The sequence below is a fragment of the Coregonus lavaretus genome, assembly GCF_964263955.1.
Source record: "Coregonus lavaretus genome assembly, chromosome: 8".
Taxonomy (NCBI): Eukaryota; Metazoa; Chordata; class Actinopteri; order Salmoniformes; family Salmonidae; genus Coregonus; species Coregonus lavaretus.
Genome location: NC_139995.1, coordinates 8,420,094 through 8,492,182, shown reverse-complemented (window position 1 = coordinate 8,492,182; position 72,089 = coordinate 8,420,094). Strand labels below are relative to the sequence as shown.

The 72,089-nt window shown below is 44.0% G+C and overlaps 2 protein-coding genes across 4 annotated transcripts; one reads left to right on the top strand and one right to left on the bottom strand.

Moving 5' to 3' along the window:
- The first annotated feature begins 23,577 nt into the window (after positions 1–23,577).
- Positions 23,578–55,303, top strand: LOC311133593 (diphosphoinositol polyphosphate phosphohydrolase 1). 3 transcript variants are annotated; one of them, XM_084167111.1, is made up of 6 exons: positions 23,578–23,879; positions 31,529–31,639; positions 49,092–49,136; positions 49,249–49,333; positions 49,455–49,592; positions 54,844–55,303. In XM_084167111.1, exons 1-6 carry the CDS (start codon positions 23,781–23,783, stop codon positions 54,846–54,848), a joined length of 483 nt encoding a protein of 160 aa, XP_084023237.1. In that variant the 5' UTR covers positions 23,578–23,780; the 3' UTR covers positions 54,849–55,303. The 3 variants fall into 3 exon arrangements, with proteins under 3 accessions (XP_084023237.1, XP_084023236.1, XP_084023235.1); XM_084167110.1 differs by having other exon boundaries at positions 23,598–23,879; positions 49,455–49,640; XM_084167109.1 differs by lacking the exon at positions 54,844–55,303 and having other exon boundaries at positions 23,598–23,879; positions 49,455–50,770.
- Positions 55,304–55,731: 428 nt separating this feature from the next.
- Positions 55,732–59,758, bottom strand: LOC311133594 (small ribosomal subunit protein eS10-like). The gene is made up of 6 exons (XM_084167112.1): positions 59,719–59,758; positions 59,026–59,175; positions 57,135–57,309; positions 56,559–56,645; positions 56,240–56,295; positions 55,732–55,821 (listed from the first exon to the last, which is right to left on the bottom strand). The coding sequence occupies exons 2-6, from the start codon at positions 59,173–59,175 to the stop codon at positions 55,774–55,776; spliced, it is 516 nt and encodes a 171-aa protein (XP_084023238.1). The 5' UTR covers positions 59,719–59,758; the 3' UTR covers positions 55,732–55,773.
- Positions 59,759–72,089: the final 12,331 nt, after the last annotated feature.

The following is a 72,089-nucleotide window of genomic DNA, read 5'->3' as shown; positions in this document are numbered from 1 at the left end:
TATGTTTCCATCAAATCGACTTGTTGCGGATAAAAGACTGTGTGTGGTGACGTAGTCCACAACATTTGCGGTTAAATTCCCATGTACCGAATAAAAAATACAAGTTAAATGGGTTTCCATGGGTTAAATGGGTTTCCACTCTACTGATCGTTTTGTCACACAATACAGTGAGGGAAAAAAGTATTTGATCCCCTGCTGATTTTGTACGTTTGCCCACTGACAAATACATGATCAGTCTATAATTTTAATGGTAGGTTTATTTGAACAGTGAGAGACAGAATAACAACAAAAAAATCCAGAAAAACGCATTTCAAAAATGTTATAAATTGATTTGCATTTTAATGAGGCAAATAAGTATTTGACCCCTCTGCAAAACATGACTTAGTACTTGGTGGCAAAACCCTTGTTGACAATCACAGAGGTCAGATGTTTCTTGTAGTTGGCCACCAGGTTTGCACACATCTCAGGAGGGATTTTGTCCTACTCTGTCACGCCCTGACGTATGGAACTCTTGTTTGTGGAGTCCGACCCGTCTCTCAACGTTCGTGACAGAAGATCCCACCAACAATGGACCAAGCAGCGTGCCCAGGAGCAGACATCCTGGACATGGGAGGAGATCCTGGACGGTAAGGGATCTTGGACATGGGAGGAGATCCAGGCTGGGATGGATCGCCGTCCCTGGGATAAGACAGAGGAGGCCCGGGATAGAGAGGAGCAACGGCAACACAGAAGGTGTCGACCGAGGAGGAAGCCAGAGAGACAGCCCCAATAAAAAAAATTGGGGGGGCTAAAAGGGTGATCGGGGATCGATAGAGAAGAGCCCCGACCACTGCACTCTTGGGGGCTCAAGGAGCAGTCCTCACTGGAGGAGGATTGGGCGCAGAGAGTAAAGGACTGGTACAGTCGTAGACCTCCAGCGCCGGTTCCCAGTCCGGTACGCCTCGTGCCTGCTACTCGCACCAAGCCAGTGGTGCGTGTCTCCAGTCCGGTACGGCCCGTACCTGCTCCTCGCACCAAACCAGTGGTGCGTGTCGCCAGCCCGGTACGCTCCGTACCTGCTCCCCGCACCAAGCCAGTGGTACGTGTTCCCAGTCCAGTACGGCCCGTCCCTGCTCCGCGCACCAAACTAGTGGTGCGTGTCGCCAGCCCGGTATGCCCCGTACCTGCTCCCCGCACCAAGCCAGTGGTGCGTGTTCCCAGTCCAGTACAGCCCGTCCCTGCTCCACGCACCAAAACAGTGGTGCGTGTCGCCAGCCCGGTATGCCCCGTACCTGCTCCCTGCACCAGGCCAGTGGTGCGTGTCTCCAGTCCGGCCCGGCCCGTGCCTGCATCTCGCACCAAGCCAGTGGTGCGTGTTCCCAGTCTGGTACGGCCCGTGCCTGCTCCTCGCGCCAAGCTAGTGGTGCGTGTTCCCAGTCCGGCCCGGCCCGTTCCTGCTCCTCGCACCAGACCTGTGGTGCGTGTCTCCAGGCCGGCCCGGCCCGTTCCTGCTCCTCGCACCAGACCAGTGGTGCATGTTCCCAGTCCGGCCCGGCCCGTACCTGCTCCTCGCACCAAGCCAGTGGTGCGTGTTCCCAGTCCGGCACAGCCCGTGCCCGTTCCACCGGGGCATGGTCCAGCACCGGTCAGCTGCTCTACTCCGGAGCCAGAGCAGTCCGCTCCACCGGGGTCCAGTCCAGCTCCGAGCAGCGGCTCCACTCCGGAGCCAGAGCAGTCCACTCCACCGGTGCCCAATCCAGCCCCGGTCAGCGGATCCAGTCCGGAGTCAGAGCAGTCCGCTCCACCGGTTTCCAGTCCAGCTCCAGTCAGCGGCTCCACTCCGGAGCCAGAGCAGTCCGCTCCACCGGTGCCCAATCCAGCCCCGGTCAGCGGTTCCACTCCGGAGCCAGAGCAGTCCGCTCCACCGGGGTCCAGTTCAGCTCCGGTCAACGGCTCCAGTCCAGACCCAGACGTCAGCCCCTCTCCAGGTTCGGGGTCTCCCACACCAGGGTCCAGACAGGGCTTGGTGCATCGCGGGAGGAAGGAGAGGGCAAGCATTGCGCCGAGGTCCAGACCAGACCAGGGCTGAGAGGAAAAGGTTGTCACGCCCGGAGCCAGATCCGCCTCCGAGGCGGGAGGGGGGGGGGGTACTGTCACGCCCTGACATATGGAACTCTTGTTTGTGGAGTCAGGATGTGTGAATCTATGTTTTCTATGATTAGGATCTAGAGTTGTGTTTCTATGTTTGGCCGGTGTGATTCCCAATCAGAGACAGCTGTCGCTCGTTGTCTCTGATTGGGGATCATACTTAGGTAGCCCAGTTGCCTACTATGTTTGTGGGATCTTGTTCCGTGTAGGCTTGTATGTGTATAGCCGGAGGACGTCACGTTACGTTGTGTCTTGTTTTGTTTGTATGTTTATTTGGGTGAATAAACATGTACGCTTTTCACGCTGCACCTTGGTCCGACCCGTCTCTCAACGTTCGTGACACACTCCTCTTTGCAGATCTTCTCCAAGTCATTAAGGCTTCGAGGCTGACGTTTGGCAACTTGAAGCTTCAGCTCCCTCCACAGATTTTCTATGGTATTAAGGTCTGGAGACTGGCTAGGCCACTCCAGGACCTTAATGTGCTTCTTCTTGAGCCACTCCTTTGTTGCCTTGGCTGTGTGTTTTGGGTCATTTTCATGCTGGAATACCCATCCACGACCCATTTTCAATGCCCTGACTGAGGGAAGGAGGTTCTCACCTAGCCCCGTCCATCGTCCCTTTGATGCGGTGAAGTTGTCCTGTCCCCTAAGCAGAAAAACACCCCCAAAGCATAATGTTTCCACCTCCATGTTTGACGGTGGGGATGGTGTTCTTGGGGTCATAGGCAGCATTCCTCCTCCTCTAAACACGGCGAGTGGAGTTGATGCCAAAGAGCTTGATTTTGGTCTTATCTGACCACAACACTTTCACCCAGTTCTCCTCTGAATCATTCAGATGTTAATTGGCAAACTTCAGACGGCCCTGTATATGTGCTTTCTTGAGCAGGGGGACCTTGCGGGCGCTGCAGGATTTCAGTCCTTCACGGCGTAGTGTGTTACCAATTGTTTTCTTGGTGACTATGGTCCCAGCTGCATTGAGATCATTGACAAGATCCTCCTGTGTAGTCCTGGGCTGATTCCTCACCGTTCTCATGATCATTGCAACTCCACGAGGTGAGATCTTGCATGGAGCCCCAGGCCGAGGGAGATTGACAGTTCTTTTTTGTTTCTTCCATTTGCAAATAATCGCACCAACTGTTGTCACCTTCTCACCAAGCTGCTTGGCGATGGTCTTGTAGCCCATTCCAGCCTCGTGTAGGTCTACAATCTTGTCCCTGACATCCTTGGAGAGCTCTTTGGTCTTGGCCATGGTGGAGAGTTTGGAATCTGATTGATTGATTGCTTCTGTGGACAGGTGTCTTTTATACAGGTAACAAACTGAGATTAGGAGCACTCCCTTTAAGAGTGTGCTCCTAAACTCAGCTCGTTACCTGCATAAAAGACACGTGGGAGCCAGAAATCTTTCTGATTGAGAGGGGGTCAAATACTTGTTTCCCTCATTTAAAATGCAAATCAATTTATAACATTTTTGACATGCGTTTTTCTGGATTTTTTTGTTGTTATTCTGTCTCTCACTGTTCAAATAAACTACCATTACAATTATAGACTGATCATTTCTTTGTCAGTGGGCAAACGTACAAAATCAGCAGGGGATCAAATTATTTTTTCCCTCACTGTATGTTGCGTTGTGAATGTGCCCAGTCTGGTCTTGGCATGTGCACTCTAGCCAATAGCTCGCAGATACATGATGAGATTATTATGGACAAAAGAGCGAGATTAACGGCATCCAAGAATCGATCATCATGTCACCAGAATAAGACCCTCGATATTTATTGGAAAGGAGCATCAAGCTCGTCACCGTGCACGTTCACCACCTTGTGAACTTCATCATAACTTTTACATTTTAGTCATTTAGCAGACGCTCCTATCCAGAGCGACTAACAGGAGCAATTAGGGTTAAGTGCCTTGCTCAAGGGTACATAAACAGATTTCTCACCTAGTCGGCTCGGGGATTAGAACCAGCGACCTTTCGGTTCCTAGCACAACGCTCTTAACCACTAAGCTACCTGCCGCCCATTATTAAATCTGTAGCCTAATAAACTGCATAGAGTCGTAGTGGGAGGACCATACAACATGTCATCGTGTGACTCCAAGTATACTTCGATATGATGCTTATTATATCAATATTTGCCCATAAATGTGTTTCCACCGCCATTTCTCGCACAATTAATTTTATAGATACAAAAAGATCTCACCTTCTCTAACATATTTTGTTTTGTTGACATTTGGAAAGTTTACAGACATTATTTATTACACATGTACTTTACTGGCATAACAAGGACAATAAAGTTGTATTCTATTATAGTCTATATTTTGAATCTTAGTGAGTAACAAATGTGTGCAACAAAAGGAAAATCTCAATTGATGAGCTTCTCCTCCAATGGGTTTTGAGAAGGCGATAAGGAGAGAGGAGTGCTGGTGAACCTCTGTCCCAGTCTTCCAGAGATTTGAGACTGGGACGGAGGTTCACCTTCCAGCAGGACAATGACCCTAAGCATACTGCTAAAGCAACACTTGAGTGGTTTAAGGGGAAACATTTAAATGTCTTGGAATGGCCTAGTCAAAGCCCAGACCTCAATCCAATTGAGAATCTGTGGTATGACTTAAAGATTTCTGTACAGCAGCGGAACCCATCCAACTTGAAGGAGCTGGAGCAGTTTTGACTTGAAGAATGGGCATAAATCCCAGTGGCTAGATGTGCCAAGTTTATAGAGACACACCCCAAGAGACTTGCAGCTGTAATTGCTGCAAAAGGACTTTGGGGGGTTGAATCGTTATGCAAACTCAAGTTTTTTTGTTTTATTTCTTGTTTGTTTCACAACAAAACATATTTTGCCACTTCGAAGTGGTGGGCATGTTGTGTAAATCAAATGATACAAATCCCCCCAAAATCCATTTAAATTACAGGTTGTAATGCAACAAAATAGTAAAAATGCCAAGGGGGCTGAATACTTTTGCAAGGCACTGTACATTTCCTGGTTGAAAGCAAACCACAGTATTCAGAATTCATAGCAATTTCAGGACGTGGAGAATGGCCCCGTGGAGGTTTATCCAATTGATGTGAGAAATACAGTATCAAAATGTCTGTGTTCATAACCAGCACTTTCAGCCAGAGGATTTCGGAACGGAACTGAAGTCTCAACTGATGGGGTTGCCATGTCGCCGAAAGTTGAAAAGTGATGCTATTCCATAGATGTTCCCCTTCACTTCAAAGAGGAAGGCATCCGATCAGCCAACATCAGCGCAGCAGAAAAGAGGACAAGCTGAGGTAAGGTAGCTAACGTTACCTAGCTAGCAAACTATATTTGTTTATCTAAACCAAAATCTAGCTAGCTAGCTTTCATAATATGCTGTCTAGACATTCCAAAGCATATCAATGTAAATAGCCAGCTGCTATCTGGCGATGGGATTTGTAACTTTACAAGCGAACATTAGCTTCGTTAGGTTACATTAGCTAACCGTTAGCTAGCTAACTAACTATATAGAGTTCGATCCCATCTGCAGAGGCATCAACATCAAGCTCAGCACCAGGAACTAGCGTAAGTCACCTTCTAAAATCATACTAAAATCATACTAAAATCTACTAAATCTTTCCAAGACTTCATGATGAGCAAGTAAATATAGAACTAGGCATAAACATGGTGTCTTGTTGTCATAGTTGGTTTACAAGTAGAATACAACTTCTATTGTAGTTTTCTCTGTATTATGGAGGCTTAGTTAATTGTTCATGCAAGGCTTGAAGTCTAAATTGGAGAAAAGGAGGTATTAGTAAAGAGTGGATGATGTGGGTCACTGACTGGTGTCTGTTGGGGTATTGTGTGTGAAGGTTAGTATGCAAAAAATCACCAATACACTAACCTGTCTACAAGAGTGCTCCTCAAACTTTTCACACCATTGAAGTCAGTTCTTCGGCATGGGGGAGAGGGGCTGTTTGTATACTCTACAGCACAACTGTAGGTGTTCATACACAACAATAAACGACTAGACTGTCTACAAGTCAAGCCCCCCTTCTAACTTTTCACATCTTTGCTAACAGCCCATCTCAATGCCCCATCATTGACTCTGAGTGTAACAAAACACCTTTTTTTTTTTTTTTTTTTTTTTTTTTTTACAGATGAACATGGTTTATTGTATGGTTACACATCCTCATGATCAGTCTTCATTTCTTTCCAGGAGATTTGCAATACAAACAAATCTTCTGCAAGAGGTTGAAGCAGTGGGTGGTGAAGAAAGTGTACGAGAGACTTGCCCACCTGGCTGTGGAGTGCAGAAAGGACCAGATGGCTGTCTACAAGGAGCCAGAGTCACAACTCCCCAAATCCAACATCCATGCCAACATCGTCACAGTGCCAAAGCCTGATAAACCAGCTGGCATTGCCCAACACAAGAAGAGGTTCAGAAGCTGAAGAACATTCTGGAACCAACACAACATCCATATTCAGTTAGACTGATGTTGTAGTAAAATATAGAATGCCTAGTATGCTCAAAACTGCATTGTGGTATAGATATTGCTAGCTGTTGTACATATGTATATAATATAGTTCTATATTTTTTAAAATGACAAGTGTACTGACAAGTGACTAAATGATTCCAGCTGCATCAGAAAACAATAACATGTTGACTTCTTGGTCAATTCATTGAGATATTCATGAAATGTATTTGGATAAACTAGCTTCAGTCTTACTGCTAAAACAAATGATACTGGGAGTTGGTTTATCATTTAAACTTTAATTTGTTGGCAAGTAAACATGTATTAATAAAACAGTAGATTAGTCTGTCAATATAGCAAATAAGTAGACATGGCTTGCATTCAATACATATTTTATTTGCTCTGGAAACCGGGGTGAGTTTACACCGCAGTATCCAGGAACAGTTATGGCAATGTATGACATATACAGTAGAATAAAAATATACTACTAACGCCTATAATAAATGCTACAGTTCTACAAAGGGAATACTTGCATATGGTGTGTTTGGGTGGTGCAGTAAGGTGTTCGGAATCACTGATACAAGGGGAGATTGTTGTTATGAGACCTTTCACATCAACTTCTTTGTATCCAAGCAGTATTGTCTGTGAGAGAAAGACAAAAATGCTATTACACATTCATGGGCAATCGTTGTGTACTGTCTGCATTCCTACTGTAGCAGCATGGTGTAGAATGAGACTTCTCACAGACACACGTTAGCTAGCTAGCTAGCTACAACACACAGGTATAGTTACTCCAGGACTAATGAGTCATCAAGCCAAAGTCATTCCTTTACTCTCCGCCATCAACATCAAAACACTTATCCAGTTTTGTTCCTAATGAGAAGCACGCAAATGTTTTGAACAGACAGCAGGCTCAATGAACCAATGATGTCATTGGTTGAACTCTCCCGGCGCAAAAATGTAAAAATACAGCTATAGTGCATAATTATGTCTGAAACATCCTCTCATCACTCATAATTATGTAGGAGACTGGAAAAATACCCCAAAATAGTGTCTAGCAGTGAAGTTTCCCTTTAAGTATTAATGAAACACTTATTTTAATCATAGAACACATGACACGAGCACCCCTGTATAATGACCCATTTAGTGATTTTAAAATCCAGTATTTTTACATATCAGGCCTATCCAAGTTCAAGTTCTAACTTTATTTGTCCCACAAGGCAATTGGTTTTGCAGCAGAGGAGCACATGAGACATGAGAAACATAAAATCCACAAACACAATGATACTGATTAACAATGGGTTAGTACATCAGTCAAGGGCTGACAGCCATCAATGTAAATATGTACAATACTAATGATCAACATTAGCAGCAGCACAAACATATAGCGATAGTACAAAGTTTAAAAACAACAACATGTAAAGTGCACTCTGCACATCCTCGAATCATCACATCAATATCATCATAAAAAATATGCTAACCAAAATCATCATCAGCAATGTCATAATTTGACTGCTGAAGGTGACACGCATATGTGCCAGATCAGGAATCGGCCTACCTCTATGAAGGTAAATTAATGTCATAAGTGTACAAGCATGTAAAGTATGATTTGTACCTGTATAATCAATTTTGTAGTTGCAAAAAATATTTGCAAACATGTAACTTATTTTGAGAATAAATGCAGCAACACTAGCAAGCAGGTAATGTGATCTGTGAATACATACAACAACACTTGCAAACATGTAACTTGATATGTGAACAAATCCAATAAGATTTTGCGACCGGTGAATCTTCTTCTGTGAATCAAAACTACATTTGCCTGTGTCGAATCTGTTTTGGCACTAATTTAGCGACTGACCTGTGCCAAAAGTTTTGTAGTTGTAAAAATCTGTGCTTGTAAGAGCTGCTCTGCAAGCAACCAGTAGAGAAAAACACAAGAGCTCTGGTGGGTGGGATTTTTCTTCCGACCAGTCAGGTGAGGTGTTATCATTTTTTATTTAACTAGGCAAGTCAGTTAAGAACAAATTCTTATTTACAATGACGGCCTACAACGGCCAAGCTATGTAGCAACTTGTCATTTGGTCGAAACTAGCATTAGTTTAGAAAATTATTGTTTGCTCTGTGTATATTTGGTGTGTAGTTGGTTGGCTTTGCTTACACTAGCAAGCTTGAGCAGAGATCTCAGCTTGCTAACTAGCAAAGCCAACCAACTCCACAACAAATATACACAGAGCAAACAATTATTTTCTAATGTTAGTCTCAACCAAATGACAAGTACATAGCTAGACCTATTGCTCTGATACACAACGTAGGAACCACTAGATAGATACAGGCTAGCCAGAAGGCTCTAATGCTAGCTAGCTAGAAAACCAGCCATGTAATGCCAATAGAAAAGCGGTTATGCTATGTGGAAACAGTTGTTTAATTCTTCCCTTCATCTTCCTCACCAATGCCTTGTTGTAGCTTTCAAATTCTGTAAATATCATTTAGCTAGCTAGCTATTAATTTTAACGAATGTTATCCATATTTAGCACAGTAGAAAGCATGCTTGCAGACGTAAAAGCACATTCAAGAATGACAACATGTGAGAGAAAGATTAACATGTAACATGTTTACCTGCTTTGTTTAACAAATAGTAAGACATTTCTGTCCTACTAATGCTGTGTTTTTGTAAAGGGATGGTTTCTACAGCTCCCTGCAGCTAGTTTAGGCGTGTGGTCAAGGACATGGGTTTTTACTAGAGATATGGGTATCTGGAGCTGGCAATTGATTTAGGGATGGCTAGGTGATAAAACCAACAGCCACATTCCATTTCATTATTAATGGTGTGTGAAAGGGAGATGTCTCTGGTCTGACTGAGCCTGCATTTTCATAGACTGAATTGGTGTTTGTGTAGTGTAAGGTACCAGGGAGAGATGGCTCGGGTATGGATCATGTTGATAAGAACCTTGTCTTGGGGGCCAAACCCTGGTTTCCATTCAATGAGAACAGTCTTCATAGCAGATACTGTCTGCAGTGAATTATTCATTTCTTTCATACAAATCCTAACCTTTTGACTCATTCCACACATCTGCTGTTTGTCATGTAGACTGAGAGGGTGTATCTTTACTATAAAAGATATTTGGATTGTATGTATGTCAGAGCTCTCAACCCAATAGTCAAGAGTGTTGGGTTGACCAGCCTCGTAATTGCAGAGCACTCACATCATTCACTTGTGTGTGTGGTGTGACCTGCTTTCCTTATTAATACGTTTTGAATAAATCCTGATTGGTGATTGACCTTGTCTCTCCTCATTGATTAGAATTTCCACGACAAACACCTCACCCAATTGGTCAGAAGAAAAAGGCCTGTCCACCAGAGCTCGTGTTTTTCTGTGCTGCCTGCTTATAGACTTATAGACTTTTTTTTACAACTGCAAAACGTTCGGCACAGGTTAAAACTTTGAACTCACATATTCGACATCTGCAAGTGTAGTTTTGATTCACAGAAGAAGATTCACCAGTCGCAAGTTTAGTAAATGAGTTGCATTAATTCTCCAATCCTATTGAATTTATTCACATATCAACTTACCTGTTTGCAAGTGTTGTTGTATTTATTCTCAAAATAAAGAGTTGCAAATATTTTTTGCAACTACAAAAGTCAGTATACAGGTGCAACTCATATTTTACATTTGCAAATCATACTTGACATGCCTGTATAATTAAGTAATGATTATACATTCATATACAGTCCCAGTCAAAAGTTTGGAAACCTACTCATTCATGTTTTTTTCTTAAATTTTACTATTTTCTACACTGTAGAAAAAATAAAGAAAAACCCTGGAATTAGTTGGTGTGTCCAAACTTTTGACTGGTTGTCACGTTCGTTGAATGACGGGTCAGACCAAGGCGCAGCGTAATATGCGTACATGTTTATTTAAACTGTTAAACACACGACAAAACAACAAAGGAAATGAAACGTGAAGTCCAAGGTAGCACACACAACATACCTTAACCGGAACAAGATCCTACAACTAGACAGTGCCAATAGGCTGCCTAAGTATGGTCCCCAATCAGAGACAACGAGCGACAGCTGCCTCTGATTGGGAACCACACCGGCCAACATAGATCTATACATACTAGATAGAAAACATAGAACTACACAACATAGAACATACACACCCTGACTCAACAAATAAGCGTCCCCTGAGTCAGGGCGTGACAGTACCCCCCCCCCCCCCCCCCCTAAAGGTGCGGACTCCGACCGCACAACATAAACATAACAGGGTAGGGGCCGGGTGGGCATTCCGCCTCGGAGGCGGATCCGGCTCGGGGCGTGACGACCTCTCACTCTCCGCATCCATGTTGCGCCCCTGGTCTGGTCTAGACCTCGGCGCGTTGCTTCCCCTCTCCTTCCTCCCACGATACGCCAGGCCCTGTCTGGACCCTGGTGTGGGAGACCCCGAACCTGGAGAGGGGCTGACGTCATGGTCTGGACTGGAGCCACTGACCGGAGCTGGACTGGGCACCGGTGGAGCAGACTGCTCTGGCTCCGGAGTGGAGCCACTGACCGGAGCTGGATCAGGCACCGGTGGAGCGGACTGCTCTGGCTCCGGAGTGGAGCCGCTGACCGGAGCTGGATCAGGCACCGGTGGAGCAGACTGCTCTGGCTCCGGAGTGGAGCCGCTGACCGGAGCTGGATCAGGCACCGGTGGAGCGGACTGCTCTGGCTCCGGAGTGGAGCAGCTGACCGGAGCTGGATCAGGCACCGGTGGAGTGGACTGCTCTGGCTCCGGAGTGGAACAGCTGACCGGAACTGGATCAGGCACCGGTGGAGCGGACTGCTCTGGCTCCGGAGTGGAGCAGCTGACCGGTGCCGGACCAGGCACCGGTGGAACGGGCACAGGCCGTGCCGGACTGGACAAACGCACCACTGGTCTGGTGCTAGGAGCTGGCACGGGCCGGACCGGACTACGAACACGCACCACTGGCTTGGTGCGAGGGGCAGGAACGGGCCGGGCCGGGCTGGTGACGCGCATCACTGGCTTGGTGCGAGGAGCAGGAACAGGCCAGGCCGGGCCGGGCTGGCGACATGCACCACTGGCTTGGTGCGAGGAGCAGGAACAGGCCGGGCCGGGCTGGCGACGCGCACCACTGGCTTGGTGCGAGGAGCAGGAACGAGCCGGGCCGTACTGGGAACACGCACCACTAGCTTGGTGCAGGGAGCAGGAACAGGCCGGGCCGGGCTGGCGACGCGCACCACTGGCTTGGTGCGAGGAGCAGGAACAGGCCGGGCCGGGCAGGCGACGCGCACCACTGGCAAAACATTTATTGGGGTTGCCTCTCGGGTCTCCGTTGTCGGCACTGTTGCCGCCGTTTCTCCTCTCCTGCCTGGGCATCTACCTTAGCCCATGGTCCTTTCCCCGCAAATATCTCTTCCCATGACCACAATTTGCCCACCTGTGACATGGCCATCCGCTCCGCCTGGACACGCTGCTTGGTCCTCGTTTGGTGGGATCTTCTGTCACGTTCGTTGAATGACGGGTCATACCAAGGCGCAGCGTGATATGCGTACATGTTTATTTAAACTGTTAAACACACGACAAAACAACAAAGGAACCGAAACGTGAAGTCCAAGGTAGCACACACAACATACCTTAACCGGAACAAGATCCCACAACTAGACGGTCCCCAATCAGAGACAACGAGCGACAGCTGCCTCTGATTGGGAACCACACCGGCCAACATAGATCTATACATACTAGATAGAAAACATAGAACTACACAACATAGAATATACACACCCTGACTCAACAAATAAGCGTCCCCTGAGTCAGGGCGTGATACTGGTACTGTACCTCTCGTTGGTCAGGGCACAGGGCGCAGTTTGACTAGGCTACTGCATTGCCTGGGGTTGTTTGGCATGAAAAATTACTTGTAGATCAATGACTGTCAACATATTACATGCTTAGATAGACACTGAAGGAGAGGACGCAGTTGTCACAAGATGAGAGGTATTTTCGGAAGGTAGAAAGAAAGTAATTTGAGCAACAAAAGAAATGTGAACCGGCCATTCGTAACGTTTGAATTGATTTTCTGACGGTTTGGGGTCCTGACCGATGCACTAATACAGTATCTTGAGCACTTGAACCGGCCCGATTCCTATTGGTGAATTGTTACATCCCTATGTAATGATTCACACCGGAGGGGCACCGGAGGGGATGGCTGCCGTTTTACGGGCTCCTAACCAACTGTTCTATTTTGTTAGTTTTTTCGAATTGTTTGTAACTCATTTTGTACTTAATGTTGTTGCTACCCTCTCTTATGACCGAAAAGAGCTTCTGGACATCAGAACAGCGATTACTCACCTAGAACTGGACAAAGATTTTATCTTTAATGAGTCTGACGCGATGGATATACTGCTTTGTCAAGACAAGGCCCAAATCCCTGTCATCAGCATGAAGAAAAGACAGAGAAAAGGGGGGAACAGGGCGGGGTGCCTTGTAAGAATTACAACAACGAGTAGGTAAACCACCACTACCCTCAATATTTTTGGCCAGCGTGCAATCATTGGAAAACAAACTGGATGATCTACGATTAAGACTATCCTACCAACGGGACATTAAAAACTGTAATATCTTATGTTTCACCGAGACGTGGCTGAACTTCGACACGGATAAAATAGAGCTGGATAGTTTCTCGGTGCATCGGCAGGACAGAGCAACTATGTCTTGTAAGACGAGGGTCGGGAGTGTGTGTCTATTTGTCAATAACTGCTGGTACACAATATCTAATATTAAAGAAGTCTCGAGGTATTGCTCCCCTGAGGTAGAATACCTCATGATAAGCTGTAGACCACACTATCTACCAAGAGAGTTTTCATCTGTATTATTCGTAGCCGTCTATTTACCACCACAAACCAATGCTGGCACTAAGACCACACTCAACGAGATGTATGAGGCCATAAGCAAACAAGAAAATGCTCATCCAGAAGCGGCACTTTTAGTGGCCGGGGACTTTAATGCAGGCAAACTTAAATCCGTTTTACCTCATTTCTACCAGCATGTGCAACCTGAGGGAAAAAAACTCTAGACACCCTTTACTCCACACACAGAGACGCATACAAAGCTCTCCCTCGCCCTCCATTTGGCAAATCTGACCATAATTCTATCCTCCTGATTCCTAATTACAAGCAATAACTAAAGCAGGAAGTAGCAGTGACTCGCTCAATATGTAAATGGTCAGATGACGCGGATGCTACGCTACAGGACTGTTTTGCTAGCACAGACTGGAATATGTTCCTATTCATCCAATGTCATTGAAGAGTATACCACCTCAGTCACCGGCTTCATCAATAAGTGCATCGACGACGTCATCCCCACAGTGACCGTACGTACATTTCCCAACCGGAAGCCATGGATTACAGGCAACATCCGAACAGAGCTAAAGGCTAGAGCTGCCGCTTTCAAGGAGCGGGACACTAATCCAGTCGCTTATAAAAAATCCCGCTATGCCCTCAGATGAACCATCAAACAGGTAAAGCGTCAATACAGGACTAAGATTGAATCCTACTACACCGGCTCTGACTCTCATCAGATGTGGTAGGGCTTGAAAACTATTACGGACTACAAAGGGAAACCCAGCTGCGAGCTGCCCAGTGACACGAGCCTACCAGATGAGCTAAATGCCTTTTACGCTCTCTTCGAGGCAAGCAACACTGAAGCATGCATGAAAGCACCAGCTGTTCCGGACGACTGTGTGATCACGCTGTCCGTAGCCGATGCAAACCTTTAAACAGGTCAACATTCACAAAGCCGCTGGGCCAGACGGATTACAAGGACGTGTACTCAAAGCATGCACGGACCAACTGGCAAGTGTCTTCACTAGCATTTGTAATCTCATCCTGACCAAGTCTGTAATACCTACATGTTTCAAACAGACCACCATAGTCCCTGTGCCAAGAAAGCGAAGGTAACCTGCCTAAATGATTACTGCCCAGTAGCACTCACGTCGGTAGCCATGAAGTGCTTTGAAAGGCAGGTCATGGCTCACATCAACACCATCATCCCGGAGGCCCTAAACCCACTCCAATTTGCATACCGCCCAACAGATCCAAGGATGACACAATCTCAATCACACTCCACACTGCCCTTTCCCACCTGGACAAAAGGACCACCTACAGTTGAAGTCGGAAGTTTACATACACCTTAGCCAAATACATTTAAACTCAGTTTTTCACAATTCCTGACATTTAATCATAGTAAAAATCCCCTGTCTTAGGTCAGTTAGGATCACCACTTTATATTAAGAATGTGAAATGTCTGAATAATAGTAGAGATAATTATTTATTTCAGCTTATATTTATTTCATCACATTCCTAGTGGGTCAGAAGTTTACATACACTCAATTAGTATTTGGTAGCATTGCCTTTAAATAGTTCAATTTGGGTCAAACGTTTCTGGTAGCCTTCCACAAGCTTCCCACAATAAATTGGGTGAATTTTGGCCCATTCCTCCTGACAGAGCTGGTGTAACTGAGTCAGGTTTGTAGGCCTCCTTGCTCGCACACGCTTTTTCAGTTCTGCCCACAAATGTTCTATAAGATTAAGGTCAGGGCTTTGTGATGGCCACTCCAATACCTTGACTTTGTTGTCCTTAAGCAATTTTGCCACAACTTTGGAAGTATGCTTGGGGTCATTGTCCATTTGGAAGACCCATTTGCGACCAAGCTTTAACGTCCTGACTGATGTCTTGAGATGTTGCTTCAATATATCCACATAATTTTCCTTCCTCATGATGCCATCTATTTTGTGAAGCGCACCAGTCCCTCCTGCAGCAAAGCACCCCCACAGCATGATGCTATGTTATGTTGATATAGGACTCGTCTTACTGTGGATATAGACCAAAGTACGTTCATCTCCAGGAGACAGATTTTTGTATATATTTTTTTAGTATACTTTTTTTAGGGGGTAGATCAGCTTTAATATTGCAGATAGATTGTATTGTATCAATGTAATTGTCTGCATCACTTCCAATCCCCCATATGTTTAATTACAGTGGGGGGAAAATGTATTTAGTCAGCCACCAATTGTGCAAGTTCTCCCACTTAAAAAGATGAGAGAGGCCTGTAATTTTCATCATAGGTACACGTCAACTATGTAAGACAAATTGAGAAAAAAATCCAGAAAATCACATTGTAGGATTTTTAATGAATTTATTTGCAAATTATGGTGGAAAATAAGTATTTGGTCACCTACAAACAAGCAAGATTTCTGGCTCTCACAGACCTGTAACTTCTTCTTTAAGAGGCTCCTCTGTCCTCCACTCGTTACCTGTATTAATGGCACCTGTTTAAACTTGTTATCAGTATAAAAGACACCTGTCCACAACCTCAAACAGTCACACTCCAAACTCCACTATGGCCAAGACCAAAGAGCTGTCAAAGGACACCAGAAACAAAATGGTAGACCTGCACCAGGCTGGGAAGACTGAATCTGCAATAGGTAAGCAGCTTGGTTTGAAGAAATCAACTGTGGGAGCAATTATTAGGAAATGGAAGACATACAAGACCACTGATAATCTCCCTCGATCTGGGGCTCCACGCAAGATCTCACCACATGGGGTCAAAATGATCACAAGAACGGTGAGCAAAAATCCCAGAACCACACGGGGAGACCTAGTGAATGACCTGCAGAGAGCTGGGACCAAAGTAACAAAGCCTACCATCAGTAACACACTACGCCGCCAGGGACTCAAATCCTGCAGTGCCAGACGTGTCCCCCTGCTTAAGCCAGTACATGTCCAGGCCCGTCTGAAGTTTGCTAGAGTGCATTTGGATGATCCAGAAGAGGATTGGGAGAATGTCATATGGTCAGATGAAACCAAAATAGATCTTTTTGGTAAAAACTCAACTCGTCGTGTTTGGAGGACAAAGAATGCTGAGTTGCATCCAAAGAACACCATACCTACTGTGAAGCATGGGGGTGGAAACATCATGCTTTGGGGCTGTTTTTCTGCAAAGGGACCAGGACGACTGATCCGTGTAAAGGAAAGAATGAATGGGGCCATGTATCGTGAGATTTTGAGTGAAAACCTCCTTCCATCAGCAAGGGCATTGAAGATGAAACGTGGCTGGGTCTTTCAGCATGACAATGATCCCAAACACACCGCCCGGGCAACGAAGGAGTGGCTTCGTAAGAAGCATTTCAAGGTCCTAGAGTGGCCTAGCCAGTCTCCAGATCTCAACCCCATAGAAAATCTTTGGAGGGAGTTGAAAGTCTGTGTTGCCCAGCGACAGCCCCAAAACATCACTGCTCTAGAGGAGATCTGCATGGAGGAATGGGCCAAAATACCAGCAACAGTGTGTGAAAACCTTGTGAAGATTTACAGAAAACGTTTGACCTGTGTCATTGCCAACAAAGGGTATATAACAAAGTATTGAGAAACTTTTGTTATTGACCAAATACTTATTTTCCACCATAATTTGCAAATAAATTCATAAAAAATCCTACAATGTGATTTTCTGGATTTTTTTTCTCATTTTGTCTGTCATAGTTGACGTGTACCTATGATGAAAATTACAGGCCTCTCTCATCTTTTTAAGTGGGAGAACTTGCACAATTGGTGGCTGACTAAATACTTTTTCCCCCCACTGTATATATATACACATACATACACATATATATATACACACATACATACATATATATACAGTGGGGAGAACAAGTATTTGATACACTGCCGATTTTGCAGGTTTTCGTACTTACAAAGCATGTCGAGGTCTGTCATTTTTATCATAGGTACACTTCAACTGTGAGAGACGGAATCTAAAACAAAAATCCAGAAAATCACATTGTATGATTTTTAAGTAATTAATTTTGCATTTTATTGCATGACATAAGTATTTGATCACCTACCAACCAGTAAGAATTCCGGCTCTCACAGACCTGTTAGTTTTTCTTTAAGAAGCCCTCCTGTTCTCCACTCATTACCTGTATTAAATGCACATGTTTGAACTTGTTACCTGTATAAAAGACACCTGTCCACACACTCAATCAAACAGACTCCAACCTCTCCACAATGGCCAAGACAAGAGAGCTGTGTAAGGACATCAGGGATAAAATTGTAGACCTGCACAAGGCTGGGATGGGCTACAGGACAATAGGCAAGCAGCTTGGTGAGAAGGCAACAACTGTTGGCACAATTGTTAGAAAATGGAAGAAGTTCAAGATGACGGTCAATCACCCTCGGTCTGGGGCACCATGCAACATCTCACCTCGTGGGGCATCAATGATCATGAGGAAGGTGAGGGATCAGCCCAGAACTACACAGCAGGACCTGGTCAATGACCTGAAGAGAGCTGGGACCACAGTCTCAAAGAAAACCATTAGTAACACACTACGCCGTCATGGATTAAAATCCTGCAGCGCACGCAAGGTCCCCCTGCTCAAGCCAGCGCATGTCCAGGCCCGTCTGAAGTTTGCCAATGACCATCTGGATGATCCAGAGGAGGAATGGGAGAAGGTCATGTTGTCTGATGAGACAGAAATAGAGCTTTTTGGTCTAAACTCCACTCGCCGTGTTTGGAGGAAGAAGAAGGATGAGTACAACCCCAAGAACACCATCCCAACCGTGAAGCATGGAGGTGGAAACATCATTCTTTGGGGATGCTTTTCTGCAAAGGGGACAGGACGACTGCACCGTATTGAGGGGAGGATTGATGGTGCCATGTATCGCGAGATCTTGGCCAACAACCTCCTTCCCTCAGTAAGAGCATTGAAGATGGGTCGTGGCTGGGTCTTCCAGCATGACAACAACCCGAAACACACAGCCAGGGCAACTAAGGAGTGGCTCCGTAAGAAGCATCTCAAGGTACTGGAGTGGCCTAGCCAGTCTCCAGACCTGAACCCAATAGAAAATCTTTGGAGGGAGCTGAAAGTCCGTATTGCCCATCGACAGCCCCGAAACCTGAAGGATCTGGAGAAGGTCTGTATGGAGGAGTGGGCCAAAATCCCTGCTGCAGTGTGTGCAAACCTGGTCAAGACCTACAGGAAACGTATGATCTCTATAATTGCAAACAAAGGTTTCTGTGCCAAATATTAAGTTCTGCTTTTCTGATGTATCAAATACTTATGTCATGCAATAAAATGCAAATTAATTACTTAAAAATCATACAATGTGATTTTCTGGATTATTGTTTTAGATTCCGTCTCTCACAGTTGAAGTGTACCTATGATAAAAATTACAGACCTCTACATGCTTTGTAAGTAGGAAAACCTGCAAAATCGGCAGTGTATCAAATACTTGTTCTCCCCACTGTATATACATACATATCCTTAAAAATATATATATATTTCCCTTTATTACTGTTTGGAAATTGCTCCCATGGATGAACCAGACTTGTGGAGGTCTACAATTTTCTTTCTGAGGTCTTGGCTGATTTCTTTTGATTTTCCCATGATGTCAAGCAAAGAGGCACTGAGTTTGAAGGTAGGCCTTGAAATACATCCACAGGTACACCTCCAATTGACTCAAATGATGTCAATTAGCCTATCAGAAGCTTCTAAAGGCATGACATCATTTTCTGGAATTTTCCAAGCTGTTTAAAGGCACATTCAACTTCTGACCCACTGGAATTGTGATACAGTGAGTTTTAAGTGAAATAATCTGTCTGTAAACAATTGTTGGAAAAATTACTTGTGTCATGCACAAAGTAGATGTCCTAACCGACTTGCCAAAACCATAGTTTGTTAACAAGAAATTTGTGGAGTGGTTGAAAAACGAGTTTTAATGACTCCAACCTAAGTGTATGTAAACTTCCGACTTCAACTGTATGTGAGAATGCTGTTCAATGACTACAGCTCAGCGTTCAACACCATAGTGCCCACAAAGCTCATCACTAAGCTAAGGACCCTGGGACTAAACACCTCCCTCTGCAACTGGATCCTGGACTTCCTGACGGGCCGCCCCCAGGTGGTAAGGGTAGGCAACAACACATCCGCCACACTGATCCTCCACACTGGGGCCCCTCAGGGGTGCGTGCTTAGTTCCCTCCTGTACTCCCTGTTTACCCACGACTGTGTGGCCAAGCATGACTCCAACACCATCATTAAGTTTGCTGACGACACAACAGTGGTAGGCCTGATCACCGACAACGACGAGACAGCCTATAGGGAGGAGGTCAGAGACCTGGCCGTGTGGTGCCAGGACAACAACCTCTCCCTCAACATGATCAAGACAAAGGAGATGATTGTGGAATACAGGAAAAAGAAGAGGACCGAGCACGCCCCCATTCTCATCGATGGGGCTGTAGTGGAGCAGGTTGTGAGCCACATGTGTCCACATCACCAACAAACTAACATTGTCCAAGCACACCAAGACAGTTGTGAAGAGGGCACAACAAAACCTATTCCCCCAAAGGAGACTGAAAAGATTTGGCATGGGTCCTCAGATCCTCAAAAGGTTCTACAGCTGCACCATCGAGAGCATCCTGACTGGTTGCATCACTGCCTGGTATGGCAACTGCTCGGCCTCCGACTGCAAGGCACTACAGAGGGTAGTGCGTAAGGCCCAGTACATCACTGGGGCCAAGCTTCCTGCCATCCAGGACCTATATACCAGGCGGTGTCAGAGGAAGGCCCTAGAAATTGTCAAAGACTCCAACAACCCTATTCATAGACTGTTCTCTCTGATACCACACGGCAAGCTGTACCGGAGCGCCAAGAGTAGGTCCGAGAGGCTTCTAAACAGCTTCTACCCCCAAGCCATAAGACTCCTGAACATCTAATCAAATGGCTACCCAGACTATTTGCATTGCACCCCCCCCCCCCCCCCCCCCCTCTTTTATGCTGCTGCTACTCTCTGTTTATTATCTATGCATAGTCACTTTAATAACTCTACCTACATGTACATATTACCTCAATTACCTCGACTAACCGGTGCCCCCACACATTGACTCGGTACCGGTACCCCCTGTATATAGCCTCGCTATATAGCCTCGCTATTGTTATTTTTACTTCTGCTCTTTAATTATTTGTTACTTTTATTTCTTATTATTTTATATTGTATTTTTGTTGTGTTCTTTTTTTTGTATTCTTTCTTAAACATGCATTCTTGGTTAAGGGCTTGTAAGTAAGCATTTCACTGTTGTATTCGGCGCATGTGACAAATACAATTTGATTTGATTTTGATTTGATTTGATTTAGAGATCGTATAAGTATTTATTTCCAGCGCAGTTGTAAATAGAAGATACATTTCCCCACCCCTCCGAAACGGTCACCATGGAGAATTTACGAGTAAGGTGTAAGTCAGGCTGTGATTGGAAGTCAAGCCCATTACATTGAATGATGAGGTAGTGTTGATTGTAAAAAGCAGTTACAGCTAATCTTCCTCTACCTCAGAGGACTCTTGGGATCCCTGCTCTTCCTTCTCTTGAAAGCAACAGGAGGACAATATTACAGCTTTCTGCATGCTACAAGGATGTGCACATTCCATTTCAGTGTCATATCTACCACACCCATGGCAGCAACCAGCAGCGTATGTTGTTCTTGTCTACAACATGCATTTTTCACAAGCAGACCTCAACAATACAGGCCGTGTCTATCTAAAACCCATGCTATAAGCAATCTTAAGGGGGACCAGGATAAGGTACAGTCATCAACAAAAGGACACCAGACTAGTGTTACCTCCTTTTTGGGTGGCAGTCTGTGCTTTCCCTCTGCAGTAAAAGCAGCTTTATATTCAAGGTGGAATTCAACAAAACAGGTGTAGACATTATTAAGTAAACATCCAGTATTATATTAATATTGTCTATGATGCCAACACCTTTGCCCAAGTAGAATGTGTTATTTGTAACACTCCATGTGTTATTGGCACTAGTAGGGAGAGGCAGATGGTTCAGCCCAGGGCAGGCATGGGGTTCAGAGTCTGTTACCGCAGGTGCTGCTGACAGCGCTTGGCCCAGAGGGATAAGAGTACAGTCAGCATGCCACCTGGTGCACCTGAGGATCTAGCACTTAGTACTGTATATGGACATGTCCTAATCCAGGCACTTGTCCTCTCCCGTCTTGACTACTGCAACTCGCTGTTGGCTGGCCTCCCCTCTTGTGCCATCCAACCCCTACAACTTATCCAGAACGCTGCGGTCCCTCCCCCCCTCCCGCCCCCCTTCTAGCTCTGACTCTACTGATAGCTACACTATTGAGTGAAAATGTACTTTCTATGCCTGTGATATGTGGTTATCCAACCTAGCTATCTTAAGATGAATGCACTAACCGTAAGTCGCTCTGGATAATACCATCTGCTAAATTACAAAAATGTAAACAAATATATATACAGTGCTATGAAAAAGTATTTGCCCCCTTTCTAATTTTCTCTACTTTTGCATATTTGTGATACTGAATGTTATCAGATCTTCAACCAAAATCTAATATTAGATAAAGGGAACATAAGTGAACAAATAACACAACAATTACATATTTATTTCATAAACAAAGTTATGCAACACCCAATTCCCCTGTGTGAAAAAGTAATTGCCCCCTTACACTGAATAACTGGTTGTGCCACCTTTAGCTGCAATGATTCCAATCAAATGCTTCCTGTAGTTGTTGATCAGTCTCTCACGTCGCTGTGGAGGAATTTTGGCCCACTCTTCCATGCAGAACTGCTTTAACTCAGTGACGTGTGGGTTTTCAAGCATGAACTGCTAGTTTCAAATCCTGCCACAACATCTCAATTGGAATTAGGTCTGGACTTATTATGAGTTTTGGATCATTGTCTTGCTGCATGACCCAGCTGCGCTTCAGCTTCAGCTCACAGACGGATGGTCTGACATTCTCCTGTAGAATTCTCTGATACAGAGCAGAATTCATGGTTCCTTCTATTAAGGCAAGTCATCCAGGTCCTGAGGCAGCAAAGCATCCCCAAACCATCACACCACCACCACCATGCTTGACCTTTGGTATGATGTTCTTACTGTGGAATGCAGTGTTTGGTTTTCGGCAGGCATAATGGGACCCATCTCGTCCAACTTCTGACCCACTGGGAATGTGATGAAAGAAATAAAAGCTGAAATAAATCATTCTCTCTACTATTATTCTGACATTTCACATTCTTAAAATAAAGTGGTGATCCTAACTGACCTAAGACAGGGAATTTTTACTAGAATTAAATGTCAGGAATTGTGAAAAACTGTGTTTAAATGTATTTGGCTAAGGTGTATTTAAACTTCCGACTTCAACTGTACATAGAATAACTTGAGCAACTAGCACTCACCCTTGAATTGTTCTAATACACAATAGAAAATTAGGCTCCCATAATTTCTTGAATTTCATATTAAAGTGTAATATTTGGGGAATTTGCTCCCCTTGGAGACGTTTCTTCCTCTCCTGTTCTCCACATCTATGCACTGAAGGAACATAAAATACTTCAGATTTTTGTGTTTAAACTGGTTGATATTTCACACTGTCTTTCAGAATGCATGCAAGACACTGTAAAACATTTGAATCCCTTTTTATTACATCTAAATAATCTATTTTATTGTGGTCGTGGTCACATACTGTTCAGGCTATGAAATGGATGCAGAAAACACAAATGAAATAAATAATTTTAAACATTTCTATAAAAAAAGAAGAAGTATATTGTTAGATATGCATAAATGGACAGAAGTAACCGATAGAAATTTCCCACAAATGTAGTAATTTTGTTTGCTTGTTTGATCTTATGTAATAACCAACCAGGTTGCTGCTGTCCATTGCCTGGGGTGCTGAAAGAGTCTGAAGTTTCGCGTGAACACACTTTTTATAGGCTCTTGTGGTTAATTTTACAAGCTCGGCGTTAACGTGCCATTTAGTCATTAGTATAAATTACAACCAAAGACGGGATCTTGGTCTGTTGATAGTCAAGGCGATGAATTCTTCCAGCAACTCCATGAAACTCCACAAAAACCAGCGTCATTTGCGTAAATTCTCTACTTCGTTTCGTTTTTTTGGCGTTCAATGTTGTATTCCTTAAAATAAGATACGTAATATCCTAATGCCACCTTCGTTAATATATGCCATGTTACGTTGCTTACGCAGTTATCTTCATAATGGCGACCGTGCTGGAGATGTGCCTATGCTTGTGAAAATGAAGCGAAGGAGAAGTTATTTCTTATAAGAAAACGACGGGGTTCCTCATTGGAGGACTTTGCGTCGAAGACAGCGGCTTTCCCAGTGTTTGAATTACAGTTTTGGTCCATTGGTACCCCGAAATGATGAAGCTCAAGTCAAACCAAACCCGGACATACGATGGGGATGGCTACAAGAAGCGGGCCGCCTGTCTGTGCTTCAGGAGTGAAAGTGAAGAGGAGGTGAGGCCAAGGATGCAGGGGTGTGGGGTGGGCCGCAGTTCAGGAAAGCACAGATAGCATGGTAGATAGATGTTTGTCGCAGTAATTTTCTATTTATTTGCTAATTAGGAAGGTGAATTAGCTAGTTAGTTAATGTTAGCTAACTATCTTAAGTGTTACTGGTTTTGATTTGGTGGTTTGCTTTGAATTAGCGACCACCCAGGGATAGTTAACGTTGAGCTAACATACGGTAGCCAGCTAACTGGTTAGCTAGCTAGCTAGCTAGCTAGCTAGCTAGCTGGCAGCGACACAGAGTAGGGTATTTATTCTAGCTAGCTAGCTAACTTAGTAGCGTTGCAGCTAACCAAACAGTAACGTTAGAAAGATTATAGCTAACGTTATGTTCTATATTATTAGCTAGCTAGGTAACATATTAGTTACCTAAATTAGCTAGCAAGATAGCGAACGGGTAGTCAGAAAACATTACTGCAACAATATATATTGGTAACCGGCTTCTAGCTAGCCAACGCGCTAGCCAACAGTGAGACGTTATCGTCTTGCTATTTAGCTAGCTAGACAGCTAACATACACTACATGACCAAAAGTATGTGGACACCTGCTCGTCGAACACCTCATTCCAAAATCATGGGCATTAATATGGAGTTGGTCCCCCCTTTGCTACTAAGGCTCTTCTGGGAAGGCTTTCCACTAGATGTTGGAACAATGCTGCGGGGAGCATTAGTAAGTTTGGGCACTGATGTTGGGTGATTGGGCCTGGCTCGCAGTCTGTGTTCCAATTCATCCCAAAGGTGTTAGATGGGGTTGAGGTCAGGGCTCTGTGCAGGCCAGTCAACTTCTTCCACACCGATCTCGACAAACCATTTCTGTATGGACCTTGCTTTGTGCACAGGGGCATTGTCATGCTGAAACAGGAAAGGGCCGTCTCCAAACTGTTGCCACAAAGTTGGAAGCACAGAATTGTCTAGAAAGTCATTGTATGCTGTAGCGTTAAGATTTCCCTTCACTGGAACTAAGGGGCCTAGCCCAAACCATTATTCCATCGCCACAAAACTTTACAGTTCGTACTATGCAGTCAGGCAGGTAGCGTTCTCCTGGCATACGCCAAACCCAGATTCGTCCGTCAGACTGCCAGATGGTGGAGCGTGATTCATTACTCCAGAGAAAGAACGTGTTTCCACTGCTCCAGAGTCCAATGGCGGTGAGCTTTACACCACTCCAGCCGACGCTTGGCATTGCGCATGGTGATCTTAGGCTTGTGTGCTGCTGCTCGGCCATGGAAACCCATTTCATGAAGCTCCCGACAAACAGTTATTGTGCTTACGTTGCTTCCAGAGGCAGTTTGGAACTCTGTAGTGAGTGTTTCAACCGAGGACAGACAATTTTTATGCGCTTCAGCACTCGCCGGTCCCGTTCTATGCACTTGTGTGGCCTGCCACTTCATGGCTGAGCCGTTGTTACTCCCAGATGTTACCGCTTCAAAATAACAGCACTTACAGTTGACTGGGGCAGCTCTAGCAGGGCAGAAATCTGACAAACTGACTTGTTGGAAAGGTGGCATCCTATGATGGTGCCATGTTGAGTCACTGAGTTCTTCAGTAAGGCCATTCTACTGCCAATATTTGTCTATGGAGATTGCATGGCTGTATGCTCGATTTTATACACCTGTCAGCAACGGGTGTGGCTGAAATAGCCGAATCCACTCATTTGAAGGGGTGTCCACATACTTTTGTGTATATATAGTGTATATTGCTACCGCTAGTTAGTATCGTTCTGGTGATAATGGTAACATAGAACACTATGACAATCAATCAATGTTTAGTAGCATTATCAGTGGTTCAAACCTAGTGTCGACTCGTGGCACTAGCCACATTTACTAGATCGATAACTAACTAGATAGCTAGCTAGATATGGGCCTTGCTTAGCTTGCCTGGGAGTCGGACTAGCAACGAGTAACTTTACTGGACCGACCACTAGCTAACCGTGCTTGTGATCAAACTAGCTAGCTACCTACCCACCTACCCCTTCAATATAACGTTAGCTAGCAAATATTCTGATGTGTATAACGTGAAAAGATCTAGCTAGCTAATCTGGATGGCCAGCTAACCTAACCCATAGCATCACTCATATGGCCCATATTATGGATGCCAACTGGGCTATCGACAAGTCACAAGTCACCAAAACCATCTGTCATCACTGGCACTGTCTGTAAAGTTAGTCAATGTGTGTCTCTTGGTTATGCCAGGTAGCTATGGCTATGCATTCATAATACCTAGCTATATGCATTCTTGAAAAAGAATGGCACTGCAATGGATAACTGCTGTTTTATGGGCTTCTGACCAATTCTGCTATTTTGTGTTTCTTTGCGCTGATCTTCACTTATTTTGTGCATAATGTTTCCGCCATCGTTTCCTATACCGGAAAAGAGCTTCTGGACATCAGAACAGCGATAACTAACCTAAGATTTCTACTTCAGTGGGTTGGCGGCGCAGGACATACTGCTCACCCAGACCAGGCCCTAATCCCGAGACTCAGAAAAGGAAAAGACGGTGTAAGAGAGGCCGACACTGCCGAACAAAATACTCCACCTTTTACCGTCCGTTCTATTGGCGTTCGTACAATCACAGGAGAACAAACTGGACGAGCTCCGTTCGAGACTATCCTATCAACGGGAACTGAAGAACTGTAATATCCTATGTTTCTCGGAGTCGTGGCTGAACAAGGACATGGATAATATACACAGAGTTTTCAAAGCATTAAGAACACCTGCTCTTTCCATGACAGACTGAGCAGGTGAAAGCAATGATCCCTTATTGATGTCACTTGTTAAATCCACTTAAATCAGTGTAGATGAAGGGGAGGAGACAGGTTAAAGAATGATTTTTTTAGCCTTGAGACATGGATTGTGTGGCGCAGTGCTAGCTGTGCCACTAGAGATCCTGGTTCAAATCCAGGCTCTATCGTTGTTGGCCCAGCGTCGTCCAGGGTAGGGGAGGGAATGGCCGGCAGGGATGTAGCTCAGTTGATAGAGCATGCAACGCCAGGGTTGTGGGTTCGATTCCCACCGGGGGCCAGTATGATTTTTTTTTTTATAATAATGTATGCACTCACTAAACTGTAAGTCGCTCTGGATCAGAGCGTCTGCTAAATGACTAAAGTGTGTATGTGTGCCATTCAGAGGGTGAATGGGCAAGAAAAAATATTTAAGTGGCTTTAAACGAGGTATGGTAGTAGGTGCCAGATGCACCGGTTTGAGTGTGTGAAGAACTGCAACGCTGCAGGGTTTTTCACGCTCAACAGTTTCCTGTGTTTATCAAGAATGGTCCACCACCCAAAGGACATCCAGCCATCTTGACACAACTGTGGGAAGCATTGGAGTGAACATGGGCCAGCATCCCTGTAGAATGCTTTCGACACCTTGTAGAGTCCATGCCCAGAATAATTATGGCTGTTCTGAGGGCAAAGGGTGGGGGGTGCAACTCAATATTAGGACACTGTTCCTAATGTTTGGTATACTCAGTGTACATCTAGCTGGTTTTTCTATGCATTGTCAAGATCGTACAGCAGCGTCGGGTAAGGATAGCGGGGAAGGATGTGTCTCTTTGTTAGCAACAACTGGTGAGCGATCTCTAATATTAAGGAAGTCTCAAGGTTTTGCTCGCCTGATCTAGAATACCTCATGATAAGACTATACTTTTTACCAATAGTTTTCATATATTTTTCATAGCTGTCAATTTACCACTACAAACGGATGCTGGCACTAAGACCACACTCATCGAGCTGTATAGGGCCATAAGCAAACAAGAAAATGCTCATCCAGAGGCGGCGCTCCTAGTGGCCAGTGATTTGAATGTAAGGAAACTGACATTTGTTTTATCTCATTTCTACTAGCATGTCACCTGTGCAACTAGAGACAAAACTCTAGATCACCTTAACTCCACACAGAAACACATACAAAGCTCTCCCTCGCCCTCCATTTGGCAAATCTGACCATAACTCCTGATTCGTGGTCCTCTGTAGCTCAGCTGGTAGAGCACGGCGCTTGTAACGCCAAGGTAGTGGGTTCGATCCCCGGGACCACCCATACACAAAAATGTATGCACGCATGACTGTAAGTCGCTTTGGATAAAAGCGTCTGCTAAATGGCATATTATATTATAATATTATATTATCCTGCTTACAAGCAAAAACTCAAAACAGGAAGTACCAGTGACGTGCTCAAAACGGAAGTGGTCCGATGAAGCGGATGCTAAGATACAGGACTGTTTCGCTAACACAGACTGGAATATGTTCCGGGATTCATCCGATGACATTGAGGAGTTTATCACATCAGTCACCGGCTTCATTAATAAGTCCATTGACTACGTCATCCCCACAGTGACCGTACATATCCCAACCAGAAGCCATGGATTATGGGTATCATCCACACTGAGCTAAAGGCTAGAGCTGCTGGTTTCAAGGAGCGGGACCCTAATCCGGACACTTATAGCACTCACATCTGTAGCCATGAAATGCTTTGAAAAGCTGGTCATGGCTTACATCAACACCCTCATCCCAGACACCCTTGACCTACTCCAATTTGCATACCGCCCCAAAAGATCCACAGATGACAATCTCTATTGCACTCCACATTGCCCTCTACCACCTGGACAAGAGGGACACCTATTTAAGAATGCTGTTCATTGACTACAGCTCAGCGTTCAACACCATAGTGCCCTCCTAGCACATCACTAAGCTAAAGACCCTGGGACTGAAACCTCCCTCTGCAACTGGATCCTGGACTTTCTGACGGACCTCCCCAGATGGTGAGGGTAGGCAACAACACATCCGCAACCCCCTCAGGCGTGCGTGCTTAGTCCCCTCCTCTACTGCCTGTTCACCCACGATGATGAGATTGCCTATAGGGAGGCGATCAGAGACCTGGCAATGTGGTGAAGACAAAGGAGCTGATCATGGACAACAGGAAACAGGAGCCGCCCCAATTCACATCGACAGGGCTGTGGTGGAGCAGGTCGAGAGCTTCAAGTTCCTTGGTGTCCACATCACTAAGGATATATCATGGTCCACACACACCAACACAGTCGTTTAGAGGGCACAACAACACCTCTTCCTCAGGAGGCTGAAAAGATTTGGCATGGGCCCTCAGATCCTCAAAAAGTTATACAGCTGCACCATTGAGAGCATCTTGACTGGCTGCATCACAGCTTGGTATGGCAACTGCTTGGCATCCAACCGCACGGCGCTACAGGTATGTGCGTATGGCCCAGTACATCACTGGGGCCGAGCTCCCTGCCATCCAGGACCTCTATACCAGGCGATGTCGGAGGAAGGCCCTACAAATGGACAAAGACTCCAGGAACCCAAGTCATAGACTGTTCTCTCTGCTACCTTACGACAAGCGATACCTATGCACCAAGTCTAGAACCAACAGGACCCTGAACAGCTACCCCCGAGCCATAAGACTGCTAAATAGTTAGTCCGGGTAGCTATTAGGTTAACTATCTGCATGACCCTTTTTGCACTAACCTTTTTGACTCATCACATGCGCTGCTTCTACTGTTTATCTATTCTGTTGCCTAGTCACTTTATTCCTAGTTACAGTGCCTTCAGAAAGTATTTACACCCCTTAACTTTTTCCACATTTTGTTGTTAGTCTGAATTTAAAATGTATTACATTTAGATTTTGTGTCACTGATCCACACACAATTTATTAAACATGTAAGGGGTATTAAGTCTCGAGTCAATAAGTATTCTACACCTTTGTTATGGCAAGCCTAAATAACTTCAGATGTAAAAATGTGCTTAACAAGTCAGACAAGTTGCATTGACTAACTCTGTGTGCAATAATGTTGTTTAACATGATTTTTGAAGACTACCCCATCTCTGTACCCTAAACATACAATTATCTGGAAGGTCCCTCGGTCGAGCAGGGAATTTCAAGCACAGATTCAACGACAAAGACCAGGGAGGTTTTCCAAAAATATTCTAAAACATGCATCCTGTTTGGCACTAAATAATACTGCAAAAAATGTGGCAAAGAAATGTAATTTTTGTCCTGAATACAAAGTATTATGTTTGGGGCAAATCTAGCAACACATCAATGAGTACCACGCTTCATATTTTCAAGCATGGTTGTGGCTGCATCATGTTATAGGTATGCTTGTCATTGGCAAGGACTAAGGAGTTTTTTAGGATAAAAAGAAAAGGAATTGAGCTAAGCACAGGCAAAGTCCTAGAGGAAAACCTGGTTCAGTCTGCTTTCCAACACACTGGGAGACAAATCCACCTTTCAACAGGACAATAACCTAAAACGAACTGCCAAATATACACTGGAGTTACTTACCAAGATGGCATTGAATGTTTCTGAGTGGTATAGTTACAGTTTTGACTTAAATCGGTTTGAAAATCTATGGCAAGACTTGAAAATGGCTGTCTAGCAATGATCAACAACAAACTTGACAGAGCTTGAAGAATTTCAAAAAGAATAATCGGCAGATATTGTACAATCCAATTTTGCAAAGCTCTTCGAGATTTACCCAGAAAGACTCATAGCTGTAATCTCTGCCAAAAGTGATAACATTTGACTCATGGGGTTGAAAACGTATCTAATCAAATATATTTGTTTTATTTTCCATTAATGCTTTTTGTATTTTTTTATTTTTACATCGAATTTGGTGTAGATCGTTGACAAATCCATTTTAATCCCACTTTGTAACACAACAAAGTGGAAAAAGTCAAGGGGTGTGAATACTTTCTTAAGGCACTGTATGTACATATATCAAGCTCAATTACCTCGTAGCCCTGCAAATCGACTCGGTACTGCTACCCTGTGTATATAGCCAAGTTATCATTACTCATTGTGCATTTATTACTTTTATTATGTGTTATTACTGTTTTTTATATATTTTTTTAAATTTTTTATTGGTACTTTTTACCCCTTTTTCTCCCCAATTTCGTGATATCCAATTGGTAGTTACAGTCTTGTCCCATCGCTGCAACTCCCATACGGACTCGGGAGAGGCGAAGGTCGAGAGCCATGCGTCCTCCGAAACACAACCCCGCCAAGCCGCACTGCTTCTTGACACACTGCTCACTTAACCCGGGAAGCCAGCCGCACCAATGTGTCAGAGGAAACACCGTACAGCTGGCCACCGACGTCAGCGTGCATGAGCCCGGCCCGCCACAAGGAGTCGCTAGAGTGCGATGGGACAAGGACATCCCAGCCGTCGAAACCCTCCCCTAACCCGGACGACGCTGGGCCAATTGTGCGCCGCCTCATGGGTCTCCCGGTCGCGGCCGGCTGCGACTCAGCCCGGGATCGAACCCAGATCTGTAGTGACGCCTCTAGCACTGAGATGCTGCGCCACTCGGGAGGCCCGTGTTATTACTTTTCTATTACTCTGCATTGTTGGGAAGGACCCGTAAGCATTTCACTGTTACTCTACACCTGTTGTTTATGAAGCATGTGACGAATACAATTTGATTTGATCTGTTATTGAGAATAATATGTCACCTGTAATTTGAATAGGATCGAGATGTTGTCTTCAACTGAGTTGAGAAGTTGTCTCAACAACATGCTCTGCTGTGTTTCCATTGGAACCTGAAACTCTGGATTTGATTGGTGCTCAATGCTGTATCCTCTTTTTCTGCAGGTGCTGTTGGTGAGTAGTAGTCGTCATCCAGACAAGTGGATCGTCCCTGGTGGGGGGATGGAGCCAGAAGAGGAGCCCAATGTAGCGGCAGCACGAGAAGTCTGTGAAGAGGTTAGTTTCTTTCCCTCTCATTTCGTTGACCTTAGCTTAATCATACAAACTACATTCCCACACTGCTCTCAATGCCTGCATTTCAGGGAACCTGTGGTGTTTTTCATAATTGAGATTTGCCGTTGTGACTAGGCTGTGAGGGTCATACTTTGAAAAATAACACATTTTGCCTGCCATTGCTGGTCCCATGCTGTTTACCTTGATAAAGCTTGTGGAAACATGGCTATTGAGATCAACATAGGTCTGGGCGATATGGGCAAAAAATAATATCTCGATTAAAATAAAAACTCTAAATAAGCATTGTTGTACAATTAAATGTCAAATACACTGCATTTCAAACAGTCAGAAATAATGTCGTGAATTTAGGGGCTGTACGTTGTACCCTGATGTCGCGTGTGACAAACTGAGCAATAATTTTTTAGAATCAATGTTCATCTGTATCTTCTCTGCGTGCAATTTGAGCAGTTGAGACATACTGTAAAAAGGGTATTGTTAGAAAGGTTAACTTCTCTATTACAATAAAAAATGTCTCAATGTGTTTGTGTCCATATGACCGACTGTTGGGCCAAACCTCAAATGCAAATAGCGAGTTGAAACCGCTTGTCAGAGAGGAAGAAGTGATTGCTCATCTTTGTAGTGGGTGGCAGGGGGAGGGGCTTGTGTGTGTGTGTGTGTGTGTGTGTGTGTGTGTAAACTGAGAGGAAGAGGCGACGCGAGAGGTTTCACTCTCGCCAAATTCTGTCCAAAATAACGACACCCATTGTTATAGGGCGGAGACATCTCGTCATTATATCCAGATCTCTGGTGTAAATGGGAAGGTGCACACTGCACAGAAGGAGCGAAGGAGACGAGCCCAAAAAGACAACCTGAGAACAATCGGACATAAACGCTCATAAAAACAGAAAATAACAAAAACCTTTATTCTTGAGATACAGGCATTTGTAATATCGCACAAAAAAATTAATTTGTGTTAAATTGATACAGTATCTCACAAAAGTGAGTACACCCCTCACATATTTGTAAATATTTGAGTATATCTTTTCATGTGACAACACTGAAGAAATGACACTTTGCTACAATGTAAAGTAGTGAGTGTACAGCTTGTATAACAGTGTAAATTTGCTGTCCGCTCAAAATAACACAACACACAGCCATTAATGTCTAAACCGCTGGCAACAAAAGTGAGTACACCCCTAAGTGAAAATGTCCAAATTGGGCCCAATTAGCCATTTTCCCTCCCCGGTGTCATGTGACTCGTTAGTGTTACAAGGTCTCAGGTGTGAATGGGGAGCAGGTGTGTTAAATTTGGTGTCATCGCTCTCACTCCCTCATACTGGTCACTGGAAGTTCAACATGGCACCTCATGGCAAAGAACTCTCTGAGGATCTGAAAAAAATAATTGTTGCTCTACATAAAGATGGCCTGGGCTATAAGAAGATTGCCAAGACCCTGAAACTGAGCTGCAGCACGGTGGCCAAGACCATACAGCGGTTTAACAAGACAGGTTCCACTCAGAACAGGCCTCACCATGGTCGACCAAAGAAGTTGAGTGCACATGCTCAGCATCATATCCAGAGGTTGTCTTTGGGGAATAGACGTATGAGTGTTGCCAGCATTGCTGCAGAGGTTGAAGGGGTGGGGGGTCAGCCTGTCAGTGCTCAGACCATACGCCGCACACTGCATCAAATTGGTCTGTATGGCTGTCGTCCCAGAAGGAAGCCTCTTCTAAAGATGATGCACAAGAAAGCCCGCAAACAGTTTGCTGAAGACAAGCAGACTAAGGACATGGATTACTGGAACCATGTCCTGTGGTCTGATGAGACCAAGATAAACGTATTTGGTTCAGATGGTGTCAAGCGTGTGTGGCGGCAACCAGGTGAGGAGTACAAAGACAAGTGTGTCTTGCCTACAGTCAAGCATGGTGGTGGGAGTGACATGGTCTGGGGCTGCATGAGTGCTGCCGGCACTGGGGAGCTTCAGTTCATTGAGGGAACCATGAATGCCAACATGTACTGTGACATACTGAAGCAGAGCATGATCCCCTCCCTTCGGAGACTGGGCCGCAGGGCAGTATTCCAACATGATAACGACCCCAAACACACCTCCAAGACGACCACTGCCTTGCTAAAGAAGCTGAGGGTAAAGGTGATGGACTGGCCAGACCTAAATCCTATTGAGCATCTGTGGGGCATCCTCAAACGGAAGGTGGAGGAGTGCAAGGTCTCTAACATCCACCAGCTCCGTGATGTCGTCATGGAGGAGTGGAAGAGGACTCCAGTGGCAACCTGTGAAGCTCTGGTGAACTCCATGCCCAAGAGGGTTAAGACAGTGCTGGAAAATGATGGTGGCCACACAAAATATTGACACTTTGTGCCCAATTTGGACATTTTCACTTAGGGGTGTACTCACTTTTGTTGCGAGCGAATTAGACATGAATGGCTGTGTGTTGTGTTATTTTGAGGGGACAGCAAATGTACAGAGTGTTATACAAGCTGTACACTCACTACTTTACATTGTAGCAAAGTGTCATTTCTTCAGTGTTGTCACATGAAAAGATATACTCAAATATTTAAAAAAATGTGAGGGGTGTACTCACTTTTGTGAGATACTGTATATCGTCCGGACCTAGCTCAACACATATTATTCTTTGACGTTGGTCAAAGCACATCCACTGTTAGCAATTATCCCGAGCCCTTCTGGGCAGAGCAGTTGGTCTTGATCATACTCTGTTTATGTGTACTGAGAAAGCACATCCACAGTAAACATGCAGCCAAGACTCGTATCCCAGAGTCATGTTACACAGGAGTGTTAAAAGTGCAAAAGGATGTTATACTGAGATTAAACACTGCCCTTTACACGGTGCTGTGGCTGCAGGCCAGACAACCAGCCACAGGCCCAAAAACTAATGCTCAGAAGGAAGGAACATTTCCTATTTTCTATGGAGATAATTTTTGTTTGTTTACATAATGTAGCCCAATCTGTATTTGAACATTTGTCTAATCACTAATTTAACCATGATGATTGAATATGTTCATTTAAACCCAGGGTATTTTTTTGCCCACTGGGGGGGTAAAGAGGGTTTCTCTGTTGCCAAGTAGGGCCTCTTCAACTAAGGCTTAAGTTCCAGAAAATAATATGATAACTTAGCTTTCTGAGATAAGCGTTCCAGAAATTATAGCCTACTTACAAGATTGCATGGAAACTTTGAAAGCATGTAGGCTCCAGACTAATATTTTCCCCTGGTGTCACTGGTGACACTAACGTTTTCAGTTGGTGGCACTAGCCTATGATTTGGTCGCAACCCCCAAAGATTGCAGCGTCACTCAATAGAAAAAATAAGTAATCATCTTTATAAAGTAATTCACAGTGCTTTATTAAAGCTAGAATCCTTATTTGAAACAATGTCGCCCCGCCTCTGTTTTGGTAAAAAGCTGAGGGCTGGGGCTTGAGAAATGTAACCACTCTCAAATTCATAGAGAGAGCTATGCCAAGAGTGTGCAAAGCTGTCATCAAGGCAAAGGGTGGCTATTTGAAGAATCTCAAATATAAAATATATTTTGATTTAACACTTTTTTGGTTACTACATTATTCCATATGTGTTATTTCATAGTTTTGATGTCTTCACTATTATTCTACAATGTAAAAAATAAAGAAAATCTCTTGAATGAGTAGGTGTGTCCAAACTTTTGACTGGTAGTGTATATTTTACTGTTAACATAGAGCTCCAGAATGTTCTTTTGGTCAATAGAGATGGATTTGCCTATCTTTATGTGCACTAATAGGTATCATAGGCAAATCTTGTTGGGGCTAATTCACCACTGAGTAAGTGGAAACTCAAAACGCATCGGCTAGATCACTAACCTTAAACATAATACACACTGCTGCAAGTCATGTGTTCAATATCCTAAAAAACCTTTGCAGTTGTAGCCTAGCCTACTGCCCAATGCGTCCTAAGTACTCGCAATGGCTGTTGCGCAGTTTGCGCACTCCGTATCTCAAAACCATATCAAATATCTTGTTTTTAAAATAATAGCTATAGAGCTAAATATTGAGAGTTCAGAAATAAGAATTATACCTACAGAAAGCAGAGAACCTCCTCTCTTCAACAGTGATGACAGTGACAACAGTAGTTGATTCTAAACCTGTATTTGTTCCGCAATTGGATTTTGAAATGTTATAGTCTACAATCAGAAGGCTTTTTTCCCCTCCCGGAGCGCAGGGGGAGAGGGAGAGTGTCTAGCTCGTCACAGCAGCAGGCCCCAGCAAAACAAGCACAGATTAGGTCAGACTTTCATTACAGGAATCATAAGGATAATGCACATTACTGTTTTAGCCTACTAAAAAAATTGGAAGTTTGGTGTTAGGTGACTATTTAGAATGAGCAGCTCGCACCCCGATGCGATCTATAGTCGCAGTCTGGAGCCCTGCTATGTGGTCCATTTCTGGGAAGGCTGTTTGAATGGAAAATAGCTCCAGATTGTTGATTTAATCATTTGCCAAATCTCCTTTTTTGCCGCTATTTAGTAGTGATTGGGGGGGGGGGGGATAAAGTTATATATCACAATATTCTTTTTGGACAGTATTATATCAATATTTGACTCCAAGTATCGATTTGTAAAAAATTGTATCCCCATATGTAACTGTATCAAATTTCCCCCCAGATTTTTTACCCCCTCAACACTACTAAATACCTAATACCAACATATTTTCAGCACTTTTATTTCACTGACTGATCACAACTCTTTTTCTTATGCTTTCTCTTGTCTCTGCAGCAGACATATAGTGAGCAATATGTTAGAAACATCAAATGGCAATAAAATCGCAGAATCGAATCGCAATACATATCGGTCATTGGATAGGGAATAAAGATTAGACTCACTGTACTCCAGTGTAGGCCTGTTCAGAAATAAACTTTATGGTGGTTCTGGTTGCGATGCCTCAGTGGGTTTGAGTGAGCACACCCTCGGTGGGGATGGAATGGATGGATGCATCTGGTTTTCAGGGGAAATGGAAGAGACCGCTTTTGGGCATTAACCAGTATTTCTGCATTAACAAGATGACACTCCATCTTAACTACTCCTCCACATTTACTGGATTGGTTGAACATTACAGAAGTGAACCTCCCCTGCCTGTCAGGCGTTTCTTCTATGCCTGCTACGTTAGGTTAGACTAAGCAAGATGCTGATTGCTACACTAGGGCTGTGAATTTGATTCCCACATGGTCCACATATGCTATGATAACTATAAAACCGTAGCCTACCTACTAAGATTATATAATAAGCAAGCGCCTTCCAAAAGTTCCCAGTTGATCAAACTGGGAATCGATCCATCTCCAGTGCTGCTGGTTTAAGCGTCTTATTGCACCGTTGTAATGGGTCATAATCCTTGCTAGGTAATTCTGATGACCATTTGACAGGTGACTTATGGCAGGTTGGCATTTATTGGGATGACACGTGTACTGGAGGCAGCTCTGCAGAGTGGTTACTAGCTGGTACAGCTACAAAGTAATAAAATCTGATTTTAAACCTAACCTTAACCATACTGCTAACCCTAATGCCTAACCCTAACCTTTTTTATGATATAGCAGGTTTTGACTTTGCAGCTGGCCCATCGAGCGGATATCACTCAGTTCTGCCTCCAGGAAAAGATTAATGACTATAAACGTCACCTGCTGACTTATGCTAGGTGGTTTGGTGTCTAAATCAAATCAAAGTGTATTGGTCGCGTACACAGTTTTGCAGATGTTAAAGCGGGTGCAGCGAAATGCTTATGTTACTAGCTCCTAACAATGCAGTGTAATGTCAAATGAGTACAGAAATAATACAAATTAAAAAACAAGAAATCTAGAAATGTCATAACGAATCCAATTAACAACCCAAATAGCATTGTAACAGTAACCCAAATGCAATCTATACGTACAGTGCATTCGGAAAGTATTCAGACCCTTCCCCTTTTCCACATTTTATGTTACAGCCTTATTCTAAAATGGATTAAATAAAAACATTTCCTCATCAATCAACACACAATAGCCCATAATAACAAAGCGAAAAAAATGGTTTTTAGATATTTTTGCTAATTTATAAAAAATTAAAAACAGATACCTTTTATAAGTATTCAGACCCTTTGCTATGAGACTTGAAATTGAGCTCAGGTGCCTCCTGTTTCCATTGATCATCTTTGAGATGTTTCTACAACTTGATTTGAGTCCACCTGTGGTAAATTTAATTGATTGGACATGATTTGGAAAGGCACACACCTGTCTATATAAGGTTCCACAGTTGACAGTGCATGACAGACCAAAAACCAAGCCATGAGGTCGAAGGAATTGTCCATAGAGCTCCGAGACAGGATTGTGTCGAGGCACAGATCTGGGGAAGGGTACCTACACATTTCTGCAGCATTGAAGGTCCCAAAGAACACAGTGGCCTTCATCATTCTTAAATGGAAAAAGTTTCGAACCACCAAAAAAGTTGGCCGCCCGTCCAAACTGAGCAATCGGGGGAGAAGGGCCTTGGTCAGGGAGGTGACCAAGAACCCGATGGTCACTCTGCCAGAACTCCAGAGTTCCTCTGTGGAGATGGGAGTACCTTCCAGAAGGACAACCATTTCTGCAGCACTCCACTTTATGGTAAAGTGGCCAGATGGAAGCCACTCCTCAGTAAAAGGCACATGACAGCCCGCTTGGAGTTTGCCTAAAGGACTCTCAGACCATGAGAAACCAGATTCTCTGGTCTGATGAAACAAAGATTGAACTCTTTGGGCTATATGCCAAGCGTCACATCTGGAAGAAACCTGGCACCATCCCTACGGTGAAGCATGGTGGTGGCAGCATCATGCTGTGGAGATGTTTTTCAGCGGCAGGGACAGGGAGACTAGTCAGGATCGAGGGAAAGATGAATGGAGGAAAATACAGAGAGATCCTTGATGAAAACCTGCTCCAGAGCGCTCAGGACCTCAGACTGGTGCGACGGTTCACCTTCCAACATGACAACAACCCTAAGCACACAGCCAAGACAACGCATGAGTGGCTTCAGGACAAGTCTCAATGTCCTTGAGTGGCCCAGCCAGAGCCCGGACTTGAACCTGATCAAATATCTCTGGAGAGACCTGAAAATAGCTGTGCAGCGACACTCCCCATCCAACCTGACAGAGCTTGAGAGGATCTGCAGAGAAGAATGGGAGAAACTCCCCAAATACAGGTGTGCCAAGCTTGTAGCGTCATACCCAAGAAGACTTGAGGCTGTAATCACTGCCAAAGGTGCTTCAACAAAGTACTGAGTAAAGGGTCTGAATACTTATGTAAATGTAATATTTCCGTTTTTTATTAATTTGCAAAAATTTCGAAAAACCTGTTTTTGCTTTGTCATTATTGGGTATTGTGTGTAGATCGAGGGGGGGGGGGACATTTAAATCATTTTAACTTAACAATGTGGAAAAAGTCAAGGAATCTGAATACTTTATGAATGCACTGTCGACAGTATGGACAGTATGTGAATAGAAAAGGTGTGTACAGCAGTAGTTATATAGGATGAGCCTTGACTAGAATACAGTATATACATATGAAGTGGGTAAAACAGTATGTAGACATTATTAAAGTGACCATTGTTCAATGACTATGTACGTAGGGTAGCAGTCTGGTGCAGGGTAGAGTACCGGGTGGTAGCCGGCTAGTGACAGTGTCTGAGGTTCAGGGCAGGGTACTGTTTAACAGTCTAGTGGCCTGGAGATAGAAGCTGTTTATCAATTTCCTTCTAGATGCTAGCGGGGTGAACAGGCTGTGGCTCAGGTGGCTAAGGTCCTTGATTATATTTTTGGCCTTCCTGTGACACTGGGTGTCTGGGTGTCTGGAGAGCAGGCAGTGTGCCTCCGATGATGCGTTGGGCTGACTGCACTACTAGGGCTGTGGTGGTCATGACATTTTGCCAGCCGGTTATTGTCATGCAAAATGACCATTAATTAACATAAACACGTTTAGCATCGCCTTTGGAACATCTACATAAAGAAAAGTATAATAAATCCATTTAATATACGCCACAATAAATCCATGATCTAGTTAATTTAGCAGGCAAGATATGCTTATAAATCCCCTGCCGTTATTCTATCATTTTATAGTAAGAAGAATATATACTGAACAAAAATCGGGCTGAAATAAAAGATCCCCCAGAAATTTTCCATACGTACAAAAACCTTATTTTTCTCACATTTTGTGCACAAATTTGTTTAAATCCCTATTGGTGAGCATTTCTCCTTTCCCAGATAATCCATCCACCTGACAGGTGTGGCATATCAAGAAGCTGATTTAAACAGCATGATCATTACACAGGTGCACCTTGTGCTGGGGACAATAAAAGGCCACTCCTAAAATGTGCAGTTTTGTCACACAACACAATGCTACAGATGTCTTACTACAGGAATGTCCACCAGAGCTATTGCCAGAGAATTGAATTGAATTTCTCTACCATAAGCCACCTCCAACGTCGTTGTAGAGAATTTGGCAGACCACGTGTAACCACGCCAGCCCAGGACCTTCACATCTGGCTTCTTCACCTGCGAGATCGTCCGAGACCAGCCACCCGGACAACTGATGAAACTGAGGAATATTTCTGTCTGTAATAAAGCCCTTTTGTGGGGAAAAACTCATTCTGATTGGCTGGGTCTGGTTCCCCAGTGGATGGGCCTAAATGAATTTATTTCAATTGATTGATTTCCTTATATGATCTGTAACTCAGTAAAATCGATGAAATTGTTGCATGTTGCGTTTTATAATTTTGTTCAGTATACATATCCCAACCAGAAGCCATGGATTACAGGCAACATTCGCACTGAGCTAAAGGCTAGAGCTGCCGCTTTCAAGGAGCGGTACACTAATCCGGATGCTTATAAGAAATCCAGCAAACAGGCAAAGCGTCAATACAGGACTAAGATTGAATCCTACTACATCGGCTGTGACGCTCGTCGGATGTGGCAGGGCTTGCAAACTATTACAGTTTACAAAGGGAAATGGTAGCACTTTGACACCCAGTGCCATAACACGTTATGACAAGGTCATAACCATGTCATATGTCATAACAGCTGACATAACTTGTCATAATATGGTCATAACCCATATATTTACACCTGTTGTGACATATTGCGTTATTTTATGACTGGTTGTAACACCTACATAAGTCTCAAAACCCACACTTATTCAACTTTTATGTTTTCCCTGCCAAGAAGTTTCCTTTAGTTTTGAAAGTTTGTTTCTTAAATCCTTTGTTGTTGTAAGAAACTAGCTCCCTGGTATACAGAAAATACCCGAGCTTTGAAGCAAGCTTCCAGGAAATTGGAACGGAAATGGCGCCACACCAAACTGGAAGTCTTCCGACTAGCTTGGAAAGACAGTACCGTGCAGTACCGAAGAGCCCTCACTGCTGCTCGATCATCCTACTTTTCCAAATTAATCGAGGAAAATAAGAACAATCCAAAATTTCTTTTTGATACTGTTGCAAAGCTAACTAAAAAGCAGCATTCCCCAAGAGAGGATGGTTTTCACTTCAGCAGTGATAAATTCATGAACTTCTTTGAGGAAAAGATCATGACCATTAGAAAGCAAATTACGGACTCCTCTTTGAATCTGCGTATTCCTCCAGGGCTTAGCTGTCCTGGATCTGCACAGCTCTGCGAGGGCCTGGGATCGGGAGAGACACTTAAGTGTTTTAGTACTATATCTCTTGACACAATGATGAAAATAATCATGGCCTCTAAACCTTCAAGCTGCATACTGGATCCTATTCCTACTAAACTGCTGAAGGAGCTGCTTCCTGTGCTTGGCCCTCCTATGTTGAACATAATAAACAGCTCTCTATCCACCGGATGTGTACCAAACTCACTAAAAGTGGCAGTGATAAAGCCTCTCTTGAAAAAGCCAAACCTTGACCCGGAAAATATAAAAAACTATCGGCCAATATCGAATCTTCCATTCCTCTCAAAAATTTTAGAAAAAGCTGTTGCGCAGCAACTCACTGCCTTTCTGAAGACAAACAATGTATACGAAATGCTTCAGTCTGGTTTTAGACCCCATCATAGCACTGAGACTGCACTTGTGAAGGTGGTAAATGACCTTTTAATGGCGTCAGACCGAGGCTCTGCATCTGTCCTCGTGCTACTAGACCTTAGTGCTGCCTTTGACACCATCGATCACCACATTCTTTTGGAGAGACTGGAAACCCAAATTGGTCTACACGGACAAGTTCTGGCCTGGTTTAGATCCTACCTGTCGGAAAGATATCAGTTTGTCTCTGTGAATGGTCTGTCCTCCGACAAATCAACTGTACATTTCGGTGTTCCTCAAGGTTCCGTTTTAGGACCACTATTGTTTTCACTATATATTTTACCTCTTGGGGATGTTATTCGAAAACATAATGTTAACTTTCACTGCTATGCGGATGACACACAGCTGTACATTTCAATGAAGCATGGTGAAGCCCCAAAATTGCCCTCGCTAGAAGCCTGTGTTTCAGACATAAGGAAGTGGATGGCTGAAAACTTTTTACTTTTAAACTCGGACAAAACAGAGATGCTTGTTCTAGGTCCCAAGAAACAAAGAGATCTTCTGTTAAATCTGACAATTCATCTTGATGGTTGTAAAGTCGTCTCAAATAAAACTGTGAAGGACCTAGGCGTTACTCTTGACCCTGATCTCTCTTTTGACGAACATATCAAGACTGTTTCAAGGACAGCTTTTTTCCATCTACGTAACATTGCAAAAATCAGAAATTTTCTGTCCAAAAATGATGCAGAAAAATTAATCCATGCATTTGTTACTTCTAGATTAGACTACTGCAATGCTCTATTTTCCGGCTACCCGGATAAAGCACTAAATAAACTTCAGTTAGTGCTAAATACGGCTGCTAGAATCCTGACTAGAACCAAGAAATTTGATCATATTACTCCAGTGCTAGCTTCCCTACACTGGCTTCCTGTTAAGGCAAGGGCTGATTTCAAGGTTTTACTGTTAACCTATAAAGCGTTACATGGGCTTGCTCCTACCTATCTTTCCGAGTTGGTCCTGCCGTACATACCAATACGTACGCTACGGTCACAAGACGCAGGCCTCCTAATTGTCCCTAGAATTTCTAAGCAAACAGCGGGAGGCAGGGCTTTCTCCTATAGATCTCCATTTTTATGGAACAGTCTGCCTACCCATGTGAGAGACGCAGACTCGGTCTCAACCTTTAAGTCTTTACTGAAGACTTATCTCTTCAGTAGGTCATATGATTGAGTGTAGTCTGGCCCAGGAGTGTGAAGGTGAACGGAAAGGCTGGAGCAACGAACAGCCCTTGCTGTCTCTGCCAGGCCGGTTCCCCTCTCCACTGGGGTTCTCTGCCTCTAACCCTGTTGCAGGGGCTGAGTCACTGGCCTGCTGGTGCTCTTTCATGCCGTCCCTGGGAGGGGTACGTCAATTGAGTGGGTTGAGTTACTGACGTGATCTTCCTGTCTGGGTTGGCGACCCCCCCCCCCCCTTGGTTTGTGCTGTGGTGGAGACCTCTGTGGGCTATACTCGGCCTTGTCTCAGGATTGTAAGTTGGTGGTTGGGGATATCCCTCTAGTGGTGCGGGGGCTGTGCTTTGGCGGAGTGGGTGGGGTTATATCCTTCCTGTTTGGCCCTGTCCGGGGGTTTCTTCGGATGGGGCCACAGTGTCTCCGGACCGCTCCTGTCTCAGCCTCCAGTATTTATGCTGCAGTAGTTTATGTGTCGGGGGGCTGGGGTTAGTTGGTTATACCTGGAGTACTTCTCCTGTCTTATCCAGTGTCCTGTGTGAATTTAAGTATGCTCTCTCTAATTCTCTCGTTCTCTCTTTCTCTCTGAGAACCTGAGCCCTAGGACCATACGTCAGGACTACCGGGCATGATGACACCCTGCTGCCCCCAGTCCGCCTGGCCTTGCTGCTATTCCAGTTTCAACTGTTCTGCCTGCGGCTACGAAACCCCTACCTGTCCCAGACCTGCTGTTTTCAACTCTAAATGATCGGCTATGAAAAGCCAACTGAGAGACCTGAGCCCTAGGACCATACGTCGGGACTACCGGCCGTGGTGACTCCTTGCTATCCCCAGTCCGCCTGGCCTTGCTGCTATTCCAGTTTAAACTGTTCTGCCTGCGGTTATGGAACCCCTACCTGTCCCAGACCTGCTGTTTTAAACTCTAATGATCGGCTATGAAAAGCCAACTGAGATTTATTCCTGATTATTATTTGACCATGCTTGTCACTTATGAACATTTTTGAACATCTTGGCATGGTTCTGTTATAATCTCCACCCGGCACAGCCAGAAGAGGACTGGCCACCCCTCATAGCCTGGTTCCTCTCTAGGTTTCTTCCTAGGTTTTGCCTTTCTAGGGAGTTTTTCCTAGCCACCGTGCTTCTACACCTGCATTACTAGCTGTTTGGGGTTTTAGGCTGGGTTTCTGTACAGCACTTCGAGATATTAGCTGATGTAAGAAGGGCTATATAAAATAAAATTGATTGAAAATTGATTGATTGTAATGAATTCTTTACGGTCATGTTTTTTTTGCATCATATTTTAAATAACTTGTAGAAAATACACTTTGACACTGTCATGAAGCATTATGACCATCCTGTGTCACTTTACTTAGACTAAGAAAATGCACATTATGACACTGTCAAGAAGCATTATGACTATCATAGTCATATAAGCCAGAAAGGCCTATCACGTACCTGCCCTTATATCAGTCAAAAAGAGGGTGTCTTGTCCTGCTCCTGAAATCTGCTCCTGCATTCATCCCAGTCATCAGCAACAGAGCATTGGGGTAGGTGCATGTCTGACATCAATGTGTGTGCAATCACATTGATAACTTAATATAGTCAATAAAATAACAAATGATATAACATGAACATACTGTTGACAAGTAGGCTATGGTGTAATGGAATGTTTTGTCTTGTGTGGTTGGTTTTGTGGGTTTTGACACTCTTATGTAGGTTTCATAACCAGCCATAAAATAACTACCGTGGTAGGTTTTGTGAGTTTACACTCTTATTTTATGGCTGTTTATGACACCTACATAACGCAGTGTGTCACAACAGGTCTAAAAATGTGCGTGCTTAGTCCCCTCCTGTACTCCCTGTTCACCCAAGACTGTGTGGCCACACACGACTCCAACACCATCATTAAGTTTGCCGACAACACAACGGTGGTAGACCTGATCACCAACGACGATGAGTGTGATGCCAGGACAACAACCTCTCCCTCAACGTGAGAAAGACAAAGGAGCTGATCGTGGACTACAGGAAACAGAGGGCCGAGCACGCCCCCATTCACATTGATAGGGCTGTAGTGGAGCGGGTCGAGAGCTTCAAGTACCTTGGTGTCCACATCACTAAGGACCTTTCATGGTCCAAACACACCAAGACAGTTGTGAAGAGGGCACAACAATGCCTATTCCCCCTCTGGAGGCTGAAATTCTTCAGATCCTCAAAAAGTTTTATACAGTTGCACCATCGAGAACATCCTGACTTGTTGCATCACCGCTTGGTGTGGCAACTGCTTGGCATCCGACCGCAAGGCACTACAGAGGGTGCTTCCTGCCATCCAGGACCATACCAGGCGGTGTCAGAGGAAGGTCCTCCGGTACTGGAGCGCCAAGTCTGGGACCAAAAGGCTCCTTAACAGCTTCTACCCTCAAGCCATAAGACTGCTGAACAGTTAATCGAATGGCTACCCAGACTATTTGCATTGACCCTCTTATTTTATCATTATAATGTATAATTTTTTGCACTGACTGTCTTGCACAGGCTCTATGCACACTCACTGGACTCTAACCACATACTACACTGACACTCCAACACACACACATGGACACACACACAAAACACACATGCATATTGATGCCAGACACACACATACATTCACCTTCGTTCACACTCTTTACATATTCTGCTGCTACTCTGTTTATTATTTATGCATTGTCACTTTACCCGTACCCCTGCACATTGACTCGGTACCGGTACCCATTGTATATAGCCTCATTATTGTTATTTTATTGTGTTACTATTTTCCTTTAGTTTATTTGGCACATTTTCCTTACTTACTCTGCATTGTTGGTTAAGGGTTCGTAAGTACGCTTTTCACGGTAAGGTCTACTATACCTGTTGTATTCGGCGCATGTGACAAATACAATTTCATTTGATTTAATGAATCAAATCAAATCAAATCAAATTTTATTGGTCACATGCGCCGAATACAACAGGTGCAGACATTACAGTGAAATGCTTACTTACAGCCCTTAACCAACAGTGCATTTATTTTAAACAAAAAAAGTAAGAATAAAACAACAACAAAAAAAGTGTTGAGAAAAAAAGAGCAGAAGTAAAAATAAAGTGACAGTAGGGAGGCTATATATACAGGGGGGTACCGTTGCAGAGTCAATGTGCGGGGGCACCGGCTAGTTGAGGTAGTTGAGGTAATATGTACATGTGGGTAGAGTTAAAGTGACTATGCATAAATACTTAACAGAGTAGCAGCAGCGTAAAAAGGATGGGGTGGGGGGGCAGTGCAAATAGTCCGGGTAGCCATGATTAGCTGTTCAGGAGTCTTATGGCTTGGGGGTAGAAGCTGTTGAGAGGTCTTTTGGACCTAGACTTGGCACTCCGGTACCGCTTGCCGTGCGGTAGCAGAGAGAACAGTCTATGACTAGGGTGGCTGGAGTCTTTGACAATTTTGAGGGCCTTCCTCTGACACCGCCTGGTATAGAGGTCCTGGATGGCAGGAAGATTTGCCCCAGTGATGTACTGGGCCGTACGCACTACCCTCTGTAGTGCCTTGCGGTCGGAGGCCAAGCAGTTGCCATACCAGGCGGTGATGCAACCAGTCAGGATGCTCTCCATGGTGCAGCTGTATAATTCTTTGAGGATCTGAGGACCCATGCCAAATCTTTTTAGTCTCCTGAGGGGGAATAGGCTTTGTCGTGCCCTCTTCACGACTGTCTTGGTGTGTTTGGACCATGATAGTTCGTTGGTGATGTGGACACCAAGGAACTTGAAGCTCTCAACCTGTTCCACTACAGCCCCGTCGATGAGAATGGGGGCGTGCTCAGTCCTCTTTTTTTTTCCTGTAGTCCACAATCATCTCCTTTGTCTTGGTCACGTTGAGGGAGAGGTTGTTGTCCTGGCACCACACGGCCAGATCTCTGACCTCCTCCCTATAGGCTGTCTCATCATTGTCGGTGATCAGGCCTACCACTGTTGTGTCGTCGGCAAACTTAATGATGGTGTTGGAGTCGTGCCTGGCCATGCAGTCATGGGTGAACAGAGAGTACAGGAGGGGACTGAGCACGCACCCCTGAGGGGCCCCCGTGTTGAGGATCAGTGTGGCAGATGTGTTGTTACCTACCCTTACCACCTGGGGGCGGCCCGTCAGGAAGTCCAGGATCCAGTTGCAGAGGGAGGTGTTTAGTCCCAGGATCCTTAGCTTAGTGATGAGCTTAGAGGGCACTATGGTGTTGAATGCTGAGCTGTAGTCAATGAATAGCATTCTCACGTAGGTGTTCCTCTTGTCCAGGTGGGAAAGGGCAGTGTGGAGTGCGATAGAGATTGCATCATCTGTGGATCTGTTGGGGCGGTATGCAAATTGGAGTGGGTCTAGGGTTTCTGGGATTATGCTGTTGATGTGAGCCATGACCAGTCTTTCAAAGCACTTCATGGCTACAGACATCAGTGCTACGGGTCGGTAGTCATTTAGGCAGGTTATCTTAGAGTTCTTGGGCACGGGGACTATGGTGGTCTGCTTGAAACATGTTGGTATTACAGACTCAGTCAGGGACATGTTGAAAATGTCAGTGAAGACACTTGCCAGTTGGTCAGCACATGCTCGGAGTACACGTCCTGGTAATCCGTCTGGCCCTGCGGCCTTGTGAATGTTGACCTGCTTAAAAGTCTTACTCACATCGGCTACGGAGAGCGTGATCACATAGTCATCCGGAACAGCTGGTGCTCTCATGCATGCTTCAGTGTTGCTTGCCTCGAAGCGAGCATAGAAGTGTTTTAGCTCGTCTGGTAGGCTTGTGTCACTGGGCAGCTCTGGGCAGTCTTCCACTCTGTTTCAACCTGTTGTTGAACTTCTTTCTTCAACTTGATCATCGCAGTGAGGTCCAACATTGTAACCTAACAGTGAATTTTAAAAGGATGATACTGTTTTGATGATAAGTGTTTGTGATTTTCGATTGCATTTGCATTGATGTCAGAGTGATTTAGAGGGACAATAGAGCACTGAGTAGCAGACCGTTAGTGATCTGACGGTCATTAGCGAGTTGGGTACTACCAACACATCAGCCCCATTCATGTACAGAGCGCATAGGAGGAGATTACTGTGACTCAACAGTCAATGGAATTTAACTGCGGTCATAACTGCTGGTGTGGCAGTAATACAGTCACCGCAACAGCCCGATGCACTACCCTCTGGAGAGCCCTGCGGTTGCGGGCGGTGCAATTCCCGTACCATGCAGTAATACAGCCTGACGGGATGCTCTCGATGGTGCATCTGTAGAAGTTTGTGAGGTCTGAACAGACATAGGAGCAGGTTAAGGGTTATGCATAGTACCTTGTATCAGTGTCCCCAGCCACTCATCCAGTCAACTGACCTGACCCGGTGGAGGCTAAATAGACTGGAATGCAGCTCTACGGCTCATGTTCTTCGCTCATGTTCTCATTATTATATGGACAGGGTGGCCATTTTGAGTAGAGGAGGTGGTTGATATGGAGAAGGTGGCCATTTTGAGTAGAGGTGGTTGAGGTTTGCTTCTTAAACAAACAATGATTAGGCCTAGGCTATCCAAACCCTGCCTATTCTCCAGTCACCCCAGTGGTGGTATTCCCCATATGATCTGGTTGAAGGCATGAAGGATGTGGGATTGATACTGGGGTATATACTGGTATACTGACTACGGAGTCCCAAGTTTATTAATAGGCTGAAACTGAAACCTGAAGAAGATACTAGACGATGCCAGCAGTACGCACCAGAGCAGCAGCCAAAGCTTATGACCAATGGGACCCGCACCTGCTGGCACAACCATCAGGGGAAAACATGGCCTTCCAAGGCAGTCTGCAGTTCTTTGGACCACTGCTCTGGAATAAGCTGGACTTATCCACACGGCAGCTAGCATGTCCGCCTTCAAAAGAGCTGTACACAAATCTAGTCGGATATGTGAGCGTAGTTTTTTATTTATGGTACTGTGTATGATGTGTGTGGTTCTGTGTATGCTGTTTTTATCTAGTCAACATTTATGTGATGTGTATGTTTTTATTAATTATATGGAACCCAGGACTGCCTGGAAAACAGTGGCAATTTTTAGTGGACTATTTGGCTAAATAAAATGAAAATGTATCTAAAACTGGCCCAGTACCCCTCACCATCTGTGTTTTTGTGTTTTGATTCGCTTCCTTGTTTTTTGTTATTCAACAGGCAGGTGTGAAGGGAACTTTAGGTCGCCTAGTTGGAATATTTGAGGTGAGTTTGTTATGACATGCTTAGGCATGCTAAAGCTTGTTTGGGAGTGGAGAGAAAATATAGACTTTGTTCAGAATTTTTTTATAAAAAAGGTCAAAACTGTATCTTACAGAACCGAGAGAGGAAACACAGAACCTACGTCTACATTCTTATCGTAACTGAGGTCCTGGAGGATTGGGAGGACTCAGTCAACATTGGTGAGTGGCTTTCATTTCAATCTGATTATACTACATTGTTTGAATTCTGGCTATAGATGCCTCTCATGTCTGTCTTTCTTAACTTGTGCCACAATTGTGTCGGTTCTTGTTTCTTTAACAGGGAGAAAAAGGGATTGGTTTAAAATAGACGATGCAATACAAGTGTTGCAGTGTCACAAGCCTGTGCAGGCCACATACTTCGAGCCTCTCAAGGAGGGTTGCCTGACCAGCAACGGGACGCCCCTGGTGGCCACGATAGGTGGAGACCTCTCACCCACCTACAACATCAACCAGAGCTCCGTGTCGGGTATCAGATAACTAAAACACAACGCTGACACAACCCCAGGAGCTCTTGCCACCACTCTCGCTCTTACTTCTATTCAATTTTATTTTGTTTTTTTTGTCTCAAATAATATGGTTTGCCTTGCCAAATCTTTTGTGCCAGAATTGTGGTGCAGACTTGACAAGGGTTGAATGAAGATTCTGAAACACTTTGTAAATGTAATTTTTGACCCCTTGTTCTTTTCGTTTTATTGAGAATTGCATGAAGCATCCCTCACTCCCTCATTCTCCTACCTTTACACACACAGCGTGGTGTTTATTGAATGCAAGAACTACTTTTTACTGTTGTGGTGTATATACTTAGTGCTTAAGCTCAATGCTTTCAGTGGTCTTTTTAATGTCTCCTCTTTTGGTTATTGTCTGTGTATGATTGTGCCCAAGAGCGTGTTTTCCCTCTTTTAAGGATAGGAAATGTTCTCTGTATATGATTAGACAGAGTTGTAGGAAGTGACTTGTTTTGCATGAGCACTGGCTATGTTTGTCTTGCACATTGGGGTGACCTGATACAGATTGTGCAGCAGATAGTCTGCGGTGGTAACTAAGGTCTTTGAATTCTTTTCATTTAGCTCCGCATTGTGGTTCTTGGTGTTAATATCTCGCAGGTTTCATCAGAAAGACAAGGCCCTTTTCCACATTTATGACCCGATTTGTCAAGTAGCCTATACATTTTCCCTTGGTCTGGAAGCTAGCTAGCCATTTCAATATTCATTTTAGGCAGAAAATATATAGAAATAATGTCTACTCAACTAAATATGTAGCCCAGTCCCCTTTTTTGGTGAGTTTCCATTGAGGATTTACCCTGGTGTTTTACCCAATAGACTGAGACCCGTTTTTTAACGGTCTCATAGTCTGTTGGTAGTGGTTCACTACAGACACCGAAACAGTTAGCAGATCCCCCTACCGACCAAAGTTATCCGTTTATAATTTGGAATTGCATGGTGTGAACAACTGCAGTCTTCCTCCATTTATTAATTGCCTTCACCCAACACATACCACCTTTTATCCAATTTTCAAATTCTCACCCCTTACTTTAACCTCCGTTTTATAGCAGATGTTTACATTGTGTTCACTTTTCAGTAAAAATGTTTTACCCTTTTTTAGTATTGGAATCTGCATCCCCAAAACAAACACTCAAACACCTGCTTGATATTGAAAGTAATTGAATCTAAAATGCTGTCTTTGGCAAGATGCAGAACAAACAAACAAGCCTTGTACAGTTTGAGACCTTGTTTTTAACATGTAAAAATGCTTTTGAATACTAGTTTTATTTTTTTATTTTTTACATCTGGCAAGTCTCTCTAGCCAACCTGCGATACTTGCCTTAGATGTGGCATGGAGCAGCTGGCTCAATACTGTGAAACTGGAGGCCCTGTAGATAGCATGTAAGACGTTTTATTGTAAATGGTTTATTTCTGTATAGATCAAAGGTGAAAACAGTTTCTCTGATGCATTTGTGAGTGCTATATTTTGCTCAACCATGGCTGTAGAGTTGACTCGATCCCTAAACAAAGGGTGGCGTTGGCTTTGTAAGTTTTGTTGACGAGTTGCTTTGATACACAGTACATGCTCCCGAGTGGCGCAGCGGTCTAAGGCACTGCATCTCAGTGCTTGAGGCGTCACTACAGACTCCCTGGTTCGATTCCAGGCTGTATCACAACCGGCTGTGATTGGGAGTCCCATAGGGCAGTGCACAATTGGCCCAGCGTCGTCCGGGTTTGGCCGGTGTAGGCCGTCATTGTAAATAAGAATTTGTTCTTAACTGACTTGCCTAGTTAAATAAAGGTTAAATAAATAAATAAATGTTAAGGCTAAAGAACAAGTAAATGTTGCTGGCTTTGTATGGGGGGGGGGGTGAAGAGAAGACCCCATTTATCACGAATGATACAGTGGGGGGAAAAAGTATTTAGTCAGCCACCAATTGTGCAAGTTCTCCCACTTAAAAAGATGAGAGAGGCCTGTAATTTTCATCATAGGTACACGTCAACTATGACAGACAAATTGAGAAAAACTTTTCCAGAAAATCACATTGTAGGATTTTTTATGAATTTATTTGCAAATTATGGTGGAAAATAAGTATTTGGTCACCTACAAACAAGCAAGATTTCTGGCTCTCACAGACCTATAACTTCTTCTTTAAGAGGCTCCTCTGTCCTCCACTCGTTACCTGTATTAATGGCACCTGTTTGAACTTGTTATCAGTATAAAAGACACCTGTCCACAACCTCAAACAGTCACACTCCAAACTCCACTATGGCCAAGACCAAAGAGCTGTCAAAGGACACCAGAAACAAAATTGTAGACCTGCACCAGGCTGGGAAGACTGAATCTGCAATAGGTAAGCAGCTTGGTTTGAAGAAATCAACTGTGGGAGCAATTATTAGGAAATGGAAGACATACAAGACCACTGATAATCTCCCTCGATCTGGGGCTCCACGCAAGATCTCACCCGTGGGGTCAAAATGATCACAAGAACGGTGAGCAAAAATCCCAGAACCACACGGGGGGACCTAGTGAATGACCTGCAGAGAGCTGGGACCAAAGTAACAAAGCCTACCATCAGTAACACACTACGCCGCCAGGGACTCAAATCCTGCAGTGCCAGACGTGTCCCCCTGCTTAAGCCAGTACATGTCCAGGCCCGTCTGAAGTTTGCTAGAGTGCATTTGGATGATCCAGAAGAGGATTGGGAGAATGTCATATGGTCAGATGAAACCAAAATATAACTTTTTGGTAAAAACTCAACTCGTCGTGTTTGGAGGACAAAGAATGCTGAGTTGCATCCAAAGAACACCATACCTACTGTGAATCATGGGGGTGGAAACATCATGCTTTGGGCCTGTTTTTCTGCAAAGGGACCAGGACGACTGATCCGTGTAAAGTAAAGAATGAATGGGGCCATATATCGTGAGATTTTGAGTGAAAACCTCCTTCCATCAGCAAGGGCATTGAAGATGAAACGTGGCTGGGTCTTTCAGCATGACAATGATCCCAAACACACCGCCCGGGCAACGAAGGAGTGGCTTCGTAAGAAGCATTTCAAGGTCCTGGAGTGGCCTAGCCAGTCTCCAGATCTCAACCCCATAGAAAATTGACCAAATACTTATTTTCCACCATAATTTGCAAATAAATTCATTAAAAATCCTACAATGTGATTTTCTGGATTTTCGTTTTCTCATTTTGTCTGTCATAGTTGACGTGTACCTATGATGAACATTACAGGCCTCTCTCATCTTTTTAAGTGGGAGAACTTGCACAATTGGTGGCTGACTAAATACTTTTTTCCCCCACTGTATAAGCAGCAGAGATGCCTCAGATGTTCTACAAAGACCATATGTAACTTTTTGAGGCCGAGGTGTAATGAAGTGAAGTCCATCACAGTTGAATTGTTAACATACAAAATGGAGGTTCTCCACTGGGCTGAGTGCTGTTTCCAGACCACTAGTCTACTATACCTACCACTGAGCTTTTATGTCATTATCCTAGTCTCCTGACAGAACCAATGCTTATACATACTGGGCACAATTACTACATCTCCCCATTATCTCTTCTGCCCTGTCATTGTTTCAGTAGCTCATCATTTGCCCTACAAAATCAGCATTATATACACTCGGTGGCCAGTTTTAGGTACACCACCCCATTCACGAAAATGGTTCACTCCTACAGACAGTGAGTCACATGGCCGTGGCTTGCTATAAAAGGGAGGCATCCAGTTACTGTTCGATTTAAAGTCAGAATGGGCTAAAGTGAGTGACCTAAGCAACTTTGAGCGTGGTACGATCGTCGGTGCCAGGCCTAGTATCTCAGAAACAGCTGGCCTCCTGGGCTTTTCACGCACAAGTGTCAGCGGCAGTCCTGTGGTCGAAAACAGCTAGTTGATGAAGTCGAAGGATGGGCTATTGCAGCAGACGACCACACCGGGTTCCACTCCTATCAGCTAAAAACAAGAAGCAGGTCCAGTGTCCACGCGATCACCAACGTCACCTGGTCAGACAAATCCCGGTTTCTGTTGAGTCTTGCTGATGGCAGAGTCAGGATTTGGCATAAGCAGCATGAGGCAATTGTGTGGGGAATGTTTTCCTGGCACACGTTAGGTCCCTTGATACCAATTGAGCCGATGAATTCAGGCTGTTTTGGAGGCAAAAGGGTCCGACCCGGTACTAGATGGGTGTACCTAATAACTGTCCACCAAGTGTATGTTATCCCCAATCCCAGAATGAAAGATGTAGGCCTATTCTATTATTTATGGGTTGTAACTAAATTGTTGAGTGGATTACTGATATCAATAGAAATGCTACTTTGAACCATTATTTATTGCTTTTTATAAACTGGGTGGTTCGAGCCCTGACCCTGAATGCTGATTGGCTGACAGCTGTGGAATATCAGGTACAACAAAACATTTACTTTAACTGCTCTAATTATGTTGGTAACCAGTTTATAATATCAATAAGGCACCTCGGGGGTTTGTGGTATATGGCCAATATACCACGGCTAAGGGCTGTGTCCAGGCACCCGCGTTGCATAAGAACAGCCATATACCACACCCCCTCGGGCCTTATTGCTAAATTAAATGAGTTGCATCGAAAGGTTCAGGGGGCAAAGTCTTGGAACTGTCTAATGGAAACCAATGTTTCCAATACCACCCCACAGAGCAGAATACATTTAGGCCTATTGAATTATGTGGTCAGCCTCCCTTAAAGTCCACCATTTTCTTTATATGATAATGATCAATGAAGTTAGAGATGGAATTGGAAAATCTCTGACTGAAAGGGTTCTATTCAAAATGGGTACAAGGGAGAGCAATGAACAAATTACTGTGTGGATATCCATATGTAACAACCGATTAATGACCACTTGTTCTTTAACCTGTTTGTGCTGTCGATTTTCTTGTGTTCCTGACAAGAGATCTTGTACATACTCACTAAAGCAGCACTTTTAGCTAGAGGCTCTCCGATAAACCTTAGGCGTTGGTCAATAATTAAGTGTATTTTTCCCCCTTCAATCTCATACATAATTCTGTTAACTCCTTTTGTTAATACAATGCACAATGGAAGTTGAAGCGAAGTGGGGTTTATGAATTCAATATTTCTCATTATTAGGAGAGGGATAAGTACTGTATGTATAATATACCCCGCTTGAGTCCTTTAGAAATGCATTTCTCTCTTCCTTAGGATGATTTCACACAGCACGCAGTGAAAGCCGGAAGGAGTGGATGAATGAAGGAAAGTAGGAAGGATGGAGGCATTCTAAAAGTCTCAAATGCAGCCTCTGCTCCGATAGGCCTCCTTGGTCCTTCACCTCAGTGATATAAAACGTTCCTATATCACAGTACCTAGTGGTCAGGCAGTATTCTGCAACGCATGTGAAACTATTTTGCCTCAGTCAGTGAATGTCCAGTTGAGGATTCTTGAATTCTCAACAGTATGTGTGTCATAGCATTGCATTTGGATAGTCTCTACTCTGACAGTGTGATTCTTTTTCTATTGGACCATCCTGTATTTGGGGTGATACACCCTTGCTATATACAAATTGATAAGGCAAAACCGTAATCAGATGGGATTCAGTGAAGAAAGCTATTTGGACTACCTAAAATATTAAAATGTGTGCATTTCCCTCAGCACAAGCCGTTGACTTCAGCCTTGAATTTCCCTACATATTTGTAATTGTATTCTCCGAGGTGTAAGTCACTGGAATGTACTCATCATTTGGGACTGTGGAATAAACCAGTATGAGAAGACTGAAGATAAATGTGCCAACAAATAAACACCAGTATTTCAGCCCTGGATTCCATTATCCTTTTCATGATCATTGTAACAGTAGGTGCGTCTACCTACTTAGTATTCTGCTTTTAATACCTGTATTTACTATAAGTTGTTGATTAACCCCTGACTGAAGGACTGCACTTTGAATAACCTCTGCCACGCTTTAGCTAGTATAATTACTGTAGTGTGTAAATGAACAACACTCCCCAGTCCACAAACATTGCAAGTCATATTGTGGAAAGAACATTACATTAATCCAGAATGGTCCATATTTAAAGTACTGACAAAGAAAAGGACAAAGCTGTGTTGTGTGTTTATTGTAAAGTAATTGATCGACATTTACTCCTGGGGAGGCTGTTGTCCTCGGCCACGTCCAAATCCACCCCGCTGAAAACAAAGAAAAGGATAAGCTTCCACATCACAAGACAGTTGGTCAGGAAAACAAGTGTCAAATTTGTCTACCCAAATAACTTTACTCAATGCGTTAGAACAGTGCGTCTGGCTACCCAATGTATGCAGTTTTTCAAACCAGCTTATAATCAAATTACAATTGCACGTGGCAATGTCATTTGTTGAGTCTCAATTTAAATACAAACAAATAAGGCTTTGAATTGCCTATTATAGTACCATATAGACGTACAGTATACAACCTTTCAACAGTATGCTTTCCAATAAACTTGAAATCATTTTTGACCATTTATTATTTACTCTTGTCATGGTAACCAGCATACTGAGTGGGTCCCCAGGAACAGAGTTGAGAACACCTGTTTCAGACTACATTACCATCAGGCAATACAGTACTTACGAATTGGAACTCTGTGGCTGAACCAGCGCCTGCCTCTGCTTTCTTATCTCCACCAGCTGTAAAGAAAATAACAGCTTGTCAGCAAAACATTTTCAAGAATGTTTTAAAGATATCACCATTTTCACCCATTCAACGTCACCATTCATACTAGTTACAAAGGCTGAGGAAACAAGTCATTACCAAGACCAAATGTGCTCACCAACCACTGGATCCCAAGGCAGGGTTACTGTCAGTGTATTTGGAGCTACAAAAGCACACTAGGCAGCAGATGGTGAAAGCGATGGTTAGGATGAGAGAGAACATGTCACACTATACATACGTGGTGCAGCAGATCTCCTGTAATTGTCTCTATCACCCCCCTCACGGTTGAAGCGGGCGGGCCGCTCTCCCCTCTCTCCCTCCATACCTGGAAAAGAAGAGACAATGCTCAGCTGGGTGGGATGTCAAAGACTCAGAAACATCAGGTTTAGGTCCAATCAGTACCTATGACTTTACAGTCCAAAATCCAATAGTCCTCACTGTCCTGTCCTTGAGGGCTGCAGTGTATGCAGACTTGTTCCAGCCTGGCTCTAACCCACCTGATTTAAATAATCATTGTCTAATTGTGGTCTTTTTTGGTTACTACATGATTCCGTATGTGTTATTTCATAGTTTTGATGTCTTCACTATTATTCTACAAATGTAGAAAATAGTAAAAAAATAAAAAAATAAAAACCCTTGAATGAGTAGGTGTTCTAAAACTTTTGACTGGTAGTGTATAGAAGTGAGAATCGCAATACATATCGTATCGGCAACTAAGTATCGTATCGCGAGGTCCCTGGCAATTCCCAGCCCTAATGTGTAACCAGGCCAGCACAGTGCAGTTCAGCTCAATAGTGTGAAAATGTGGACGTACCCTTGGGCCGGGGCCTCGCGGTCTCAGGACGCATCTGGCGGCGCAGGGTGGCGGGAACAATCTCAGGTGGAAGGTGCAGGAAGTCTCTCAGGTACTGGATACCTTCATTGGTGAGGTACCAGTAAAAATGGCGCCAGGCAAATTGCTCCTTGACATACCCAAGTGACTTCAAGGACTGAAAAACAAACATGCCAAAAAATATATTTTTTCATTAAGACAAAGCCCCAAAATCCAACAGACACTTCAAATCTCAGAGACGACATGACACACTAGGAAAACATTTTCTGTAGACCAACTGTGTGCAAGTCTGAAAATCCACATCATGGGTGTATTCATTAGTCGGAATACGTTGCAAAACGTTTAGCAACAAACTGTTTACTATAGGAACCAAACGGGGAGGGACCTAGATTAATTTGTCCAATAGTAACTCTTGTTTTCATGGAAAAGCGTTTTCAGTTTGGATGAAAGTTTCCGTTAATGAATACACTAGGGGTGTGCCGTGCGAGTCGTCTGACAAAACGAGTATTGTAATTGATATGGGCAATTTTCTGGATACGATTATGATCCGAATATTTTTTTGTAACGATCAGATTTTTTTCTTCGTGCGAGCAAGCATGTTTCTTGTGTGTCTGTCACAGAGTTTCTAAACCATACTGTACTATCTGAGTCAGTCACGTGCGTGGTCTAAATAACTCAACTGGCTAATTTGCCTGTCTGTAAAGAGAAGGGCGGGCTGTACGTTGATTCTGGTGCTCTGATTGGATAGAGTGAAGCTGTACTTCTCCGTCCACTCGCTTCATATACTGAATAAAAATGTATGCGACATGCAACAATTTCAAAGGTTTTAGTGAGTTACAGTTCATAAGGAAATCAGCCAATTGAAATCAATTCATTAGGCCCTAATCTATGGATTTCACATGACTGGGCAGGGGTGCAGCCACTGGGGAGCCAGGCCCAGCCACTCAGAATGAGTTCTCCCCCACAAAATAGCTTTATTACAGACCTTTTATTGTCGCCAGCACAAGGTGCACCTGTGTAATGATCATGCTGTTTAATCAGCTTCTTGATATGCCACACCTGTCAGGTGGATGGATTATCTTAGCTAAGGAGAAATGCTCACTAACAGGGATGTAAACAAATTTGTGCACAACATTTTGAGAAAGTAGCTTTTTGTACATATGGAAAATGTCTGGGAATTTTATTTTCAGCTCATGAAACATGGGACCTACACTTTACATGTTGTATTTATATTTTTGTTCAGTGTAATTTCACTCGATCACTTTCTCGCATTTTTTCGGTCTGATCATTTAGATTGCTGCTGCCTGCCTGCTACTATGATAAATCACATGGCGAGGATGTTTGTTATCAGGCTATCAATGTGCATAATATCTAACAAGTGGGGCATGGGTAGGGAAAAAAGATTAAACACTAATGCGCATTCTGACTGAGTGACAGCAAACTTGGCTGCCGGCTGCAAATTGAGGATACAGACACGCACCCAGTGAGAATGGGCAGGGGGGTATTTTTGCCAACATCTATTTAGGCACATTAAATAAAAAATTTAGTTTTTTTCCCTATCACGAGTATCATACGATCCGACTATCAACTGTCAATTTACAGATACGATTATGAGTATGGCCATGTCGGCACACCCCTAGAATACACCAGAGATATGCATAATCTCATCACTGTGACCCTTCTAGTCCACGCACATGAAAATTCACCTTGCTCAGGTCATCACATCAACAAAAATCACAGAATTCACAGATACAATCCAGTCTTCGTTTAACTCGCCAGCCACAGTTTATATGGACATCATGCTACTTGACAAGAACTGCACCGGTCTCAAAGGATAGAACCAACATAAAAACTCAAAAGAAGTTACTCTCACCAGCATTGCTTTCATCACATGAAGGTTGGGCACGTTCTTGTCGGCCAGCTCAGGGTGCTTGGGCAGATGCACATCTTTCTTTGCCACCATGACGCCCTCTTTGAAGAGGAGCTCATAGATGGCAATACGGTTCTTCTTAGGCATCAGCATCTATTCACACAACCGACAATGAGACAAGCGTTTGCCTACATGCAATTTAACAGGGATGTTTACCTACCCACATACTGGCTGGCTAACTTAAGCCTACTACAACTACTACAATAATGGGAGCCCTATATGTCAACTACCCCAGCCGGTAGGTAACGTTAAGTAAGCTAGCTTCTTCGGACAACTAACTATGGGCTCATTTCCCAGGTGAGGTAGGCAACGAACCTTTTACCAGGGTTATACAGTCTAATGATAACACCACATTTGGAACGAGTTGAATTGTTACATCCGGCAGTGGTAAGTACCTATCACACTAGCGTTGACAAAAATGCAGTGATACGAGGACATGGCAGGGCAGTCCGTGTAGGTAGCTAGACTACCCTGCGTATTTTAACCTACATCTCGAATAATAGAAGGCTTTTTGGGGAAATGTGTGAATGCTTATAACAATGACATACACTTCTATCTAAAATTGAGAGTAACAGCTTCACACAATGTAAGATGTATGAGATTTATTCCGATTCTTTTTGCTGGGCATTTGCTTACCTTTCTACTTGCTAGGGGACCGGAACCGGAAGGAACGAGGGAAGGCGTTCAAGAGTGTTTATGCGCAGACGTTGGACCTAGCAGCTTTAGCGCCATCTACTGAACTGGCGGGAAAAGTGCTGTAGACTAAATAGAATTGCCGGTAAACAGGGAAATTATTATTTCTCATCGTCATTTTAGCAGATTAGCCTATGGGTAAAATAGCAATGCACTTTTGTTAATAAAATAGGCAATTAATTTACCCATCTCTGCAGTAGACCTACACTGTTTAGCATACACCACTTATCAAAGTGTTTTTCAACCTGAACCACCACTCATCGTTTTTTTTTTAAATACGAGCTTATTAAATGTTTTAACATTACAGGAAGCTTTAGATACATTTTCAGGTCTTGTGAGGGGACTCCGCCATTATTTGCACTGGGGTGTTCATTTCAAGACCATAACATCAGTCTTCTAATTAGACCGTCCAGGGCCGGCTCTAGGCATAAGCAACATATAATAATAATAATAATAATAATAATAATAATAATAATAACATATGCAGTCGCTTAGGGCCCCCGGCTGCTAGGGGGCCCCACCCCCCAAAAAAGTTTTTAGGAATTGTCTGGCTCAACTTACTGTTGAGGGTTAGAATAGTAGAATAGACAAGGTGTACGTTCGAAATTTGTTTGTGCATCAGCAGTTTTTCTCTTGTTTTGTCAATCACTGACAGTCACTCAATTTGCCATGTCAGCGAACATTTTTTAGATTGTTAAATTAGTCTAGCCAGTAACCTAAACTAATAGTAAATCATGGCCGAATACCGACCGGGCACGCAGAGCACGTGCCCAGGGGCCCTGACCTCCAGGTGGACCTAACTCTCACTCAGATATCATTAACATGGCAAAATGTGTAGAACTGCAGAAAACATGCTTTAAAACCGCAAAAATGTATCTCTGCCCAATGACAAAATAGTAGAATTGCATGAAATGTTATAAAATTGCAACATTTTCTCTCCACCACATGGCAAAATATGTATTACTGCTGAAAACTTGCTTTAGAACTGCAACAGTTTCTCTACTCCCCATGGCAAAATGGGTAGAATTGCGGCAAATTAACTTTTGAACATACATTTTTCTATCCGCCATCAAGAGGGGAGCCACAATTTTCTTTCGTCCGCTTGGCGGAGGGGTCCCCAACCAAATCTCGCTTAGGGTCCCCAAAAAGCTAGAGTCGGCCCTGGAACGATCCCCCATATGTCGCCTCTTGCCCCCCGCGTTTTTTTTGTGCAGCAGAAGACAAGCCTTCACGCTGTCAATTGACCGATATTTCTAGCTGTTATAACGGAAACTATTTTTATATTTAGGCCAACAGGGGAGTCGGACACATCGCATTGTGTTCTCTGGTATGTTATGCATTTACAGTATATGCACATTCACCATTTCCAGTTTGTTTCAGTAGAAATAGCAATAATAGTCTAAGAACTGCATCGTTTAACTTGCTACACAATCCATCCTATGCTGCTACGGGTGGCAGCGAGACTTTTCCACCCTGCAGTTTTTGTTGTTGTTGCTTTATTCTTTAGTAGCCTAAATTGTATTACAATATACACTACATTACCAAAAGTATGTGGACACCTGCTCGTCGAACATCTCATCCCAAAATCATGGGCATTAATATGGAGTTGGTCCCCCCTTTGCTGTTATAACAGCCTCCACTCTTCTGGGAAGGCTTTCCACTAGATGTTGGAACATTGCTGCAGGGACTTGCTTCCATTCATGCGGGGACTTGCGTCCATTTAGCCACGAGCATTAGTGAGGTCGGGAACTGAAGTTGGGCGATTAGGCCTGGCTCGCAGTCGGCGTTCCAATTCATCCCAAAGGTGTTCAATGTGGATGAGGTCAGGGCTCTGTGCAGGCCAGTCAAGTTCTTCCACACAGATCTCGACAAACCATTTCTGTATGGACCGCGCTTTGTGCACGGGGGCATTGTCATGCTGAAACAGGAAAAGGCCTTCCCCAAACTGTTGCCACAAAGTTAGAGTCACAGAATATTCTAGAATGTCATTGTATGCTGTAGCGTTAAGATTTCCATTCACCGGAACAAAGGGGCCTAGCCCGAACCATGAAAAACAGCCCCAGGCCATTATTCCTCATCCACCAAACTTTACAGTTGGCACTGTGCATTGTGGCAGGTAGTGCTCTTATGGCATCCACCAAACCCAGATTCATCCTTTGGACTGCCAGATGGTGAAGCAGGGTTCATCACTCCAGCCGACGCTTGGCATTGCGCATGGTGATGTTAGCCTTGTGTGCGGCTGCTTGGCCATGGAACCCCATTTCATGAAACAGTTCTTGGGCTGACGTTGCTTCTAGAGGCAGTTTGGAACTCGGTAGTGAGTGTTGCAACCGAGGACAGATGATTTTTACGCGCTACGCGCTTCAGCACTCGGCTTGTTTGGCCTACCATTTCGCGGCCGAGCCATTGTTGCTCCTAGACGTTTCCACTTCACAATAACAGCTCTTACAGTTGACCGGGGCAGCTCTAGCAGGGCAGAAATTTGATGACCTGACTTGTTGGAAAGGTGGCATCCTATGACGGTGCCACATTGAAAGTCACTGAGCTCTTCAGTAAGGCCATTCTACTGCCGATGTTGGCTATGGAGATTGCACCACTAGCTGGTCCCAGGCAATAATTCACACAGAATTGTTTATTTGGGGCAAGAGGCCGGAGCACTCCCCAAAATTAAATTTGTCCATGAACACTCAGCTGCCTGAAAGGCTGCAACAAACACACACTATGTGGCAGTGGCATAACAGGGATACTTCTCCCGTTCATTTTTGAAATTATCCGAGATTTCTTATAATGTTCTTATGAGGTAGCAGATACCCTCTAGATTTTGTAACCAGATACCATACCATGTCTCACTGTAGACTACTGTACTAGATGTATTAATAGTTGATCTGATAGAGGTTGTTTATTGTCCTCATTCAAAATATGTACCCTATTTATGCAAATGTATGCAAATAGTTATTATCCAAAGCATGCTATGAGCTGCGGTATAATTGCGTTATTAGATAGTCAATAGGCTATCCCCGCGGCCTACTGGATCTCGCCAAGGAGGTGTGGGAAGCCCAGCTGACCCCCTTATGCAGAGTGGTGGAACACATAGAGACGATGAGGGAGCGGATGACGGCCATATGGCCAGTGGTAGGGAACATATGGAGAAGGCACAGCGCGTCCCAAGCCAAGGTCTACAATCGGGGTACCCAGCCACGAGAGATCCATGTGGGTGACAAGGTGCTAGTTTTGATCCCCACCGCAGAAAGTAAGTTCCTGGCCACATGGCATGGGCCGTACGAGGTGACAGAGAAGTTGGGACCTGTAAATTACCGCGTACGGCAGCCAGGGAGACGGAAACCCCAACTTGCTTCCATTCAGCCACAAGAGCATTAGTGAGGTCGGGCACTGATGTTGGGCGATTAGGCCTGGCTCGCAGTCGGCATTCCAATTCATCCCAAAGGTGTTCGATGGTGTTGAGGGCAGGGCTCTGTGCAGGCCAGTCAAGTTCTTCCACACCAATCTCGACAAATAATTTCTGTATGGACCTCGCTTTGTGCACGGGGGCATTGTCATGCTGAAACAGGAAAGGGCCTTCCCCAAACTGTTGCAACAAAGTTGGAAGCACAGAATTGTCTAGAATGTCATCGTATGCTGTAGCATTAAGATTTCCCTTCACTGGAACTAATAAACCTCAGAGCACGTTGCTGGTCCACACCTGCAGGTTGACTTTATTGCAGTTCCACCTGGTGAAAACCCATTTAAAGCTGACATCTTTCAATAAAGAAAAGCATTTGGGGGTAAAGGCCTATTAATGTACAGGTCGATTTTGTGTCAGCCGAACCCTGCACCTGGAAAGTTTATTTGGGTCTGCACGTACACTATATATACAAAGTATGTGGACATCCCTTCAAATTAGTGGATTTGGCTATTTCAGCCACACCCGTTGCTGACAGGTATATAAAATCGAGCATACAGCCATGCAATCTCCTTAGGTATGTGACAGCAAGAGGATTTAGTAGGACTGATGTGAGTCATTCCTCTCGCCTCAGACATTCTCATTCTCTCACCATGCGCTGTGTTTGCGTTCCGAGCATAAATTAGCTGCATGAAAGCCATCTGCTGTTTGAAATAAATGAATCAACACGTTTATTTATGTTTTTATCAGTCTGTTATGCTGCCTGCCACAATGTGTCCACATAAGGTTTTTACTCTGAAGTTGAATGCTCATGTACGGCATAATGCAACCAGAAGAGCAGTCTTTCTCGCTCTGTGTGGATGTGTGTTTGTCTGAGTGCATGCATGTCTCTGTCTCTGCATGTGTGTGTGTGTGTGTGTGTGTGTGTGTGCCCTGTGTTAGTGTGTAATTTCATTAATTAATGTGATGAATGGGCACCAGGACACACGTCTGATTTATACACTCCAATTCAGCCTGATGGAGGATTGACAGATAAGGTGCTAATTACTAATGTAATTAATTAGTCCAGATCATTTAGCTTTTCTTCTCCAAATGAATGTGAATCCACCAGTGTAGGCTATTTCCCAGGAGACATCCATTCATTGTTTGCCTCAGTAATTGTAATGTGTACCTACAAGCCTCCTTGTCACATCTGCTCTCCACAATCTTAAGCCTATGCTAAAAGACACTGCATTTGATTTAGCAAAATCACTGGTTTTATCCATTTCCAGGTTGTGTAGCCAGAAGATGCATTATTTGAAATAGTAAGGTTCAGCAATGCTGTATACAGATTTTCCAGATTTGTAGTAGGCCTAGATGGAAACAGATTATTTGGATCCATATTAAACATATTTGTGTGGCAAAAAACAGAATATGCTACTTTCAGTATTATGTGTGTGAATTTCACATGAATGTTATTCATTTACAAGATGCCTTTTACATGGCTTCCTATAACTATATAATTAGCCAAATCCATCTTAACAATATAAACTACAATATTTTCTGTGATATCCACTGACTTTTTTGGCATCATAATGGCTTTGATGAAATTGACTAGTAGCTGTCATGTCTTACTTGCTTAAACATTTTGCAACATACTGCATTATGTTACCATGCTCCAACTTCCCGCACCCTCTCCTCTCCAAGTATTGAAGCTCAAGGGGATTTTACCCCTCAACCAACTACACCACTAAATGAAAGGTTGCTCCTAACACGTTCTCCTGTAGGGCTCCCAGTGCATGACCATAGAAATCAAATTACGAGACCAGACAAAGCCCCTCAGACCATGGCAATTTATTCTCTGTTATTCTAGTTCTATGGTCTGGAAGGTGGTGGAGGCTGAGTGCCAAGTTTAGGATTGCGCTGTTTGGTAATTGGAGATAGTGATAGGATACTCACATGGGACGACTGGAGTGGACAGAGAGGGAGGCTGCATTCGGTGTCCTTAAAGGCCCAGGCCCAGTATTTCCCATCGACTGTGTTATACATTTTTTCTTTACATTTAAGACATATTATTCAGAAGGACTTACAGTGCATTAATCTTAAGGTAGTTAGGTGAGACAACCACATAGCCTATTAAATCAAATCAAATTTTATTTTGTAACATGCGCCAAATACAACAGGTGTAGACTTTACCGTGAAATGCTTACTTACAAGCCCTTAACCAACAATGCAGTTTACTAAATAAACTAAAGTAAAAAAATACAAGAGTAACAATAAAATAACAATAACGAGGCTATATACAGGGGGTACCGGTACCGAGTCAATGTGCGGGGGTACAGGTTAGTTGAGATAATTGAGGTAATATATACAGTTGAAGTCGGAAGTTTACATACACTTAGGAGTCATTAAAACTCGTTCTTCAACCACTCCACAAATTTCTTGTTAACAAACTATAGTTTTGGCAAGTCGGTTAGGACATCTACTTTGTGCATGACACAAGTAATTTTTCCAACAATTGTTTACAGACAGATTATTTCACTTATAATTCACTGTATCACAATTCCAGTTTACATACACTAAGTTGACTGTGCCTTTAAACAGCTTGGCTTTAGAAGCTTTAGAAGCTTCTGATAGGCTAATTGTCTCGATCGTTGAGAGACGGGTCAGACCAAGGTGCAGCGTGAAAAGCGCACATGTTTATTAACTCTGTAAACATACAACAAAACAAGAAACAACGTAACGTGAAGTCCTCCGGCTACACACATACAAGCCTAAACGGAACACAAACAAGATCCCACTCTAAGGTAGGCAACCAGGCTACCTAAGTATGATCCCCAATCAGAGACAACGAGCGACAGCTGCCTCTGATTGGGAATCACACCCGGCCAAACATAGAAATATAAACCTAGATCAAAACATAGATATACACATAGAAACTCACGCCCTGAACATACCAACTAAAGACAACCGGCCTCTCAAGGCCAGGGCGTGACACTAATTGACATCATTTGAGTCAATTGGAGATGTACCTGTGGATGTATTTCAAGGCCTACCTTCAAACTCAGGGCCTCTTTGCTTGACATCATGGGAAAATCAAAAGAAATCAGCCAAGACCTCATAATAAAATGTGTAGACCTCCACAAGTCTGGTTCATCCTTGGGAGCAATTTCCAAACGCCTGAAGGTACCACGCAAGTATAAACACCATGGGACCACGCAGCCGTCATACCGCTCAGGAAGGAGACGCGTTCTGTCTCCTAGAGATGAACGTACTTTGGTGTGAAAAGTGCAACTCAATCCCAGAACAACAGCAAAGTTCCTTGTGAAGATACTGGAGGAAACAGGTACAAAATTATCTATATCCACAGTAAAACAAGTCTTATATCGACATAACCTGAAAGGCCGCTCAGCAAGGAAGAAGCCACTGCTCCAAAACCGCCATAAAAGCCAGACTACGGTTTGCACCTGCACATGGGGACAAAGATCGTACTTTTTGGAGAAATGTCCTCTGGTCTGATGAAACAAAAATAGAACTGTTTGGCCATAATGACCATCGTTATGTTTGGAGGAAAAAGGGGAAGACGTGCAAGCCAAAGAACACCATCCCAACCGTGAAGCACGGGGGTGGCAGCATCATGCTGTGGGGGTGCTTTGCTGCAGGAGGGACTGGTCCACTTCACAACATGGATGGCATCATGAGGAAGGAAAAGTATGTGGATATATTGAAGCAACATCTCAAGACATCAGTCAGGAAGTTATAGCTTGGTCGCAAATGGGTCTTCCAAATGGACAATGACCCCAAGCATACTTCCAAAGTTGTGGCAAAATGGCTTAAGGACAACAAAGTCAAGGTATTGGAGTGGCCATCACAAAGCCCTGACCTAAATCCTATAGAACATTTGTGGGCAGAACTGAAAAAGCGTGTGCGAGCAAGGAGGCATACAAACCTGACTCAGTCACACCAGCTCTGTCAGGAGGAATGGGCCAAAATTCACCCAACTTATTGTGGGAAGCTTGTAGAAGGCTACCCGAAACGTTTGACCCAAGTTAAACAATTTAAAGGCAATGCTACCAAATACTAATTGAGTGTATGTAAACTTCTGTCCCACTGGGAATGTGATGAAAGAAATAAAAGCTGAAATAAATCATTCTCTCTACTATTATTCTGACATTTCACATTCTTAAAATAAAGTGGTGATCCTAACTGACCCAAGACAGGGAATTTTTACTAGGATTAAATGTCAGGAATTGTGAAAAACTAAGTTTAAATGTATTTGACTAAGGTGTATGTAAACTTCCGACTTCAACTCTATCTACCTCAATTACCTCGTACCCCTGCACATCGACTCGGTACTGGTACCCCATGTATATAGCCAAGTTATCGTTATGCATTGTGTATTTATTATGACTTTCTCTATTTTCTTTCTCTTTGCTTTGTTGGGAAGGGCCAGTAAGTAAGCATTTCACTGTTAGTCTACACCTGCTGTTTACGAAGCATGTGACAATTAAGATTTCATTTGATCAGAGCATCAGTGGGAAACAGAAGCAATTAACACAATATTATTTTCCACCAGATACCTCACTATACCGGCAGACTTGACCCTTTGTCTGTTGGTGCTACTCCCACCATGGAATTACAGTCTGGATACATGCGAGCTGATGGGAATAAAAACAAAAAGCTTGCAGGTGGTATGGTATATTAAATACTCCTCCCATGTGCTTTGATTCACCTGCACCACAATACACAGACAATGTTTCAGCTGCAATAGCCTTCATCAGGTGGCTATAAGTCTTCAGGGTGATAAAAAACCGAGCCGCATTTACCGTGTGCAAGCTTTCGTTCTTTATTCATCCGTATTTAGGATTGGCCCAGCACCCAGTGTGGAAATTTGGGATGTGCATATCATTTCCACAGCCAACAGAAAGAAAAGATTGGGGTCAGTCAGTGTAGGATAATTAGTTTGATCAGCTCCCCTCTCAATCTGAGTCAGTCCATCCACACATTCTCTCTATCATTCCCTGGGGTGCTGCCAGAAAGGGGGGGAGGTGTGTGTTGAAAGCAGACTGTATGATGAGTCTATAAGATGAGGCTTCTGCTGTTGCTTATACAGTGCATTCGGAAAGTATTCATACCCCTTGACTTCTTCCACATTTTGTTACATTACAGCCTAATTCTAAAATGGATTACATACATTTCTTTCCTCATCAATCTACGCACAATACCCCATAATGAACACAGGTTTTTAGAAAAAATTTGCTAATTTATTACAAATAAAAAACAGAAATACCTTATTTACATAAGTATTCAGACCCTTTGATATGAGACTTGAAGTTGAGCTCAGGTGCATCCTGTTTCCATTGGTCATCCTTGAGATGTTTCTACAACTTGATTGGAGTCCACCTGTGGTAAATTCAATTGATTAGACATGATTTGGAAAGGCACACACCTGTTTATATAAGGTCCCGAAGAACACAGTGGCCTCCATCATTCTTAAATGGAAGAAGTTTGGAACCACCAAGACTCTTCCTAGAGCTAGCTGCCCGGCCAAACTGAGCAATCGGGGGAGAAGGGCCTTGGTCAGGGAGGTGACCAAGAACCTGATGGTCACTCTGACAGAGATCCAGAGTTCCTCAATCAGGCCTTTATGGTAGAATGGCCAGACGGAAGCCACTCTTCAGTAAAAGGCACATGACAGCCCACTTGGAGTTTGCCAAAAGGCACCTAAAGGACTCTCAGACCATGAGAAACAAGATACTCTGGTCTGATGAAACCAAGATTGAACTCTTTGGCCTGAATGCCAAGCGTCACGTCTGGAGGAAACCTGGCACCATCCCTACGGTGAAGCATGGTGGTGGCAGCATCATGCTGTGGTGATGTTTTTCAGCGGCATGGACTGGGAGAATAGTCAGGATCGAGGGACAGATGAACAGAGCAAAGTACAGAGAGATCCTTGATGAAAACCTACTCCAGAGCGCTCAGGACCTCAGAGGCGAAGGTTCACCTTCCAACAGGAGAACGACTATAAGCACACAGCCAAGACAACGCAGGAGTGGCTTTGGGATAAGTCTCTGAATGTCCTTGAGTGGCCCAGCCAGAGCCCGGACTTGAACCCGATCGAACATCTCTGGAGAGACCTGAAAATAGCTGTGCAGTGACGTTCCCCATCCAACCTGACAGAGCTGGAGAGGATCTGCAGAGAAGAATGGGAGAAACTCCCCAAATACAGGTGTGCCAAGCTTGTAGCGTCATACCCAAGAAGACTTGAGGCTGTAATCGCTGCCAAAGGTTCTTCAACCAAGTATTGAGTAAAGGGTCTGAATACTTATGTAAATGTGATATTTCAGTTTTAGATTTTTATATTTCTACTAAATTGTCTAAAAACCTGTTTTTGCTTTGTCATTATGGGGTATTGTGTGTATGATGAGGAATAAAAAAATGCATATATATATTAGAATATGGCTCTAACGTAACAAAATGGGGAAAAAGTCAAGGGGTCTGAATACTTTCCGAATGCACTGTATATGCTCTGCTCTAAGGCAGGCTTTTGTTGGGTGGGAGGGATTCCGCACCCCCCCATCCGATGCACACACACACTCCTCCCACCAACTGCAGTGTGTCCTTAGATAGCCACGTCAGCTTTGATCTGATCCGCTGCTGTTTCCTGCCAGACAACACACCTAACAGGACTCCTTAGTACCTACACGCACATCATGATTCTGTCTTAAAAAAGGTTTATTGCCTATTTCCTTCCTCCTGCCCCTTATATCCTTCCTCTCTTTTATGTTTACCTCTTTCTCTCATGCCCTCTATCTCTCCGACCTACCTCTCTCTCTTGCCCCCTCTCTCTCTTGCCCCCCTCTCTCTCTTTCCCCCTCTCTCTCTTGCCCCTCTCTCTCTTGCCCCTCTCTCTCTTGCCCCCTCTCTCTCTTGCCCCCCTCTCTCTCTTGCGCCCTCTCTCTCTTGCCCCCTCTCGCTCTTGCCCCCTCTCTCTCTTGCCCCTCTCTCTCTTGCCCCTCTCTCTCTTGCCCCCTCTCTCTTGCCCCCCTCTCTCTCTTGCCCCCCCCTCTCTCTTTCCCCCCTATCTCTCTTGCCCCCCTCTCTCTCTCTTGCCCCCCTCTCTCTCTCTTGCCCCCCTCTCTCTCTCTTGCCCCCCTCTCTCTCTTGCCCCCCTCTCTCTCTCTTGCCCCCCTCTCTCTCTTGCCCCCCTCTCTCCTGCCTCTTTTTCTCCTGTCCATTTACTCTTCTGTCCTTTTCCTCTCCATGACAACGGTTCACCTTGAGACTTCCTAGGAATGTGTCAGACAGACAGGGAGGGAGTGCCCTCACTGGCAGCTGGCTAATTATTGATAGCCTTGCCTGTCTTCAGGAGGATGTGTCAAAGTTCAGTCGGTGTGTATGTGTGTGTTTGTGTGTGTGTGTGTGTGTGTGTGTGTGTGTGTGTGTGGCCGGGTGGTTAGACAACAGGGTGTGCCATCTCCTTCAGGTGCGTAGCCATGCTACTTGCCTCTAGCCTCTAACACTCTGTTTCGAGTGACACATCTCGCAAGGTTGGACACAGATCGCTCCGAGTGTTGCTCACAAGGACTTAGCCAGCACACACAGACAAGAGTGACCAGGTACAGTACTGTTGTTATGTTACTCTAAAAGAAACAATACAGATCAATATATACTTTCAGAAATATTTACAGTTTTAATAACCTAGTCTACATACACATCATTTCGAATGTTAGAAAAACCTATACTTGTGATTCAGTGGAGGCTGCTGTGGGGAGAACTGCTCATAATAATGGCTGGAACAGAGCGAATGGAAAGGCATCAAACCATGTTTGATGTATTTGATACCATTCCACTGATTCCGCTCTAGCCATTACCACAAGCCCGTTCTCCCCAATTAAGGTGCCACCAACTTCCTGTGTTATGATATGTTGATAATGTGAAAAATGTTGTTTAGTTTTTCTCTAACCTGATTAGCTAGCATCTGCTCCTCCACTGAATAATGTATGAAGATCACTGCAGACATTCAAACAGGACCGTGGGCCTTTGGATAACATGTTGAGTTACTTTCTTTAAAAGGTTACGTTTGTTTAACTTCAACTGCTCGCGCTCTTGAAATCCTCCTGAATTTGTGGGTGGTTGAGGGTGTTGTTCTCTGATACCTTGGATATACATGTGTTGCTAAGCAAATAGATGTGGTAATTTATGTACTAATGATGTCACCACGATAAGGAAGTGTGTATGGTTGTTTTATGGATTTACTGCACTTTGTTATGCTGTTGTCCTTTTCGCTCATGGCCTTATTGTCTCTCTCTCATCATTTCCAGTGTTACTTCCAGTGCCAATCTTTTGTTTTGGGGTGTTGGCCAAGCACTCTTAGCCTCGTACGAAACATCCTGATCTCACAATCTTACATTCTGTTTTGAAGGGAGGGGCTCAGTCTAGAAGCACGGTTTAGACTGCTCCTATTGTTTTGCGTTGGTACTGCAGTTTAACTGACGCCTGGCCCAGAAAGACAATTTCCATAGATGGCCACATAGAGAAGTCAGATAAAAAAAATCAGAATGCTGGTTTGGGTTTAGTGGGACTATCATTTGTTTTTCAACCTAACAATGACCCAACACACCTCCAGGCTGTGTAAGGGCTATTTTACCAAGAAGAAGAGTGATGGAGTTCTGCATCAGATGACCTGGCCTCCACAATCCCCCGACCTCAACCAAATTTAGATGGTTTGGGATGAGTCAGACCGCAGAGTGAAGGAAAAGCAGCCAACAAGTGCTCAGCATATGGGGAACTCCTTCAAGACTCTTGGAAAAGCATTCCAGGTGAAGCTGGTTGAGAGAATGCCAAGAGTGTGCAAAGCTGTCATCAAGGCAAAGGGTGGTTATTTGTTTTACACTTTTTTGGTTACTACATGATTCCATATGTGTTATTTCAT

What these genes read in the sequence shown, in the direction of transcription:
- LOC311133594 (XM_084167112.1), bottom strand. Translation starts at nt 59,175, where the DNA reads ATGCTGATGCCTAAGAAGAACCGTATTGCCATCTATGAGCTCCTCTTC. An exon ending in CGCGAGGCCCCGGCCCAAGG is followed by an intron (nt 56,646 to 57,134) that starts GTACGTCCACAT and finishes CTTCTTTTCCAG; the next exon opens with GTATGGAGGGAGAGAGGGGA. An exon ending in CAGGAGATCTGCTGCACCAC is followed by an intron (nt 56,296 to 56,558) that starts GTATGTATAGTG and finishes TTTTCTTTACAG; the next exon opens with CTGGTGGAGATAAGAAAGCA.
- LOC311133593 (XM_084167109.1), top strand. Translation starts at nt 23,781, where the DNA reads ATGATGAAGCTCAAGTCAAACCAAACCCGGACATACGATGGGGATGGC. An exon ending in GGAGTGAAAGTGAAGAGGAG is followed by an intron (nt 23,880 to 31,528) that starts GTGAGGCCAAGG and finishes CTTTTTCTGCAG; the next exon opens with GTGCTGTTGGTGAGTAGTAG. An exon ending in CACGAGAAGTCTGTGAAGAG is followed by an intron (nt 31,640 to 49,091) that starts GTTAGTTTCTTT and finishes GTTATTCAACAG; the next exon opens with GCAGGTGTGAAGGGAACTTT.